This window comes from Patagioenas fasciata, chromosome 22 (genome assembly GCF_037038585.1).
Source record: "Patagioenas fasciata isolate bPatFas1 chromosome 22, bPatFas1.hap1, whole genome shotgun sequence".
In the NCBI taxonomy this organism is placed as follows: Eukaryota; Metazoa; Chordata; class Aves; order Columbiformes; family Columbidae; genus Patagioenas; species Patagioenas fasciata.
Genome location: NC_092541.1, coordinates 1,696,590 through 1,756,976, shown reverse-complemented (window position 1 = coordinate 1,756,976; position 60,387 = coordinate 1,696,590). Strand labels below are relative to the sequence as shown.

General features: G+C 45.4%; 7 protein-coding genes across 8 annotated transcripts in view; 1 reads left to right on the top strand and 6 right to left on the bottom strand.

The window, feature by feature from the left end:
• The first annotated feature begins 1,606 nt into the window (after nt 1-1,606).
• On the top strand, nt 1,607-7,348 carry KRT222 (keratin 222). 2 transcript variants are annotated; one of them, XM_065856306.2, is made up of 6 exons: nt 1,607-1,941; nt 2,988-3,116; nt 3,861-4,081; nt 4,167-4,243; nt 4,411-4,516; nt 5,758-7,348. In XM_065856306.2, the coding sequence occupies exons 1-6, from the start codon at nt 1,846-1,848 to the stop codon at nt 5,969-5,971; spliced, it is 843 nt and encodes a 280-aa protein (XP_065712378.2). In that variant the 5' UTR covers nt 1,607-1,845; the 3' UTR covers nt 5,972-7,348. The 2 variants fall into 2 exon arrangements, with proteins under 2 accessions (XP_065712378.2, XP_065712379.1); XM_065856307.2 differs by lacking the exon at nt 1,607-1,941 and adding an exon at nt 2,516-2,852.
• Nucleotides 7,349-7,949: 601 nt separating this feature from the next.
• LOC136112005 (keratin, type I cytoskeletal 12-like) lies at nt 7,950-11,962 on the bottom strand. The gene is made up of 8 exons (XM_065856477.2): nt 11,311-11,962; nt 10,661-10,743; nt 10,287-10,443; nt 9,851-10,012; nt 9,634-9,759; nt 9,197-9,414; nt 9,007-9,089; nt 7,950-8,356 (listed from the first exon to the last, which is right to left on the bottom strand). The coding sequence occupies exons 1-8, from the start codon at nt 11,953-11,955 to the stop codon at nt 8,259-8,261; spliced, it is 1,572 nt and encodes a 523-aa protein (XP_065712549.2). The 5' UTR covers nt 11,956-11,962; the 3' UTR covers nt 7,950-8,258.
• A 1,740-nt stretch (nt 11,963-13,702) lies between these two features.
• On the bottom strand, nt 13,703-17,271 carry LOC136112006 (keratin, type I cytoskeletal 20). Its single transcript, XM_065856478.2, has 8 exons — nt 16,794-17,271; nt 15,971-16,053; nt 15,600-15,756; nt 15,288-15,449; nt 15,072-15,197; nt 14,703-14,923; nt 14,482-14,522; nt 13,703-14,382 (listed from the first exon to the last, which is right to left on the bottom strand). The coding sequence occupies exons 1-8, from the start codon at nt 17,232-17,234 to the stop codon at nt 14,285-14,287; spliced, it is 1,329 nt and encodes a 442-aa protein (XP_065712550.2). The 5' UTR covers nt 17,235-17,271; the 3' UTR covers nt 13,703-14,284.
• Nucleotides 17,272-27,037: 9,766 nt separating this feature from the next.
• On the bottom strand, nt 27,038-37,276 carry KRT23 (keratin 23). The gene is made up of 8 exons (XM_065856122.2): nt 36,817-37,276; nt 33,767-33,849; nt 32,297-32,453; nt 30,667-30,828; nt 30,453-30,578; nt 29,497-29,717; nt 28,129-28,160; nt 27,038-27,474 (listed from the first exon to the last, which is right to left on the bottom strand). Exons 1-8 carry the CDS (start codon nt 37,198-37,200, stop codon nt 27,371-27,373), a joined length of 1,269 nt encoding a protein of 422 aa, XP_065712194.2. The 5' UTR covers nt 37,201-37,276; the 3' UTR covers nt 27,038-27,370.
• Nucleotides 37,277-40,383: 3,107 nt separating this feature from the next.
• LOC136111701 (keratin, type I cytoskeletal 19-like) lies at nt 40,384-45,476 on the bottom strand. Its single transcript, XM_065856036.2, has 8 exons — nt 44,791-45,476; nt 44,008-44,090; nt 43,001-43,157; nt 42,562-42,723; nt 42,285-42,410; nt 41,929-42,149; nt 41,199-41,224; nt 40,384-40,734 (listed from the first exon to the last, which is right to left on the bottom strand). Exons 1-8 carry the CDS (start codon nt 45,292-45,294, stop codon nt 40,667-40,669), a joined length of 1,347 nt encoding a protein of 448 aa, XP_065712108.1. The 5' UTR covers nt 45,295-45,476; the 3' UTR covers nt 40,384-40,666.
• Nucleotides 45,477-48,669: 3,193 nt separating this feature from the next.
• LOC136111675 (keratin, type I cytoskeletal 19) lies at nt 48,670-53,516 on the bottom strand. The gene is made up of 8 exons (XM_065855998.2): nt 52,954-53,516; nt 51,845-51,927; nt 51,417-51,573; nt 51,010-51,171; nt 50,747-50,872; nt 49,709-49,929; nt 49,481-49,509; nt 48,670-48,954 (listed from the first exon to the last, which is right to left on the bottom strand). Exons 1-8 carry the CDS (start codon nt 53,398-53,400, stop codon nt 48,923-48,925), a joined length of 1,257 nt encoding a protein of 418 aa, XP_065712070.2. The 5' UTR covers nt 53,401-53,516; the 3' UTR covers nt 48,670-48,922.
• Nucleotides 53,517-59,048: 5,532 nt separating this feature from the next.
• The window catches only part of LOC136111676 (keratin, type I cytoskeletal 19-like), a 3,767-nt gene continuing 2,428 nt past the window's right edge, over nt 59,049-60,387 (bottom strand). Inside the window, exons 6-8 of the mRNA XM_071818040.1 lie at nt 60,275-60,387; nt 59,634-59,725; nt 59,049-59,312 (exon numbers count right to left, since the gene is read on the bottom strand). The exon at nt 60,275-60,387 is cut by the window's right edge and continues 114 nt beyond it. Coding sequence (XP_071674141.1) covers nt 59,293-59,312; nt 59,634-59,725; nt 60,275-60,387 — 225 coding nt within the window. The 3' untranslated portion in view covers nt 59,049-59,292. The remainder of the gene's footprint in view (nt 59,313-59,633; nt 59,726-60,274) is intronic.

Genomic DNA, 60,387 nt, shown 5'->3' with positions numbered 1-60,387 from the left:
GCCCGCCGCCGTTTGGCGCCTTTTTCCTCCTCGGAGGCAGCGCGGCCGCTCCCGGGGGCGCTTTTGTGACAAAATCTGACCCATTTCTGCATCTGTTTCTGGATGCTCAACAGCCTTGACTTGGCCTGGTGTAAACAGAAAACATTATCCCAGGGAACTGAAAGCAGGCTGTAAGCAATCTATTGCAATGCAAAGAAAAAGGAAGGTTTTAAATTGCATTTCAAGCTCTTATTTGCTTAAATACATATGCTCTTCCTATTAATGCTTATACTGCCCTAAAATATAATATCTTATGCTTGTTTGGTGTAGTCCTCTTGTTTTTATGATGTGACTGCTCTCGTACAATCGATGAAGAACACCGTGGTTGTTTCGGTTTCAGAACCACGTAAAACGAGCATAATTAAGACGCTTTAAAAAAGACGGTGGACAACAAAACTTTCTCATCTGGGTGCGGGTCAGCGGGAAAACAGCCAGCTGAGAAAAATCAGAACACAGGATCCTTTTACATGTGCCAGCGGACAGAGCCAAGAACAAGGAGGCTTTTTGCATACAAGGAGACTTTAAAGCGGTCTAATACTTTGACTTCTAAAAAGATGAGTGTCTTGTAAAAGTTCACTGCCTTTTTTTCTCATTTGACTGATGCACATTCTCATTTAGAGCCTAAAAATGTATTCTACTTAGTGGATATTTATTTTTTACTGACACAATGGAACAGGAACAGGGCAGGAACAACCCCAGGTTCCAGTATAAGTTGGGGAATGACCTATTAGAGAGCAGTGTAGGGGAAAGGGACCTGGGGGTCCTGGGGACAGCAGGGTGACCATGAGCCAGCACTGGGCCCTTGTGGCCAGGAAGCCAATGGTACCTGGGGTGGGTTAGAAGGGGATGGTCAGTGGGTCAGAGAGGTTCTCCTGCCCCTCTGCTCTGCCCTGGGGAGACCACACCTGGAATATTGTGTCCAGTTGTGGCCCCTCAGTTCCAGAAGGACAGGGAACTGCTGGAGAGAGTCCAGCGCAGCCACCAAGATGCTGGAGGGAGTGGAGCATCTCCCGTGTGAGGAAAGGCTGAGGGAGCTGGGGCTCTGGAGCTGGAGAAGAGGAGACTGAGGGGGGACTCATTCATGGGGATCAATATGGAAAGGGGCAGTGTCAGGAGGATGGAGCCAGGCTCTTCTGGGTGACAACCAGTGACAGGACAAGGGGCAATGGGTGCAAACTGGAACACAGGAGGTTCCACTTAAGTATGAGAAAAAACTTGTTCCTGGTGAGGGTGTCAGAGCCTGGCCCAGGCTGCCCAGGGAGGTTGTGGAGTCTCCTTCTCTGCAGACATTCAAACCCGCCTGGACCCCTTCCTGTGGAACCTCAGCTGGGTGTTCCTGCTCCATGGGGGATTGCACTGGATGAGCTTTCCAGGTCCCTTCAACCCCTGACACTCTGGGATCCATGAATAACCTGTTCCCATGCTGCACAGCTGCCTGGCAGCACGGCCACCAGTACAAGCTATTGCCTTCCCTACCATTGAGATTACATACACTGAGCAGCTGTAATTTCATCCTTTGCTTTCTATTTCTTAACCTCACGTTTTTGAGGTTATATAAAAATAAAAGCAACACAGTTTTAGCGCACCAAAACCATTTAAACATTCATTTCAGCGCATCATTTAGGTAAGCGACAGAGCTTTGCTTTACTGAACGTGCTTTTAGAAGCCACGGGAAGGCTCTGACCTTCCAGAGCTCCCCCGAAATGCAGCTCTGCAGCTTTAAGGCGCTGCAGGCAGCCCGGGCTCTGCAGCAGCCGCTGGTCCCGGCGCCCGGGCCGCGGAGCCAGCGCGGAGGATGGGAGGAGAATGGAAGTGTCCCCGCTCCTCCGTGCGGTCAGGGCAGAGTATGAAGCGCTCAGCACCAGGAATCAGATAAAGACCATCGGCACAGCAAGGACCCAGGTAATGACTCACGCCTTCCCGAGGAAGGGGGCAATCCCTCTCTAGACAATTCCTCCCCCAGCCTCTATGAGGTACAGTATTTCCATTGCAACGCAGCGGGTTATTGGGGAAGGGATTTGGATTTTACCGCAGTAAGATGCGAGCTAGAAGACAGGGAAGTAGGTCTCGTTTGGGGTATGGAATTCACACTGAAGGAGTGCTGTGTAATGCATCTGGATGCTTTTCTGCACCTGCAGCAGTGGTACTGTTGTGATTTTGTAAACGGTGACATATGCTGTAACATGGTAACCTCTAGCACCGTTTAGTTATCCCAGGGGAAGAGAATCTTGAAAATCAAAGGCAACATAAAGAATCTGTTTCTATACAGAAAGCTTTACCATTTTTAGCACGTACGTAAAAGGAAACTGTACCTTTTCAGGAACTATTTTATATCGTTCACAGTAAAACTACGTTATACTCTTCAGCAAATATAATTTGTTCTTTCATACAGATTGATTTAACGTCATCAACATGCAATGCTGCTGTTACAGATTGATATACAAAACATCTCTAAAACCCAACTGAACTTTGAAATGAATTGGCAAAACAATTTTTGGCCGTCAAACGTCAATAAATCCAGGGTGGAAATTAGGTATTGTATCACCCCATTGTACTTCTTAGGTACTGCAGAAATTCTGGAGGGTTTTTTAACCTCAGGCCAGACTCCTGCTGCAATCTGGCTGATCCACACAGCCATCCAGTGACACACGGCAGCTGTGAACCAGATAGTTAAGCTCATTTACTCTAGAGGTAAATAGGGTCTAAATACAGCTGCTTGGTTTATATGGGAATCCCTCGACAAGAAATTCATTAAAGACGCGGCCAACTACTTCCTATCAAACACAGCAGGACAAGGACTTCCCATCTACACGGTGCGTAAAATATCACCTCATCACAGTTAGCTTTAACAAGTTTATATGTCTCTCAAATAATTCCAACTTGAGATTTTTATGTATCTATTTTATTTTCATTATTTGACTATATATATTTCTTTCTATGCCCTGTAGCTAGAAGAAGCTACAGTGGAAAGAATGGACAAAGATGCAGAAGCATTAAAGGCAGCCAGGGCAGAACTCTGTGAAGCGAGACGGCAGTGGCACCACATGCAGATGGAAATCGAGTCTCTCCACGCTGTGGTAAGCACCGTAAAACACAACTGGAAATCTCCTGGCAAAAAAGAAACCTTGTTTTCAGTTCATGTAACAATCACACCCACTGTATGGCAGAAATACAACACGCAGAAAGAAGCACGGCTTTGCGTGGACTTTCAGCTGGTCGCGCAGAGCACGGACCAGCCAGCGACAACACAGCTGGTTCCTCACGTTCACGAGCATCGCCTGTTTGGATTCAGGATCTGCCACTCGAAACACACGTGTTTTCATGTTTGCACACCCGCCAAGCGTGTATTTGCGTGATGCTCCCTCATCGAGTTCACAGTCGTTCTGCCTACCCAATTCACATCAGGTTTAGAACTCCCTTTGAACGTGTGGACCCAATTTATCAGTTCGCTCATGGTAAAACATGTCCACAATTTACTAAATTCAGCAATACTGGTAGGCTACAAGAGCACCCAGACCATGTGGTTTTCATATGGTACTGAGCCAGCTATAATTTTAACCATACAGGTGAAACCAGAGATCTGCAAGATCAATGGCAGCGTATTGCTGGTACAACAGGCGGCTACGCTTTTTAATCTTAAATTATTACGGATTTTACAGGAAAATTTCTCAGCAAAAGTGTGATCTTGAAAGCTTTTCCCCTGCTCCTAAAGAATATTCTTAAAAGAACTGACGTAAAAATACAGATCGTTAATGAAAAGTGCGTATAACATCTTCACTCATGCACTTTCCAGATCTTAAAATGTGCGTTAAATCTCACAGGAAAAGGGTTTGGAGCGTTCATTGCGTGCCACAGAGCAGCAGTACCACATGCAGCTGCAACATTTGGAAGCTGAGATTGAATGCTTAGAGAAAGAGCTCCTGGAAGTGAGAAGAGGGATCGAGAAACAGCTCCAGGAACACGAAATTCTCCTGAACACAAGGATGAAACTGGAGGAGGAGATAGCAACATATCGCAGCCTGCTTGAGCAAGAAGAGAACAGGTACTTGCTGTTTAAAGTACTCAAATTTACCTTCCATTTCAGTAATTCAGTATTACTAGGTGACCGATCATTTCTATTTTTGCAGGTTTCGTTGCTCTGTACCCAGCAGGAAGGACGACAAACAGCCCACCACCAGTAAAATCACCTTTACGCTGCCTTCAGGTGAGTTTTTAGACACTTCCCCCTTGGGGAATTGTGGCCCTAAAGGGTGTTCCTAACTACTGACTGATTACTGAATGTGCCAAAAGGATCTTCCTCCGATGCCACAGGAGGAAAAACAGCTCTAGGTCCTGTGCCCTGATCTCACTCCTTTGCATTTTCCTTTATAGATGGTGTAAAGAAGCGTGAAACGGAGAAGGTGGAGCTGATGACAAAACAAGCCGTCCTCGATGGAAATGTTATGAAGGAAAGTGCTGAAGCTCATGGCACTGTACAGTAAGATAAACATGTATTTAACCAAATAACAGCTGAAAGCAAATGGTGGGTGTTACATTTCAGTGGCTTTGAGTTTTCCTTTATTTAGTATCTATCATGGCTATACAGCCAAGAAGCTCCAGAATAATAATGACAGTTCTTCAAGTCCTATTGAATATCATGATGATGTTTCTGAGAGAGGTTCTCCTGCCCCTCTGCTCTGCCCTGGGGAGAACACACCTGGAATATTGTGTCCAGTTGTGGCCCCTCAGCTCCAGAAGGACAGGGAACTGCTGCAGAGAGTCCAGCGCAGCCACCAAGATGCTGAAGGGAGTGGAGCATCTCCCGTGTGAGGAAAGGCTGAGGGAGCTGGGGCTCTGGAGCTGGAGAAGAGGAGACTGAGGGGGGACTCATTCCTGGGGATCAATATGGAAAGGGGCAGTGTCAGGAGGATGGAGCCAGGCTCTTCTGGGTGACAACCAGTGACAGGACAAGGGGCAATGGGTGCAAACTGGAACACAGGAGGTTCCACTTGAATTTGAGAAGAAACTTGTTCTCAGTGAGGGTGTCAGAGCCTGGCCCAGGCTGCCCAGGGAGGTTGTGGAGTCTCCTTCTGTGCAGACATTCAAACCCGCCTGGACACCTTCCTGTGGAACCTCAGCTGGGTGTTCCTGCTCCATGGGGGGATTGCACTGGATGAGCTTTCCAGGGCCCTTCAACCCCTGACATTCTGGGATTCTGTGGCAGGTACTGAGAGACTTCAATCAATAGGAATTGAGTGCCTAAACGTTATTAAATGAGATGGGTTTTCAAGTCTCCACATTTTACTTCTGCCCTTATTTTCTTTTTTTCAATTTAAGGTAGATCAGCATCCTGAGGTTTGGATCTGAACCAGATTTTTCTCCTCCCTGTTTTGAAGGCTTTGAGGCGCAGGAATTCACTCCCTGGGGAGGTTTCTTGCAAACCTTTTGAGCTGGGATTCCAAACTTTCTCCTTGGAAACAAACTGCTGGCCTTGTTTGGAGCAGTGGTTTGTATCCATCTCTACTTAGAAGTGCAGACCCAAGAACACAGTGAACCCTCAGCCTTTATTTTGCTTTTCTGGAGAACGAACCTGTGACAAAAAAGAATTCTAGTGTCTCAGCGCTCATCTAAAGTAACCTGACACTTTGTTATGCAATTACTCTTATTTTAAAGCAGTCGTGGAGACAGGTATTTCATATTGCCTGAAGGATCATAAAAACATTTGCTTTATTGTTTCAGGACAGAAAAAGTGGATGAAGTTATTAAAGAATGGGAAGGTTCTTTCTTCAAGGACAACCCTCGCTTAAGGAAAAAGTCCGTTTCGTTGCGCTTTGACCTCCACCTGGCAGCGACGGATGAAGGGTGTTTGCACACGAGGAAGAAAGCTCTTCCCGACATCGAGGTCAGGCTGGTGATGCGGCGATCTCGCAGTATTCCTTCCATCAAACCTTAACCCACGGCAAACTCACCCAAAGCTCTGGAAATAAACTGCAGGTGGACTTCCGCGGCCTCCTATCTTGCTACAGCCACACAATCTTACTAAGTACTTTGATTAATACAATAAAAGCGTACAAGTCGTTCGAAAGAAAGGGGGAAGAGCGAGGGAGTTAAGATGCCAAGAAACCTGACTTCTACTGGTTTTATACTCTGGGTGCAGCCCTTTAATTTTCTCATTGTTGCTGTTGTTTTGTAGGATTTCACCAAAAATTAAACGATAACTTTATACTTTGACGTATTATGCCTTTGTAAAAGAGAACGTGTCTTCTCTTTCTGGAAATGAGAACTGCGTATTTCATTCTCTTAATTGTTCAATATTGCCTATACATAATGACTGATGGATCCTTGCAATTTGTATCACGACTGTCATACTTCTTGAAGTGTATTTTAGAAGAACACTTTCTAACAGCAAAAATTACGTATGAAGATGCTCTTAAAATACATCAACTGTTAACAAAGAGTTTCCTTTGAAGCACGGCTGGTATTTTTCAATGAATTTCTTTAGGCAACAGCTGAGCAAAAATGCCTTTCCCTTGCATATGCTCTTCATCTAGCACACAGGTCACTATTGTGCCAGGGTACAACTACTGTAGCTTCAAATTAAGTGGACAAAGTAAGGGCTACAAATTCAAAGTAAAATACTACCATACCCATTCAATACCCCCGACTACTCCTCAAAGCACCTATGGGCAAAGTGCAGTAGATGATCTTGCATCTGTACGCAGGAAAAACAGAAAGACAAGCTCAGATGTGCTGCTTTGTAACATCGAGGGAGAAATTCCAACGATTACGAGGACTTTTAAGAGGGATGGATGTCACCAACTCCCACTGGAACCACTGGCACTGCAGGGGCTCCGAATCTTGATAAACCACGTACCACATTTACTGGATTCACAGCAGCATGTAAAAGGTTAATTTAAGTGTCGGTATTTGCCTCATTACTCACAGCATGTGTTACAAAAACCGATACCACAAACTCTTTCAGTGTTAAGTTACGCTTCTCTCTTTTGTTAACGGTAAGAACAACGCATTTATATTGCCCACAGTTCTATATCTACTGTATGAAGCTGGATAATTATCATTAACCTTAATACTGATCTGGTGTTGTTAATATGTGGGTATTTGGCCTCCTGAATGTATTAGCCTGCTCTAGTATTTTCACTATGCAGCTTTTTTTTGTGCTTATACTATGCAGCTTTTTTGTGCTTCTACTCGGTACATTTTACAATACTTGAATTTAAACTAAGTTTTAATCGCTTCGAGGCACCTTAAACAGGGAAATGAATTTACCAAAGTAAATGATAGTACTACAATAAAAAGGTAATGAAATTGAGTTTGCCCATGCATATTTTATGAGTTTTAATGTGTATGTCTTAAAAGGTCATTGCTGGACCGCTCTCCATCATCTTTGCCAAGTGTAGGGAAATGGGAGAGGTGCCTGAGGACTGGAGGAAAGCAAATGGCACTGCAGGCTTCACAAAGGGCAAGAAGGAGGACCTGGATAACTATAGACCGGTCAGCATCACCTCCACCCATGGGAAACTGATGGAACGACTTCTCCTTGGTGCCATCTCAAAGCAGATCAGGGAGAAGAGGGTCATTAGGGGCAGTCAACATGGCTTCACCAAGGGGAAGTTGTGCTTGACCAACCTCATTGACCGTTATGAGGACATAACAAGATGGATGGGTGATGGTGGACGTGATCCACCTTGACTTGAGCGAGGCATTGGACACAGTCTGCACAGCATCCTCACAGCTGAACTGAGGGAGTGCGGTCTGGACAAAATACCCAACAAAATGGCAAATATTGATCAGGAGCAACAGTCCGAAATGAAGAATACAGGGAGACATAATACTTCAAAGTTTGTTGAGTCCTTTTATTAGTCAAGAAAACTGGAAAATGAGGTTAGAATAGCAAAATTATTTGATCTATTAATTACTAAAAATCACAAAAAGCGTATCTAATTTAATGCCTAATGTGTGCACCATATTTCTAGTTATTGAACAAAGAATTGATGATAAGGAACATCATGAAAATAATACAAGTAATAGTAGTAGATTGAAGCAGAAAATATATTGCATGCCTGCTAAGAATGAAAACGCAGGCTTTGTTTCATGTAAAAGAATCTTAGTAAAGAGCCAATCTATTTCTATCACTTCGTACAAAAGAACAAAATTATTTATCCATTTGGCTTTGAAAGAAATATAGAGTGAAGGGATCCTTTGCCGTGTCAGATTGTGCCTTATATCTTCTCTTCGACTTCCTTAACATGGGATGCAACAACTTTTCCATCTACCACTTCTTCGACAATTGTCTTGATCTTCCTAGTTTTGCTGGGATCTAAACATCGTAAATAGAGAAAAAAAATGTTTATGAAAGTTTGAAAAATTATAAAACAGAGCAGCACGTGTACGTGGTCAGTTACATCCTTTGTATCACAGAATCCCAGAACGTCAGGGGTTGAAGGGCCCTGGAAAGCTCATCCAGTGCAATCCCCCCATGGAGCAGGAACACCCAGCTGAGGTTCCACAGGAAGGTGTCCAGGCGGGTTTGAATGTCTGCAGAGAAGGAGACTCCACAGCCTCCCTGGGCAGCCTGGGCCAGGCTCTGACACCCTCACCAGGAAGAAGTTCCTTCTCATCTTGAAGTGGAACCTCCTGTGTTCCAGTTTGAACCCATTGCCCCTTGTCCTGTCACTGGTTGTCACCCAGAAGAGCCTGGCTCCAGCCTCAACTGGACTCTGCCCCATTGACCACGACTCTCTGGCTTCTTCCCTTCACCCAGTTCACAGCCACCTCACTCCCCACTCATCCAGACCACACTCCCTCAGTTCAGCTGTGAGGATGCTTTGGGAGACTGTGTCATATATTTTTTCCTTTCAAACTGGCTTCTTCTATGATGAACTCTATCATGTAGTCAACACAGAATAGCATGGATTATTTTAAGAGTGTCTTTAGAAACAACATTTTATTCAATCCGGTTGTACTTACCCTGAGAAGAATCCAGTGACTGTGTTTGTGATTTGGAGCCTGACAAGGACGAGCTTTCAAGCGTAACTCCCTGCCCTGCACTCCTAGAAGTGAATCAGACACAGACAATTTTGCAGAATGATTGTCAGGATCAGGAGAAATCGTAATATTCTAAATACCGAGCAGAACGCTTGGTAAATGAGCTGCTTACACAAACTCGCCATCCAGCAGGCGACGGTAGGTTTCGATCTCCATTTCCAGACGAGTCTTGATGTCTAGGAGCTGTTGGTACTCCGCGTTCTGGCGCTCCATGTCAGCCCTGACCTGAACCAGCTGAGACTCCAGGTTCCCGATCTGCAGCTGGATTTGTGAGAGCTGAGCGCAGTAACCTCCTTCCGTCTCTGCCAAAGTGTCCTCCAGGGATTTTTTCTGTGTAAGAAGGGTATTATGTTACATAAATACAGCAGCATAAAAGCTCATCTGCTTTATAACATGCTACTTGCGATCCAATCATATATATCACTGCTATTTTGGAACTGAATACAGTATTGAATAGGAAATGCAAATCTGAAATCCTGTAGGGTAGTATAGGGTCTAACAACGCTTGAAGTTGGAAAAGGACTAATTAGCAGCTTCCTCGGAACACACCATGGCAAGCTGAGACTGGAGTTCAATTTCCAGGCTCTGAAGAGTCCGCTTTAAATCCGTGATCTCACTCTTTCCCGACTGAAGCTGCTCGGTGTTGGTGGAGATTTCCCTTTTCAGCTCCCCGCTCTGAACCGACAAGGAAGAATAGAGTGCAGTTTTACTATTCCGAATATTTAACTCATTTTTACAGGCATTTCGCTGAGTTTGCTGTTGGTACCTTTTCGTTGAACCACGCTTCAGCCTCCTTACGATTTTGCTCGGCAATGACCTCGTACTGGCCCCTCATGTCATTCAGGATCTTGGTCAGGTCCGTTCCCGGGGCAGCATCCATTTCAACGCTGACTTCACCGAATGTGCTGCTTTGGATGCCCTGAAGCTCCTGGAGAGATCGAAAATATAGAAAAGGTTCTCTTAATAAAAGGCAAAATAACTCTACCAAAAACATATCGAGAAATATATGCGATATACATTCTGTATCAACAAGAATCCATAGATTGCGTGCGTGGTTCTTTCACTCTTTCATTTGGTAAACCCAGAAAAGACGAGCAAAGAGAACAAATAATGAAACCAAGGAACTCCCGCTGGCACAAATACGGGAATAATTTGATATTTCACATCCTCGTTAGGAACTAATGAAGGAAGAAAAGAGTAACCTCTTCGTGATTCTTCTTGAGATAGGCCAGTTCTTCGTTCAGGCTTTCGATCTGCATCTCCAGATCAGCTCTCGTCAAGGTGAGCTCATCCAGAACCCTGCGCAGGCCGTTGATGTCGGCCTCCACGCTCTGCCGAAGAGCCACTTCGTTCTCATATCTGTAAAGAAAGTCATCGAATAGGCCTTTCACCTGCTTAACGAGGGCAAATGCAAACCGTTATGGTGTGCTTGTATAGCTTTTACTATGAAATCTCAATACGCATAATTATTATAATACTAATAATTATGTTAAAGCATTCTATAATGAAAGAGATTTATGAAAAGAAAGTATTTTTTCCTTAAAATATCAGTAATATAATACTAAGATATACTCACTTCAGTCTGAAATCATCAGCAGCCAGCCTGGCGTTATCGATCTGCAGAATGATTCTTGCGTTGTCAATAGTTGCATTAATGATCTGGAACGCAAGCAATGTTCAGGGAATTATTATATGGCCAAATGGCGTTGCAGCTCAGTGTAGCAATTTGCATATCTGTAACCCTAAATATGATTATAATATTAAATATGATTCATTAGACTCTTGTATATTGAACTACGAAAATATGTAGGACAGATTTTTGGCTTCCACAAATGCTTTGCTTAACGGTGGGATCCCAGTTTTCATTCTATGCCTAGATAGTCTATAGCTCTCTAGACCTCGCCTAGTAGCCTGCCTATTTCAGGAGCTGAGTTTGAGACATAAGAAAGTCTATGAGAGTTTGTAGAGCTGGATTCCATCACTGCCTTCTCCTTTATTCAAATTAGACCAAGTCATACAGCGTTGTACAATACAGCCACAGAACCACCGTTAATATACAGGAAAAATCCAACCCACGATACCAGTACAACGTGACAGAAGATTATTACAAGCGTTAGTACCATAAAATCAATTTGCTCTTGATTTCTGAAAGGAATTTATTTTTATCCGAAATACTACGAGGCAAATTACAAACATAAAGATACACTAAGTACATTGCTTTCCTACCTTATTTCGAAGATCTTCGATTATAGGGTAATATTTGCTGTAGTCGTTCCCAGATCCAGGGATAGAAGTGCCAGGGCCGTTTTTCTCATACCACTCGCGGATTTTGCGCTCCAGCTCAGTGTTGGAATCCTCCAGAGACCGCACTTTGTCCAGATAAGCGGCCAGACGGTCGTTGAGGTTCTGCATCGTCTCTTTTTTTGAGCCAGAAAGAAGGCCGCCATCCCCAGCACCGACAGCGCCAAAACCGCCTCCAAAACCAGCTCCTGAGCCACTACCAAAGCCACCTCCAAAACCAGAGCCTGAGCTGCTGCCAAAACCGCTTCCTAAACCTCCACCAAAGCCGCTGCCTAAGCCACTTCCATAGCCACCGCCTAAACCCCCGCCAAAGCCTCCACCAAAGCCACTGCTTAAGCTGCTCCCAAAGCCTCCACCTGAGCTACTCCCGAACCCTCCGCTGAAGCCAGAGCCTGAACCGAGCAGGGAAACGGCACCAAAACCTCCGCCAGATCCGCCACCAAACCCAAGCCCGCTGCCACCGAAGCCTCCTCCTCCACCAGAACTGGACATCCGCAGCGATCCCCCGCCAAGCCCGCTCCGAGAAGAGAATTGCCGGGATCCACCGCTTGTGCGCACGGAAAGGGCCATGGTGCTCAAGTACCCAACGCCGAGCCAGGCAGATCAACAACAGTCCAACCCTTATATAGGGAACGTTTCAGGATTAGTCCCCTCCTCCTAGGAAGGTCTTTAATTCTTCCTCTCCCTCTTGCTTAGTGGGAAGTCACTTCGATGTGTCCTGACCGAACGAAATGATCTGTGCCAATGGGAGCGGAAATCTGGTGCCCTCCAGGTGTTTGCTGAGTGAGGGGAAATGGGTGGAGTGGAGCTGAGACATCACGATAAGGTTTTGCCACGTGCAATGGAGCGCAAAAATTTCTTTTCGCATTTAAATCCCTTCTAAATAACTTTTTTTGTCAGTACATACTCATTGCTTTCTTGGTTTGGGGCTATTATTACAGAAGGATGCTTAACTCGGTGGAATGATGCCTTTCATGTCATACTTCGCAGTGTGCGTGTCAGAAATGTGTTTCTATTCATAATAATTTTCTGGTGTGAAACTCTGCCGGATTAGTGCTCTCTCTGTGTGGAGTAAGAAATAAGAAAAGCGATCAAAAAAAGAATATGAAGAAGCACATCACAGAGTCACAGAATGTCAGGGGCTGAAGGGCCCTGGAAAGCTCATCCAGTGCAATCCCCCCATGGAGCAGGAACACCCAGCTGAGGTTCCACAGGAAGGGGTCCAGGCGGGTTTGAATGTCTGCAGAGAAGGAGACTCCACAGCCTCCCTGGGCAGCCTGGGCCAGGCTCTCACACCCTCAGCAGGAAGAAGTTTCTTCTCAAATTTAAGTGGAACCTCCTGTGTTCCAGTTTGCACCCATTGCCCCTTGTCCTGTCACTGGTTGTCACCGAGAAGAGCCTGGCTCCATCCTCCTGACACTCACCCTTTAGATATCTGTAAACATTAATGAGGTCACACCTCAGTCTCCTCTTCTCCAGCTCCAGAGCCCCAGCTCCCTCAGCCTTTCCTCACACGGGAGATGCTCCACTCCCTCCAGCATCTTGGTGGCTGCGCTGGACTCTCTGCAGCAGTTCCCTGTCCTTCTGGAGCTGAGGGGCCACAACTGGACACAATATTCCAGGTGTGGTCTCCCCAGGGCAGAGCAGAGGGGCAGGAGAACCTCTCTGACCTACTGACCACCCCCTTCTAACCCACCCCAGGTACCATTGGCTTCCTGGCCACAAGGGCCCAGTGCTGGCTCATGGTCACCCCGCTGTCCCAGAACCCCCAGGTCCCTTTCCCCTACGCTGCTCTCCGAGGAGGCCTTAGCTTTCCTGGTTGCCTCCCTGCACCCTGTGCCAACAGCCTGATGTTCTCCCCAAGCGGCCAGCCCCTCCTTCCATGATCTATACGCTCTCCTCTCCCACTTGAGCATCCCCAGCAGTCCCTGTTTAACCACGCAGGTCTCCTGGCTCCCTTCCTTCACTTCCTACGTGACTCACACTTGTGAAAGCAAAGGATTATTTTCTTTGGCAGGTGTTTCTGTACGGTAAACAAGACACAGGACGGGGGGGATTTCAACAGAAAGAGTTTTCTGTGTTTATGTCAAGAGGAAGTTCTGGACTCCTTGGATTGAAGGAGGTTTAGACTGCGTGGGAAAGGGGACCCACAGTGAGTGCCGAAGCTGGAACAGAAATGGTGATCTGAATTTCCAAACTGGAAGGCAAAATATATTCTTACTGATAAAATGTCTTTGCTCACTGTAGCCCCTGGTGATAAAAACATTCACAGTGAATAATAATCAACAGGCTTCTTTGACTTCACACTTTGGTTTATTATGAGATGAAAAGTGACACTTATTTACTTTAAAATAATTGTTTACTGAAGTGAAGCTGCAGTACATTCAAATGGGAGTTCAAGTTCAGAACCTTCACCCTTCAATGTGCTTTTAAAAAGAAATCTACTCTAAATCTTCTAGCACACAAGAGGAAAAACAGATTACTAAACTTCAGATTGCAATCGAACTAACGTATTTGAGTCTATAAGCTGTACCTAGTAAATTCTTTATTGTAGAGCTTAGATGAGGTGTCCATCAAGGCTTCAGAAATAGCAGCTCTCTTCTAAAGGCTTTTGTTAATGTGTTGAAAGTATGAGACAAAGTAAGGCACCAGATGTTGGAGCGAACTGTCTGGTACAATTAAACATTTAGAACAGACTCTTTTTTCATCAAGGTCTTTATGTAAGTAAACCCAAAATCTTGTAGTTTGTAACTTACAAAAAGAAAAATATTGTTTGAGATTGGATAGTTGGGCATTTTTCAGCCCTTCTGGGTTTTAGGGTAAATGAGATTGGCTTCTTCGTGAAGTTTAATCTTTTAGCTTTGACGTGGGCTCCAAGAAGCTCAGTGGCTGGTGCCGTTCACATCTTCTCTTCGATCTCCTTGACCTCAGAGGAAACGACCCTGCCATCAACCACCTCTTCAACTATCGTCTTGATCTTCTTAACTTTACTTGATTCTGGTAATGAAATGAAACCGTGAATTAATTTAGTGCTACTTAGTTCCGTAGCATCTCAGCAGGCAGCCATCGAAGACCAAGGAAGTTGGTGTGACGTACCTTTGTCAATCTCGGCTGCCGATTCTTCCACTTGGAAATGTCTGTTCAAATTATAAATGAAAAGGATATAAATATATGGCACCTAACACACAGCTGAGAACTGGGCAACAGGTTCCCCCCACCCCAAACTAGATGGAAAGTGGCAGATTTGACACTTTCATGGTAATTGTGACGTTGTCTGCTGTCCTACAGAACAACCAACGAGCAGAGTATCTCCTCACCCGATGTCCTCTCCTTCCAGCAGATGGCGGTACGTGGCGATCTCCTTTTCCAAGCGAGTCTTGATATCCAGTAATAGACTATACTCGTTACTCTGACCCTCCATGTCAGCTCGCAGTTGCCTCAGTTGAGCCTCCAAATTGGCAACTGCCTCCTGGATTTGGGCAAGCTGGTAACTGTAACGTGCTTCAGTTTCAGCCAGGGTGTTTTCTAAGGACTTTCTCTACAGCCGATGAAAAGAAGAGAGACGCATTATCCAAGAGGATACATTTTTGTGTTAAAATAGCATCTTGATTGAAAAGCCTCTCGGTATATTTATCCGCGTGATCTACTAAACATAGTCTTTATTTCAAGTAGTCTGTATTATTTACCATGTTAAGCACGGACTGTAATTCCAGCTCCAGACCCTGCAAGATCTGCCTGCGCTCGGTGACCTCTCTCCTTTGGACCTGGAGCTGTTCGACGTTGATTGCGACTTCCTGGTTCAGTTCTTCGGTCTGAAATGCAAAAGCGAAAGGACCATAAACCGCAACCCCACACGAATGAGGTTCGTGCTGACACTTCGGTAATTGGGTAATTGACCTCACCTGCTTTTCAAACCGTTGTTTGGCTTCTTGACGGTTCTTTTCTGCCATTTCTTCGTATTGCCGTCTCATGTTTTCCATGGTAGTCGCAAGGTCGATGCTTGGAGCAGCGTCCACCTCTACGTTAACAGACCCACCCACTCGTTTGCGCAGCCTGTCGACGTCCTGCAGCAATGAGGACTGTGTTAGCAAGCTCAAAATATACAGACATAGAAGTCATTCTTAAACAGCACCTCAGGGCAAGAGGACTTAATCGCCTTGTAAATATATCACTTAAAAAAACCCCTCTCCGTGACAGTATTTGGCTGTTCTCACCTCCTCATGGTTCCTCTTAAGAAAAGCCAGCTCTTCATTCACACTCTCGATCTGTGACTCCAGATCGGCTTTCGACAAAGTCAAATCATCGAGAACTCGGACCAGTCCGTTAATGTCGCTCTCAACGCTTTGCCTGAGCAGGAGCTCGTTCTCATACCTGTAAAACAAGGCTCGTTTTGTCACCGTGGAAATGTGGCTGATGATGTAAATGTTACAATCGGTAACGACTACAGCCTTACTTGTAAAATTTGTCTTTATATTCAACTTTAGATTAGAAAATGTTTACTTCTCAGCTTCGATACCAATAACTAGAAGCTTTCATGAATAAGAGGGTCATGAAAGCGAATTTAAGAAAGGATCACGTAACTTACTTCAGCCTAAAATCGTCAGCAGCCAGTTTGGCGTTGTCGATCTGCAGGACCAGCCTCGCGTTTTCCAGCTGTGCCGCACCGATCTAGAAAGGAATGGTTGAAAAGCAATGGGTCTTTGCATGTAAACGCTCACTTGATCCATTTCTAGAAATTAATCCTGCATGCAGGATTCATCTTGCTTAACCTCAGCTGCTAGTCATCTAGGTTTAAGTTAAGTTCCCTTTGAAGCGCATAGAAGGAATTAGGGTCTTCCAAAAGGCAAAGTACATGGTCATAAAATAGATATATAAAATAGATGGTATGAATTGCTCTCTGGAAGGGATCGGCTTTTAGAGGATGGGAAACAGAACTGGTGAAAAGGAAGTTTGACAAATCCGTCAGCTGGTGGCTGTGGGGATATTTTATTGCTCACAGTGGTAGTTGACTATTTCACGTAGTGATCTATCATTTCTTTCTGAGCATTTGGCTGGCAGTCTTTTCTAAAAAGCCACTCTGAAATCCACAGCTGCTAGACTATATTTAAATATGTAAATTACCACCGGTATTTTCACTCACTAAAATAACCTAAGGCAAACAGAATCGAATTAATTACTTTTGATTCAGAGATTTTTCACATACGAGGTTAGTCACGTCTGCAGACACATATCTAATATTACAAATAATGTAAAATCTGTCACTAATTTGTATCTGATCAAAAGAAAGTGTTTATTTTTCTTGCCTGAGAAACTGTAATTTGGAAAAGTACATTTCCTGCAATGGATTATTATGCATCTCCCCAATAATTGCACTTTGTGTCTTTATTGATGGCTGTATGATATCTTACCTTACTCTGGAGATCCTCAATTGTTTTGAAGTAGGAGCTATAGTCCTGCCTCACGTCTGTGGTGTTCTTCGCATACCACTCCTTGATCTGCTTTTCGATCAGCGAGTTCGCCTTTTCTAGAGAGCGCACCTTCTCCAGATACGAAGCCAAGCGCTCGTTGAGATTTTGCATGGTTGACTTCTCATTACCAGCGAGCAGAACATCGTTACCGGTAACGTTGAGCTGGAGGCTCCCACCGAAGCCTTGTCCGGAGCCGGTGCTGGCGGACACGCGGGTGCCGGCGGACACGCGGGTGCCGGAGCCGCCGGCCCCTCCATAGACACTGGGTGCCTGGAGCCTTTGGATGCTCATTTTCCTGGAGGTCAAACCACTGATGCTGGGTGCAGTAGGTTGGAAGCGGGTGCTTGCACCCAGCTGGAAGCTCCGTGTAGAAAACGCCATTTGTCCTCTTCTCCTTCTGAAGTGCAGCAGCCAAACCCACACAGAGCGCGAGCAGCTGATGTGAGGAGCCGTGCGTGCTCTATAAACCTTTATACCCTGTTTCCAAGAGGAAGCACAATGGTTATAAACCCCACCTCTGTTGACACATCGTGGACCTGGTGTCAGCACAAATAGCACGCACCATATTGTCCCCATGCTCCGAATAATGTAAAAGGGTTTTCATCTGTTCGTCTGTGCTTGAGAAAAGGCCCCCAGGTAGTTTGGCTTGCTTTGTTGTTATTTTGAATAACAAATAAAACACAAATGAACTGTTGAATCATTTATAACAGTATAGCTGCAGCCATCCTCTCTATAGCGATGACCTCAGCCAGCTCTCTCAGCACCCACGGGTGCATCCATCCGGACCCATGGATTTATGGATGTCCAGATTGCGTTGGAGCCCAACTGCTCCCTAACCCAGTCCTCATCAACCCAGGCAAACTCCTCCATTGTCCTGACCTTCTCTGGGGCCTCAGCGGTGCGGGATCCTCAGCACAGCCCCCGGCAAAGCAGATGGAGACAAAGAACATTCAGTAACTCTGCTTTCTCTGGATCTTCTGTCACCAGGGCACCCACCTTGTTCGTCACTGGGCCTACATTGCCTCTGGTGTGAGTTTTATCTGCCACGTATTGGAAAAAGCTCTTCCTGTTGTCCTTGAGCCCTCTCGCCAGGTTGAATTCTAAGGAGGTCTTTGCTTCCCTGGTTGCCTCCCTACGCCCTCTGCCAACAGCCTGATGTTCTCCCCAAGTGGCCAGCCCCTCTTTCCATGATCTATACACTCTCCTCTTCCACTTGAGCATCCCCAGCAGTCCCTGTTTAACCACGCAGGTCTCCTGGCTCCCTTCTTGACTTCCTACGTGTCGGGATGCTCTGATCTTGTGCCTTCTTTCTTCCTTATCTGGGGCGGTTTGAGGCATGGGGTCAACTGCCTCTTTCTCTGTGACCTCGTAGGTGGGCCTTGCACCACATCCTCACCTATTTCCTCTTCAGGATCCACAGCCTCAAACCTATTATGGAGGGGCACCTGGGGAAGCAAAGCAGGTAGGGAAGGGGGTTGCCCACGGCCCTGAATTGGAACTCGCTTCCAACCCTCATCATCTTTTCTGTCCCATACCTCTGCCCCACAGCACCAGGGCAGGGGCTGTCTCAGGTCTTCTCCCTCTGCCCAACAGGGCAAGGGGTCCATCACCTTTTGGGGGGTGTCCCCCTGGAGCCTCTCTGAGTGGCACTCCAGGGAGTTACCCCACCAGTTGATTTCCTTCTCACACTCCCTGATGGTCCTCAGCGTCTCAATCTCCTCCTTAAGCTTTGCAACCGTGCTGAGCAGGTCCTGCTCATCCATCCCTCACACAGGTGGGATGCTGCCATCGTTATCCAGCAGCAGCAGGCTCTGGCACTCCCTGTAGCCACCTGAAACCCATGTTGTGCTCGTTAGCAGCAATCAGCCGCCTTTGCTCGGCACATGAAGAAACCCAACCATCCCACTTCTAATCGCACCGAGGTTCCTGCTCTGACTCTGGTGTATACTTTTGATACAGAAATGCAGAGGGGAAATGGGAAGCAAGGTAAGAAAGTGGTTGCTGGGGGTTACTGGTGCTGCAGGCAGCAGATGGGCAATGGGACCACATGGAGGTGTAGGTCCTTGGGGCATTGTGCTCAACAGTACTTCTGTGTATTATTCATGTACTGCCAGGCAGGTAGAGCAATTAACACAGTGATTGAATTAGTGAAAACAGCTGCTCTACATACTGGTCTTCAAGCTTGGGGCAAGGAAATGGGCAGGACACTAAGCTCTAAGGGCATAAAACTGTGTCTTGGAAGCACCTTCATGTTTTTGAGAACACGTAACTTGGGATATCATGGAATCAGTACTGGTAAGTTTTGAAAGTTACTGTGCTATAGATTAGTCTAAATAATATTGGATTAAGGTAAAGAGTTAATCTGTCGTGCTTAACTATGCTGCAAATACGCTTCCTCCAAACCAACATGATCGGTGTTCAGGGCAGAACTTCTTTGCAGGAGGATGCTGTGGGTTGTCTCTGGACCTTGACCTTCTTTGGGTGTAACTGATAACGATAACGTTTATGATAGTTGAGACCAAAGTACAGTGGCCATGTCGTTTGGTCTGTCACTGTGGAAACCCAAGGTGGGTCATCTTTTGTTTGTTAAAAATAGTCAGACTGTGTTGGTTGTGTTGGTAGGGCTGACCTTACACCTTTAAAACTGTTAAAGGAATACAGCAAGAGGTCCTGCTACACTTAGATCTCATGGTGATCTATTTCAGTGCCTGTTTCTCTGACTGTGTTATATGATAATTTATTTCAGAGTAAATGTTTTGTTTTGTCGTCTTTGTCTTTGTTAACATCAGTTTCCTGTTACCTTGATGATATTTTTGATAAGCATCACTTGCAGCTTCCATTTTTTCTGTTACTGAGCAAATGACAAAGGTTATTTGTTGGCTTTTGTGTTTGCCTCTAGATGCAAAAGGATGCCATGGAAGGTCTAGATGGGCTTTTGGGGGTCAAATTCCTAATATTTGTTGTCACAACTATCTCACCTCCATATGGTGCAGTAGCTACGCAGTTTAAATATCAAAAGCTAATTGCATTAAGAATGTATTATCCAATGTGTGCAGTTTTGATTGATGTTAAAGAAGCGGTGCTGACACTTTGCTGATGGTTTGGTTCAGCGGTTGACTCAGCTGGGAATGCTGTGCAGGGACAGTCGGGGATTCACGCTCAATGCTTCCCCCCAGTGACGTGTGCGGATGGAGTGGTTTGTGTGTGCTGGCAATAAAACATCCATAAATTGTTCAATTTCATGAAGCAACCCCACTGGCGTGGCAGTTTAGTGTGTAGTAGAGAGTAATGAAGATAAGTTGTGCGGAGTTGAGATAACGTGTGAGTGCTATTTAGTATTACTCACCTTTACTAACCAGTCGTGGTAACCAGTGTTGAGAGTCCAAGGGAAAAAGACACACCCAGCTGTGGTTCTGGGTTTACGCTGCCTTTAGGTGGTACACATGCTTTTCTTTTGGCCAACCTAGACATTTAAATGAAGAAAAGTCTCGTAGTTCAGTCTTCAGCGACAATCTGTTCAAGGGGTGAAATCCAATGCCTGTTAATTAGTCCCTATGACTATGTAGCTGATCTCAGTTTGGATTTTGTGTTGCAATAATTTGAATCTGAAAGATCTCTTACAACGCAGTCCTGAAAGGACTCCTACTGTACAAGGTGCACTCAAGGAAGAGGAATTCCTTGTTCAATATTCCAGCCGTTTTCCAGTATTCAGTATTTCTGTATCTGAGAAATTCCCGGCTTTCTTAACCCATTTGTGGGAAGTTACTTCCCGATTCATGCCATACAACTGGCTTGCGACCAAGGGAAGGGTTGTAAGATGAGCTTTGAGGGGAAAATCCAAGTGAATTTTTCATGTAGGTGTGAGCCAATAGCAGGCTTCTAATTAAGATTTTTCTGAATGAGTGAAAAAAAGAAAGTGCTTAGGACAATTCTCCACCCCGAAAACAAACTAAACCACCTTTGCACCGTGTGTTAATGTGGATGCTACACCCTTGAAGACTGCCCAAAGAGTAAAGTCGTTTTGTGCTTTGCTGAGTGTGATCAGATAAGAGAAAGATCCAGACAATGAACTCAAGTGGATTCATTGAAGCCCTGAACATTTGCAGCGTAAGATCTTAGACTGTCTTCCTGGGAAAGTGATGGGACGGCTTCTCCTTGGTGCCATCTCAAAGCACATCAGGGATGAGAGGGTCATTGGGGCAGCCAACATGGCTTCACCAAGGGGAAGTTGTGCTTGGGTGGGGGGATTGGACTGGATGAGCTTTCCAGGTCCCTTCCAATCCCTGATGTTCTGTGATTCCTGATGTATATATTTTTTCCCTCATTTCCCTCTCCTTTATGTCTTTTGCCAGAAGAAAATATCCTAATCATCAAAACACTCCATCTTGTTTCTTTCTCTTTTGAGCTTTTGACCGGAGAGGTGAATTCAAACCATTAACCAGTACGGTACTTGAAGAAGTGTTCCGGGCCTTGGAGCGATGCTGGAGTCGATGTGCTGGTTGCATCCTTCGCCAACCACAGGGTGAACATCAGAGTCAGGAGCTGCCTTTCCTGTCTCAGCTGCTCTCCTGGGGTAGAATCAGATGTCAGTGCCAACAACAACAGCTCTGGGCCATACAAATGAACCTTCTCCTTTTTTCTACCCTAAAAGTATCATTCGTAGCAGCTCTAATATAATCCCAGAGAGTACCAGGCAGATCTTTTTCCCTTGTAGAAGTGATGTGCAAGCAAGGCATCAGTGGAATGAGAAAACCAGTGAGATGGGGGGTATTTCAGCTTACTGTTTGTTCTCAGTTCCATAATGCTGAAATAGTTACTGAACTGAATCATTTTTATGATTCAGTAGGCAAATACAACTTTCATGGCCCCGTGCAAATATGTGCACACACCAATAATGTGCTGTAGTAGTTCTGTACACTCTCACTGTATTGCATGTATTCCTATTTGTGTAGGTTGTTGGCTTTGTAAAGAGAAGGAACCTGGGATATAAGCCCAGCTTCAGGATCCGTGTCAGGCAGTCAGGTATCGAAAAGTAATGAAAAGAGGATGGAAATGCATCTCTCGAGAAAGCCGTGCGCTTTTAGGAATGTCCATTATACAAATGCTTCACCAGGGGTTTCCAATTAGGAATTGGAGACGCACACAGAGCATGGGGACAGGAGGAGCGAGCGGTTCCTGGGGTCGGGCTCAGGCCGCGCTTGGGCGCTATTTGGAGCAGAAACACCATGTGTAGAACAGTATAATATCCCTGTTTGTCACTAGAGGCCACCACACGCCGTCTTAAGAGAGCTACATGTGCAAATCTGCTTGTTATGCGCCTCAACGGGCAAATCCGTGCAGGAACCTGAACGCGGTTAATGCCATTCACACATTACATAACAAAATTTCACTTATTACCCACTTTTCTGGTCCTATATCCAGAAGAAAAATTTCTCGCATAGCTCTCGTGGCCAAATGTTTAAGGTAATGTTCGACTTTGCAGCCACAAGCCGTAATTACAGGAGTTCAGTGTTGTGCATGGCGGCGAGTTGGTAAGCGATGGCAACAAGTATTATCTGGCTTTCTACATCTTGAAAGCGGAGTTTTTGAGGACAGGAATGTTCATTATCCTTTCAAATCACGCCCCTTTCTTTATGACTGATGCTTGAGCGTCTTAATTTTTTAGACAGCAATTTTTTCCTGCATAGCAACAAAATTATTTCCAGCGAAACGTGTTCATTCTCAGGATGTCTTGGTAACTGCATTGAGACTGTGGACTAAGAAGCAGCCTAAATGCCTTCCAAATATTGATAATTGGTCTCATTAATAAGGAATGAAAATGTGGTGGGTTGATTTTTCTGTAGCTACTTCAGCTTGCTTGTTTCCCCCTCTTTTCCAAATTATTATTCCTCTAAACTGAAATACGCGTTCCTAATTTTTGTTGCTTTCTATAGATCGTAATAACAGGCTATTAACTCCTATTGACTTAGGACGCCGGGAAACAACAAAAAAATCACCCCTGAAGTCTAGATAGTTATTGAAAGTGGTTTTACCACAGCTGGTGTTATGGTTTTGTACCTTTAAGCTTCTGATGCATATTCAGCCCTTGCAAAGGCAAATGAGGGTGTCCAAAGCAGCCGCCACACACCTGTTTCACCATTAGGTCACGTCTGGTGCGTTGTCAGCTCTGAGCTCCTACCATTAGGAATGTCCAAACTGTTTTGACGCTTATGTTTAATGTGATATTTTTGCAAACGATGATGTGATGCTAACCCCTAGACGTGTGGCTCGAGTAGGTCATTCTAGCATAGTCACGCGATTAAAAATATAACCATACAACGTGAAAAGAAACAAAAGAATTTACTGAGGAAGGAACTATAAGGAAGCAATAGTGAAAATTTACTTGTGATTTCACTGAGCCAAATGGACAAGCAGAGTGAATAATTGGGATGCTCTCGCTGTATAATTCGGGATGTGGGGAGGACGGGGGGTGCTGGCCTTTCCACCATTATTCTTTCCTTGCTTCCCTGTTTATAGATCTTCCCTTTTCTAATGATTCACACACAGGAACAGGTATCTCCCAGCAAAACTTTAGAAACCTTTATAGGTCAGGGTGTGGACATTGTGAAATAGTTCACCAGCTCTTCTACCCATTCCCTCTGCTTCAATAACAGCATGCACACCGTGTTTTTAGTAGTGTTCTAAAAGCAAGGTTTCCCCTTCTTCTGCTGAAATCACTTGATTATTTTTGCATCTGTATTAACAAGGCGGGCAGAAAGCAGAAATTTTGCATTTTACAGCAATGTCTTGTTCATAAATAAGAGAGAAACGTGCCAATGTGTGGCCACATCACCAGAAAGAATGTGTGATGAGCAGCACGGGCCGTGAGTGCATTACCTCACTGCAAACTTCTCCCAGAGGATCAACAATTCACCTACCAAAGCTGCCTATTGTAATACACCTTAATAAGTTTGAACGTTTCTACAGGTGAAATGAGCTGTGACTCACGCGCATTCTGGAGAGCAGTCAAGTCTGTTATAAATCACGTTGGAGGATTATTTAGTGCAGGACTTCCTTAAATGGCAGGTGAAACTACCAGAAGTGATTTGCGAATGCCGATGGTTTCAGCCTCCTTTTATAGCCTGTGAGTTCCTGTGGCTTGGTAGTTTGCAAAACTATCGTTGCATCATTCACTTAGGCTTAGAAATGACATTATCTCCTACTGAGCCTTTTTTGCTGTCCCATTCCATTTATGGGAAATAGAATATATTCACTTAGAGTGTGTCATTTTTTATGATACTCCAAATTTTTGACATTGTGATTTCTTTGGGCCCGAGTCCATCATTTCCTTGTTGTTGAAACAGCCCTTCTGTGTATATTTAATACTGAAGTAGAATAAATACCGGCTGGCAGAGCTCAAGCAGTTTTAGTACAATGAGCGGCTCCCAGGTTGGGGAGCATCTCTTTAATAAAGTTCCCCAAATATTACAAAATCACCAGAGAGACTCAGACATTGTGTTCTGTACAGGGCTAACTTCAGTAGGGCTATAGGCACGTGTAGATTGAAGAACATATGGAAGGATGTGTAGGGTCTTGACCGGTAGTTCGCACTGGAGATGAGTCCATCCAATTCTCTCTCCCGTGCAGTTACAGCAATTCTTTCTGTATCTGATTGCGCTGAAGTTCTGTTATCTAATAGCTGTGCTAAGTAGAAGCTGTGAAGTGATGAACTCTAATTTAGTTGCTATCAGGGACTTTCTTTGCAGCCTTGAGCAAGTTGTGTCATCTCTCTTTCTAATTTCTCAAGCAATAAAATAATACTTCCCCCTTCATTATCTCCCTAAGTTCATCTCTCAGCGTGTCGTGAGAATGTAATGTTGACAGTGCATGCAAGGGGTAAATATTAATATCATTGTTTATTATTCAGGGTGCTTACCTACCCTAAATACATTTAGAAATGCGTGGCTTATCTACCAGAACACAAGTGCTGAAATAATGAATAACCAGTAGATACAGGACAACATATGGCTGGTGACACAGTATCATGAGCTGTTCAACAGAAAGAACATCTGCAATTATACGTATTATTCTGAAACCATGAAAAACTCTCCAGAAATAAGCAGTTTTTACCATAGAATACAACAGGCATGTGGGGACACCAGGACACGAGGCAAGCGGGTGAAATAAGGACAGGTGTGGTCTATAAAGCACTTCAATTATTCGCTTTTCCATCTTGCCTTGTAGATCAGCATAATCAAAGCTTCACACAAAGCACAGGTACTTTGATTTAAAAATAAGGGGCTGCTTAGAAGTTTTTGCAGTTATTTGTATCACAGCAATGCGGTTGTGCCCTGTAAATTGCATAGGAGACTTTGCTCTAACACAGCAAACTGTTCTCAGAAAACCCAGGCACATTTTGTCCAGATGCTACAAATACCAGGTCTTGTTGCATCTGGTAAGCCATAAGGAAGGACATTGTTAATTAGCCAAGAGTTACTAATCCTGTATTACAAGTTTTACCCAATTTAAAGAAACCATTAGGTAATCCATTCAATGCTGTTGGGATCTCTTTCTGCAACAAGGGTGGAGAGTTGAGGAGGGAAGGGGAATAGTGAACTGGTCCTAACATGCCGGTAAGAAAACATTGTATAGAGATGGACTTTATGTTAAATCTGCATCTTCTTTGAAATTGTCACTTTTGTGAGCCTTGTTTCAAAGCAAAGCAGGTGAGAGGGATCCTGTGTGGATGTCCCTTATGAGTAGGTACAAAAGAGTGCGATGGCAATTTTGCTCATGAATATGAGACTGCCCTGAACACACTGGTTTATATGCAAATGTCGACTTTGGAATGTAAATCTGTACAGACAGTCATTATGCTCCATTTTGTCTGTCTTCGTTCTGCTTTACAGTCTTCCTTGACTAAACAGTCTTCCAGTATAAGTTGGGGAATGACCTATTAGAGAGCAGAGTAGGGGAAAGGGACCTGGGGGTCCTGGGGACAGCAGGGTGACCATGAGCCAGCACTGGGCCCTTGTGGCCAGGAAGCCAATGGGACCTGGGGTGGGTTAGAAGGGGGTGGTCAGTGGGTCAGAGAGGTTCTCCTGCCCCTCTGCTCTGCCCTGGGGAGACCACCCCTGGAATATTGTGTCCAGTTGTGGCCCCTCAGCTCCAGAAGGACAGGGAACTGCTGGAGAGAGTCCAGCGCAGCCACCAAGATGCTGAAGGGAGTGGAGCATCTCCTGTGTGAGGAAAGGCTGAGGGAGCTGGGGCTCTGGAGCTGGAGAAGTGGAGACTGAGGGGGGACTCATTCCTGGGGATCAATATGGAAAGGGGGAGTGTCAGGAGGATGGAGCCAGGCTCTTCTTGGTGACAACCAGTGACAGGACAAGGGGCAATGGGTGCAAACTGGAACACAGGAGGTTCCACTTCGAGATGAGAAGGAACTTTTTCCCAGTGAGGGTGTCAGAGCCGGGCCCAGGCTGCCCAGGGGGGTTGTGGAGTCTCCTTCTGTGCAGACATTCAAACCCGCCTGGACCCCTTCCTGTGGAACCTCAGCTGGGTGTTCCTGCTCCATGGGGGATTGCACTGGATGAGCTTTCCAGGGCCCTTCAGCCCCTGACGCTCTGTGATACATTCTGTGATTCTGTAATATTTCTCTTTCTTGCTCAGTTTTTAGCTTTGTGTATTGCTGGAAATTATCTCTTTGATGTCGGGGTCTCCTGCTGAGTCAGTGATGGGGCTGAAATGTTTTTTTGAATTAAATGGGTCACTGAGAAAGAATGAGAGTATCTGGAAAGTAGTTATAGTCTTTGAAGGAAAGTGTGTGAAGACAGTTAAAATTAAAGCTGAAGAGTAAAGAAGTGTTCCTAGGGTGACTGTTTTAGTGAAGTGGACTTTATGACAACCCTACTGATGCTGTTTTGAACAGTGACATTGAAAAGTTGTATACAGGGAACTTGAATAGTTTTGCTTATATAAATGTCAATTGTAACTTGTGTCAGCTCTTTTCTTCTTTTTTTTTGTGCCCTTCCAGTTTTACACCTCGTGAAACAATGAGGCTTTTGCAGCCTTGGCCGGTGTCGGTAACGCTGGCGCATGTGTAAGAAAAAGCAAAATTGGAAATTCCAACAACCAGAACGAGTAATTGAAAAGAATTTATTGGCTGCAGTGAGGTATATGGTGAGAGCCATAAGACCAGGAGAAAAGCCGAGAGATTATTCACTTTAAATTACAGTTAATTTGCAGAGCAATAAATGAATCACAGGCGGAGATTCATGCCCCCGTGAGATGTGCTTAATACATATATTACCAGCTCAGCCAGTCATTTTCAATGAATAGCTTTTCTTTGGCATTTTGATGTCTAAAAGCTCTTTAGAAGAACCATACCAGCTACACCTAGCTCTGTATGGCATTTTTTCCCTGTTAGGCTGCAAATCATTTTAGGAGAGTTCATCGTGGTGTCCCCGTTTGTCACTCGGGGACGCCGACGTGCAGCTGGTGGTGGTGCAGAAAACCAGTTGTCAGCAGAACCTCGGATTTCACGCCTGCTGGTGGAGCTCGTTGATGGTGGATGATACCACCTGCCCGTTCACGCTGTCGTGGACAATCGCTTTGATCTTCCGATTAGCCAGCGCAGCGTGTTCTGGGAGAAATCATAATAAAAAACAGGTTAATTAAACGAGAAGCAATGCTGAGACAAGATGATGCAGGGAAAGCTTCATTTACGCTAATTTACCAGCTGCCTCCTCGACTGATTTATCGTTACATGTTTCCCTTTAAGTCAATACTCATTATTGTCACCGTGTCCTGCCCAGGTCACGGCAGATGAATAATCCAGCTGCATCCCAGCCAATGCAAATCCAACTTCAGAGCGCGTTATCCGGAATGTCCGCAGGTCATGCTCATGCCAGGATAGGAGTTTGCAGACATGCAGATTTTCTGTTTACTCTCCAGCCCTAACACTGTTTTAGTCACCACACTTAGTCTCTCTGCCTCCTCATAGACCGTGAAAGCTTTAGGCTCGAGTCTGAGCTTTGGAGGATGTGTTTGGCTAACAGGGCGGTCTGAAGATGGTCCACAAACGGGCAGACACAGCAGGAATGTTCTCTGAAGCGCAGCCCTTCACAAGGCCCATGAATCACCGAAATTATTCTCAAATCTGGCCTACACGAGAATGAACTGCTGTGCAAACCCTTCATAGCTCATGAGTGTAACGTTAAAATTATCCTGAGTAAAACTGGGTTGGAAATGACAATAATGAAGAGTCACTATAGAGAACAAAATAAGGGACTTTTACCTGTAGCTTTTGATTCAGATTTTCTTGCTGTCCTGTAAATATAATAAAACAGAGAAAAACTAATGATTATACTAATTTCAAGAAGTTATTCCTCCCTTTCTTCTCACTGATTTGAAGAAGACCTCATGCTACTATGATACCATGTTTACAGATATCTTTATATATCTGTAAACATGAATGAGTCCCCCCTCAGTCTCCTCTTCTCCAGCTCCAGAGCCCCAGCTCCCTCAGCCTTTCCTCACACGGCAGATGCTCCACTCCCTCCAGCATCTTGGTGGCTGTGCTGGACTCTCTGCAGCAGTTCCCTGTCCTTCTGGAGCTGAGGGGCCACAACTGGACACAATATTCCAGGTGTGGTCTCCCCAGGGCAGAGCAGAGGGGCAGGAGAACCTCTCTGACCTACTGACCACCCCCTTCTAACCCACCCCAGGTACCATTGGCTTCCTGGCCACAAGGGCCCAGTGCTGGCTCATGGTCACCCTGCTGTCCCCAGGACCCCAGGTTTCTAACTCCTCCTGTTTATTCCCCATGCTGCACGCATTGGTGTGCAGGCATTTCAGAGAGCGAGCTGAGCACCCCGATTTCACCCCAGGGGTATGGGAGGCTTCCCAGCCTTCATCAACTCCAGAGTGATGCCCTACTGATGCAAGCCCAGCTACATCCCCATAGGTACTGACACTCTCACTGGAACCTGTTCCATTGTACATTCATTACTGCTTTACTGGGGGCAGTTGCAGTTTCTCATATGTTCTGAGTTGCTCAAGTTGATCCCATTTTGGCTTCTGAAAAATAACCCTGTACTCGGTGCCATACTGTCCTGCCTCCCTGAGATTTCCAGTTATAAGGGCTGCTAATCCTCCCTTTTCTGATTTTCTGTAAGACGTACTCTGTATATAAGAGAATAATAAGAAGTATAGAGAGATGCAGAGATTTCGGACCAAGCCCAGAGCCATGGGCAGAGGGGTGTCCTGTCCACACCGTGAACTGCAGCTGGCTGCCCAAAAACCATCTGAACTCATCTCCAGGCTTCTTTTTGGTCTGGAACTTGTTTTGAAGATTGGAAATGACTGTGAATTTTGCTGAGATTGGTGTTTTTCCTATGCTGAGATAGGCATGCTGTGGGAATGCAGATTTTTTTCTTTAATAAAAAGTTATATTAATTGAGGTGATCCAAATTACATGGGTACAAGTTTCTCTGTAGACTAAGTGGCTCAGGCTTTTTATTATGACCCATCACATTAAAATACCAACCCTTGATGTAGTATGGAACTCGCAAGCTTTCATTAAGCATAAACAAACAAACAAATAAATAACCCAAATATGAGAACTGTCTTCTCATCTATTCCAGTCCGGGCGGCTTTTCCTTACCCGTCAACATTCCCTTCCAGCAGCAGGCGGTACGTGGAGATCTCCTTCTCCAGCCGGGTTTTGATCCCGAGAAGCACCTTGTATTGGTTATTTTGCTGCTTAGTGTCGTGACGGACCTGGCTCAGCTCTTCCTCACATTTGGAGATGATCTGCTGCATGTTTTGAAGCGCAACAGCGTAGTAATTCCGAGTGTCGGCCAGGGTGTCTTCCAGCATGTGTTTCTGCCAAAGCAGAGAATACCACAGTTATTATTTACGGGTAGATATAACGCAAAAAATGCCAGGAAATTGGGTCTCTAGCTAGAAGACTGCAAAATTCAGACTGTGGCAGTTGAAACGCTTATGCATGTGCATGACTATTCATGTGAAGACAGCAGGATCATGGAGCTGTGTCATGTGTGCATAATGAGGCAGAACCTGAGTAATTTACCCCCGTGTGTTCTGTCTGTGCAGAAGCTGCATTCCTGGACCTGTTGGCTCTTTTGCCAGCTCTGCATTTACTGTCCAGAACTGCTCCAAAGTCTCCAAGTCATGAGTATTTGGGCTTTAACCTGTGCAAGAGCCGAGGAATATTTTTGAAGATTCCCTACCAACGTTTTTCACACTTCGTGTGTTTCGTGCGTTGCAATAGGGGTTGTAAATATGAAATTGGTATTACTGTGTGTATTCCTGGATACTTTTGCTTCCTAGATCCTGCAGTGAGCAATCCTATCTCTTCTTTTTCTTTTCCCCTTATTTTGTTCTAAGGAGAGAGACATTTTTCACTCCTTGGGGATGGTTGCTGAATCTACTTGGCGTATTCTCACAAAGCCAAGCATGGTCCAAATTCCATTTCACTGATACTTTAGTAACCACAATAAATATATGCTAGGCTGTGGATTTCAACGGGGAATCGGTCCGTGATGGTTTCTGAGAACATATGAAAGAACAGTGCCCGGAGATGCTGACAACAGGTACCTTGCTCATCTGCGCCTGCAGCTCGATGTCCAGGGACTGCAAAGTGCGTTTGAGGTCCTTGATCTCGTTCTCGTTGCGCTGGATCTGCTCGGGGTTCGGCGTTGCTGCCAGGGACATCGCTGTGCTCTGGAACCAAGAGCAGAAGAGCTTAAATGACTCTGACCACTCATGGACGGCAACAGGGGGCTTGAAATGAGCAGAAAGCAGTTGCTACCTGTTCTCTGTACCAGCTGTCCAGGCTTTGACGATTCTTTTCAATTATGGCCTCATAATCTTCTCGTATTTCTGCTAGAATCTTGGCTAAGTCTTCGGGAGGTGCCGCATTTACTTTTACATTGACTTTGAAGTCTTGTGATGAGCGATTTGCTTCCATATCCTGTTGAGATATTAGCAGAGGAAACAAGGAAACTTGTTTATGAAAGTGGGAAGTTTTAATTCCCGTCTTCTTCAGCTCCATCCTCTCACAACACCCTGAATATTTTTTCCTTATGGTAGGTTAATTTTTACATATATTCATGTATGGATAGTTCTGTGATGTGACTTAAACCAGTGACTTATATCTGCTTCTCTGTGCTAGAGAACTCAGTAAAAACCATCAGAAGATCTTTTCATATAATGTTTCTGGAAGATGCAAACTTAATGACGAAGCACTAACATTTTTTATTGATTTATGTATCAGGAACCCAAAGCCTTTGATGAAAATCTAACAGTAATTTCATCTTTCTTACCCTGTACGTTAATATTTATGGAACTATAACGAAGTTTACAGGAGAGTAATGTAAAAGTTCTATGTAATTGTTAAAGCAATAATTGGATTAAAGCGTATAATTACTGTGTAAACAACATAATTACAGGGCAAGTCGAGCAGGTACGGTAACATTCCTTTTGGTGTAGCACAGCCTTGTGTGCGAGGTGCCATTTTCCAAAGCAGCGTTGCAGGGAATGACATCACGGCCTCCAAACTGGGATCAACTGGGCGCACTGGTGGCTCCGCTGTGTTACAGCTCGTTAGGGGTGTCCTTGGCCAGGAGGGGGTCAACCCAAAACAGCTTCACCTACTGCTGTGGGACCCTTGTGTTTCCATTCATGTTAATAACCCACAGATACTGAGTAGGATGTTTGGTTGTGCATTAGGTAATAACTGAAAACAACAGCAGATCACGCAAGCTGACAACACCACCGTGTCAAGCAGTGGTATTATATATGTGGGAATAACAGACACCACTGCGGTAGAGCTGTGGAAGGATTCAGAGCAGCGTGTTTTTTGACAATTATCATCTAATTATTGTGCTTAGGCTTTTGCAAGAATAAGTAACTTCATGTTACTCCACCAACCGTTCTTTTAAATTTGGATCCTTCCAGAATTCAAGGTCTGTTCAGTTGCGGTCAACCCGCTCTGGGTGTCCCTATTGGACTGGGAGGGTGGACAAGGTGACCTGGAGAGGTCCCTTCCGACCGCAACCCCTCTGTGTTTCTGTGATGCTGTGGACTGATATATCCAGAGCTGAGGGGAAAGTCTGTGATACAGATATCTAAGTATTTCTGAGAACATTTTCTGTTGAATGTGTAAGTTGTTATTAGCTACGTATGCCAGATGGGCAGGTGACTAGAAAAGAGTGGGAGAAAATAAATACAACCGCTTGTTATCCTTCCTGAAATCCCAGTTTACTTGGTAAAGCAGTACCCAAACTTTGTGTCTCATCTGACTCCCATTGGCTTCCTTAGAAACATGATTAGGTCCTGAATCATCCATCCCATTTATAGATTGTGGATCTTACTCAAAGTTAATTACACGGCAGCGAAGATTCGTGTGATAGGATTTTACCAAGTGGAACGTTTTCTACCTCCTCATGGTCTTTCCTCCTGAGGATGTGCTCTTCTCTCAAGCCTTCGATTTCCATTTCCAGGTCTGTTTTCACTATGGTCAGGCTGTCGAGCTCTTTGCGCAGGTTCTCGACATCGACTTGCACTCCCTGCCTGCGAGTCTTCTCTGCTTCGTACCTTCACCAGGAGAAAGACGATAACACACGTTCATTGAGAACAGACCCGTTCTAGCCTTTGGCTGAGGAGTATTGAACAGAAATAGGCTTGCTAAAGTCCACCTGGTAGACTTGCTACAGCCCTCCTTGTGTGGAACTAGGGACAACAAAAATCAAGGAAACAAATTCCATTTCTAAAATGCCTTATTTGAATATTCTAGGATAGTCTTAAAAAACGAGATGGGTTTAATTGTGGTTCCTCATTCTTCCTCACAACTCCTCCTATATGGTATGAAATAATTGCTCTTTCTTCCATTTTCCTTTTTGCATCTTGACGTTCACCAGGCTGTGAAAGCTCTGAGAATCCGGTTCTCAAAAACTTGCCAATAAAGGCACAAAACAATATCAACAATAACGCTTGCTGTAGTTTTTCCAAAACCATTCCTCTCTAACCTCTTGCATTTTGGCATCTGCAGTGAGCCAAGGTCAGAAGGACCCTGCCCCATCTTCCCTTGGGCACAAGAAGCATTTTGCTCCTCCTTTACCTCATTTTTGGGGGGCTCTATTGATGTTTCTAGGTTCAATCCATCAGCCTCTGTTTTGTTTTTATGACAGTATGGATTGATAACGAAGGCAAGGATAGATACCGCCTGCGGTTCCGAGTCTCTAAGTATTGTATTTGGCAATGCAATATTGCCAAAAGCTGAGATTTTTTAAACAGCTGATCATCATCTATTGGAAATAAGACAAATCTTCATGATTCCTAAGTCTAACATAAATTCCTTTCCTCTGCAAAGATCTACCTGCAAGTTTTATGTCCAAATGTTTTGGCTTCCTGAGAACTTTCAACAACGTACAAGTATCAAACTGTGCACTGGTCGCCAAGGCAGCTCTGGCCCATTTACTATGGCAGAACTGGGGCTGCAAAGCAGAAATATGGCAGGACGGGTGTTTCCTGCGGAGCTGGAGGTGATAAGTACAGGAAATGGGTTTGGTTTGGACGGGGGAAGGGTGCAGAGAAGGGTTAATTTGTGTTCCCAGATGACAGTTTTAAATGCCTTTTGTCACAGGTATCAAATGCCTGCTGTAAAACCTGCTCTTCAGGACCTGAACTAAGTATCATAAACATGGTGACTCAAGATTGTTCAGCAATCGTTTGTGGTTTGTACATCCTTTTTATCCTTTCTGGGATTTTTTCTCTTCTACATTGGTTTTATTTATCCAGCATCAGCAGAAAACCTCAGTAAAATCAGTTTCATATTGGATTATAAAGAAAAAGCCATATTTTGCTTAATCCTCTTTCAAACTTAATCAGGAAACCAAAGAAGATCTTACTTGAGCCTGAAGTCTTCTGATGCCATGTTAGCGTTATCAATTTGTAAAAGGATACTGGCATTGGTGATCTTGCCATCCTCAATCTGGAAAACAGAGAATCCAAGAGCAGACTCAGTGTTGCCATATGCTGATGGTGAATAACGCTGGTTTAGACTCCCTGCTGCTCTTAGGAAGCATCTAAATAATAGAATCCCCATGTTAAGGAGAGTAAACGAATAGAAGCAGCTTAGTTTCCTGATCCATTTAGATATCTCTGCAGTTTTTGTCCATAATCTTACTTTTTGCTTTGTCTTCCTTTTCTGGCTAAACTGAGGGAGTGTGGTCTGGATGACTGGGTAGTGAGGTGGACTGCGAACTGGGTGAAGGGAAGAAGCCAAATCATTGGTGAATATATTGAATAATAGCGGACCCAGCACTGCCCCCTGAGGCACTGCACTGGGTCCAGACCTCAACTGGACTCTGCCCATTGACCACGACTCTGTGGCTTCTTCCCTTCAGCCAGTTCGCAGTCACCTCACTGCCCGCTCATCCAGACCGCACTCCTCAGTTCAGCTGTGAGGATGCTGTGCAGACTGTGTCCAATGCCTCGCTCAAGCCAAGGGAGATCACGTCCACCACTCTGCCATCATCCATCCATCTTGTGATGCCCTCATAACAGTCAATGAGGTTGGTCAAGCACGACTTCCCCTTGGTGAGACCATGCTGACTGCCCCTAATGCCCCTCTTCTCCCTGGTTTGCCTTGAGATGGCACCAAGGAGAAGCCGTTCCATCAGTTTCCCAGGGGTGGAGGTGATGCTGACCGGTCTGGAGTTCCCCGGGTCCTCCTTCTTGCCCTCTGTGAAGCCTGCAGTGCCATTTGCTTTCCTCCAGTCCTCAGGCACCTCTCCCATTTCCCAACACTTGGCAAAGATGATGGAGAGCGGTCCAGCAATGACCTCAGCCAGCTCCCTCAGCACCCGTGGGTGCAACCCATCCAGACCCATGGATTTATGGATGTCCAGATCGCCCAACTGCTCCCTAACCCAGTCCTCATCAACCCAGGCAAACTCCTCCATTGTCCTGACCTTCTCTGGGGCCTCAGCGGTGCGGGATCCTCAGCACAGCCCCCGGCAGAGCAGACAGAGACAAAGAACATTCGGTAACTCTGCCTTCTCTGGATCTTCTGTCACCAGGGCACCCACCTCATTCATCACTGGGCCTACATTGCCTCTGGTGTGAGTTTTATCTGCCACATATTGGAAAAAGCTCTTCCTGTTGTCCTTGAGCCCTCTCGCCAGGTTGAATTCTAAGGAGGCCTTCGCTTCCCTGGTTGCCTCCCTACACCCCCTGCCAACAGCCTGATGTTCTCCCCAAGTGGCCAACCCCTCCTTCCATGATCTATACGCTCTCCTCTTCCACTTGATCATACCTAGCAGTCCCTGTTTAACCACGCAGGTCTCCTGGCTCCCTTCCTTGACTTCCTACGTGTCGGGATGCTCTGATCTTGTGCCCGGTAGAAACAGCCCCTGAACACCAACCAACCATCTTGGGCCCCTTTACCTTCAAGCAGCCTTGCCCGTGGGATTTCCCCCAGCAATTGCCTGAAAAGGGCAAAGTTTGCCCTGCTGAAATCCAGAGTTGCAATTCTGCTTGTGATCCTGCTCCTGCCACAGGAGATCCTGAACTCCACCATCTCATGCTATGTTTTCACTCATTTTACTGGCAGTCATTGGGCTAATTGCAATAATCTATAGAGAAAGTGACAATTCTGGGTTAGGTCACTGAATTGTCGTCAGCGAGTGATCCTTGCCCAGTTCAGCGCATCAGTGGGTCCAACAGGTGCCCGTGGGTAGTGACAGATATTTGAGTGGTGAGTGTTCAAAATAAGAGTTTTGGGTACAATCTGCTCAAAAGTGAGGCCTTTACCCCAACCAGCATTATGTTTTTAGCCTCACTGTCTTCCTAAATCTTCCTGGTTCATTGATTCCAAATCAATGCGAGCACATTTATATTCTTGACAAACAAGTTTTTATCTCTGGATCAACTGAAAAAATAAAATAAGGTGCTGAAGCGATAGGTCTGGAGATGGATGAACTTTCTTTATCCTTACTGCAGAAAGAGGTGATGACAATCCTGGCTCTCCCTACACGCTGGCTGTGGTCGGGATGCCTCATCTTCTGCCTGGAGGCAACACTTTTAACACTGAGCAAGGAGTTTGATTAAGTCTCGGGCCTCAACGAGCAAAGACAGAGGATAACAGCATTTCCAAGCCCTTTTGAAACCAAACATACTTAGGGTCTTGAGAATGCCAAGTAACTGTATCATAAAAAGTGGAGGGAAAACTGCGACGTCGCATTTGGAATAGCTTTGGATTTTGCCCCGTACGTCTACGGAAAGTTAATTACACTGATTAGTCACACAGATGGTTACAGTGCTAGGTATGCTCATTATGAATACAGATTAATAATATGCTTAAATTTGAAGACACGTGAGTTTGGGAGATTGAAAGAGTTACTGTTGAACATTAATATTAACTACTGGCAGGAACCAGAAATTCTCCTTTTAATTACAGTGAAAACATCCACAAGGAATTTGTCACTGCTATTTTCTTAATTACAACGAAGTATTTTTCCATCTGATTACATAAGCTCACCGGACCCAAAACTCCTGCAGTTTCATTGTCTGCTGCCGCAGGAGTCAAAGAACCGAAACGCCGGGGTACGTCTGCAGACGGGCATCTCCGCATCGCCGCCTTTAACTCGCTTGGGTACATGTGCAGTCGGAAAGGTTGAGTTCTGCCAGACGTGGTTACTCAAAGCACGGTTTCATGTACCGAAACGAACGCTTGGCAGTGTAAAAACCTCCTTTTAGCGCCAGTTTTTGCAGAATCCCCCTCGCCTCCTTTCTTGTATCCCATTCTCCTCGTTTATGCCCAGGTAACCGCTTTCATTAGTATCTCTACCATTTAAAAGGTTTTATTTGACCCTCTTTAAAGGAAAGCCATCAGCATAAGCGAGTCCCCAGGTTCCTTAAGAGCACAGAACGACAGTCGCTTGCAGCTCTGACTTACCTGCCTTTGCATGTCGGTGACGTTTTGCTCGTACTGGTTCAAGTCGTGCCTCTTGCCGTGGGACTTTGTCCTGTGCCACTCTCGGATGCAGCTTTCCAGCTGAGCGTTGGCCGCTTCTAAGGAGCGGACCTTGTCCAGATAAGCAGCCAAACGGTCATTCAGGTTTTGCATGGTCTGTTTCTCGTTCCCCCCCAGGAAGATGCTCTCCCCATGGCGCTCGCCGAAGCCTCCCCACGCTGCACCCCCCAGCCAGAGGGGTCTGCAGGAGCTGTGGTTGCTGCTGGCACCACCACTGTAAGAAGTTCCTTGCTGGGCCAAAACACACCCTGAACTACCCCTGAGGGACCCAGAGAAAAACTGGAAAGGGCCTTGGCTGGTACCCATGCTTAGCTCTGGTGTGAATCCAACCCAATGTTTGACTGCCTAGCACTGAGCAGCTGCTTAGCCTTCCCTGAGCAGCTTTATGCCTTTTCCTGTGGGAGTTTCCCTTCGATGAATGACTACAGCAACAAGATTGTGTCATCACGAAACGTGCTTCCTCTTGGTCAATTCTGAAGCATTTATGAGCCTGCACGCATTGTTGTTGTTATTTGGAACCGGAGCGGTGTACCGGGTTGCTTCTCTTTTGGTTTTGTTTCTTTTTTCTTCTATTCTTTTTCTTTTTTCTTTTTTTCCTTTTCATATTACAATAGCGAGGTGTGGCTAAAATCAGTAGGTGTGGAACAGGATCAGCTCTGCCTCAGAGCTTTTTCTAACCCTGTAGTTAATACGTTATATTCTTCTTCTTTGGAGGGGAAGACTCTGGTCCATTACAGAATAACTGGAGAGCCGGGGCAGGGATGTCTCTCTCAAGATTGTTTCTTTCTGTTGTTGCTTTAGTATCACAGTAGTCTGTAAATCCCGAAATGAAGCCCGTGGAACCGTCATTAATGTACCAAACGGCTTCAACCTGTGTGAGAAATGAGGCTGTAATGAAATTATCCCATCTCTGTCACTTGACTGAAAGTCCAGTCCGAAGTGAGAGAGGCCAAGCTGCTCATTTCCAGTTGAAATACACAAGAATTAGGCATTGAACAATATTTTCTAGTGATATTTCATGACTCAAGGTGCAGTCATGTTTCAATAGTCTTGTTGAAACCGTAACGCAGGAATTTCTTGCTAGTATTAATACCACTAAGATATTTATATGTTTAGCTATAGAAAATATTCAGAATGTGAGTTTGTAACAACACTTAAATAAATTCACCTGATTATTTGAAGCTACCAGCCTTAAAAAGTGACCTGGGATCACGCAAAACCAACCTTTCTGCAAAGTTTGTGACCGTCAGTAAAGCTTCTCCCATCAAATCCAGGACAGGCAGGTCTGCATTCTGCAGAGGTTTCCTTATTCCCAGTGGTAAATTGGGGTGCATTCCCATGGCACAGCGGGGCTGTCGGGGTCCCCTTGTCTGTCAGGGTGGTTCTAGTTGGTGAGTGAGGGGTACAACGGCGGATTTGGGGAGCAGGGATTCTTCTTTACAGCACTTGGCGGCTCATCTGCAGCAAGGTCTTAGCACAGTTACTCGCTCTGAGTGCTGTGGTCGGTGCGACTGTGCAAACCAGAGTTGTCTATCCTGGAATGATCCAGAAGGAATCTTTTGTTCGCTGTTTCAAGTGAAGTTTCGCAGTAATAAGGAGCACAGCCCATCCTTTCCCGGGATGCCTCCCAATCTCAGCATTGGGCAGGTTTGGAGCTCCTCCTTGTGGCTCGGAGTCAGTTCCACTCCAGTGTACAGAAACACTGAAGTTTGGAGTTGTTTGGGGAAATTAATCATTAAAGATACTGTTTTCCAATAAACACAAGGTATGGCTATCACAAAATAGTCTGCTAACACTACTTTTACCAGCTCTGGTTTGGCATCGGCCCTGCTGCTTGAAGCACCAGAGGAAAGATGAAGGTCTAACTTGGAAAAAACCCCAAATTATAATAAAACCAATGATACCCTGGGGTTCAGTTCATCCCACCAGAGATTAATTTCAGACTGATTTTCCTAGCCTAGTGTAGCAGGTGATGTTCTATGAAATATTACATTGAAATATAAATACATATGTATGTAATACTACATGAAATACAATGGATCCTTTGTTTCACGTGTAATCTCTCAGTGAGATTCACAGCCGGGCTGGTGGTGAGACTGCCAGTCCATGAGGCAGAACAACCTCGGTCTACCCCCTCAACGATCCACCAAACATCATGAAAAACTGAATTGTACTTTTTCTGGCAAGTAATAGAAAACAAAGGTGATCGGGACATGGGAAGAATCTCCTCTGGAGCTCAACCTTTCAACTGGAAGAGCTGCCACCCAGTTTTCATCAACACATGTTCACGATCCATGGAAAAGACTAAAAACCGTAGTCCCAACCCAGACCTGGCTCTGCTTTGTTAGGCTGGCACTTTGGGACCTGTTTTTAGCCCGCTGTGAATCCAGAGTGCAGAAATCAAACCTTGGCAGCAGGTGGCACCACGAGATGGTGAATTCTCCTTGTTCCACGTAAACCTCTGGAACCGGGAGCTTGATCTGTGAGCCAGACTTGTCTTACTGAATTGGAACATGAAAAGCAATCGGAACTGAATTTATAGGCTGCGGTTTAAGTATAGGCAGAATATTTTGACACCTGCTTTATACAGATAAGTATCCTGTGATCATCACTTGTTGATTCAGCTCCTTCATCTGAAATACGAACAAATATACAGGAAGGTGTCCAGGCGGGTTTGAATGTCTGCAGAGAAGGAGACTCCACAACCTCCCTGGGCAGCCTGGGCCAGGCTCTGCCACCCTCAGCAGGAACAAGTTTCTTCACATATTCAAGTGGAACCTCCTGTGTTCCAGTTTGCACCCATTGCCCCTTGTCCTGTCACTGGTTGTCACCCAGAAGAGCCTGGCTCCATCCTCCTGACACTGCCCCTTTCCATATTGATCCCCAGGAATGAGTCCCCCCTCAGTCTCCTCTTCTCCAGCTCCAGAGCCCCAGCTCCCTCAGCCTTTCCTCACACGGGAGATGCTCCACTCCCTCCAGCATCTTGGTGGCTGCGCTGGACTCTCTCCAGCAGTTCCCTGTCCTTCTGGAGCTGAGGGGCCACAACTGGACACAATATTCCAGGTGTGGTCTCCCCAGGGCAGAGCAGAGGGGCAGGAGAACCTCTCTGACCTACTGACCACCCCCTTCTAACCCACCCCAGGTACCATTGGCTTCCTGGCCACAAGGGCTCAGTGCTGGCTCATGGTCACCCTGCTGTCCCCAGGACCCCCAGCTCCCTTTCCCCTACACTGCTCTCTAATAGGTCATAGACAAAGAAGGCATTCAGTAACTCAAAATCTAATAATCTAATTTAATCAGTAATTCAGTATCTAATGACCCTTTATATCTGTCTATATATCATCTTCTTATTATTTTTAAAGGTATTATTGTTGCTATCCACTGAGCATCTCTTGGTTTGGGTTAGAGGAAGCACCGTGTTGGGGAGGGTGTATGTGCATGTGAGGCAATACCACACTGACCTCAAAAAAAACAACATTAGGCTGGACGTATTTGCACAAGCAGAACAGGAACTTTATTGTGTAGGTTCTTTGTTAAGGAAGCGCTATAGCTACTGACAGAAAACCAGCTTGTCATCCGACCCATAGAGCCAAATGATCGTCTGAGCAGGGAGAACAACTGTGAGGAAGGACATCAGGCTCTTGCACGCTCTTGGATTGCATTCTTGTGATTTGGCGAAAGTAAAAGGCTTTTTCTCTTAGCATTAGCCCGTGTGTAGGCTGCTTGGGTTCTATGTGGTGCCAGATGCAAGAGGACATTCAGTGTTTCTTTATTAGGGTCTCCTATCACGAGCAGTAGCTCTTCCATCATCTTCCGCGCTCCCGCGAACTCTTCCAGATGCTGTTGTAGGAGGGAGAACAAAAAGCAAGTCAGCTAAGGACGATAAAACCCACTGGGAACACACTGAAGGGCTGTGTGATGGGCTCTTCTGTTTGTTTCCTCACAAGATCTTGTTCACATATCAAAGGGGGAATCGCCCTCGGATACCTTAAGATATCCTATTTAAGAGTGCACATCACATATGGGATTTGGATTTATCTTGTGTTGTGTGAATGGGCAGAGTAACTTAGGGATCTTTGGGAGATATCTGTGGTTTAAAATCCCATGAGGAGTTCATACAATTGTTTTGGCAAGGTACTGGTTCCAAAAGTGCACAGAAAATAAGATCAAGTGTTAGATTTGTGTCTCTAGATGATAAAGAAAGTGGTCACTGCAGAGAGAATGTAACTTGTGCTAGAAGGCAGAAATCCTAAGTAAAAAGGTTTATTTAATCCTATTTTGTCAAAAAATCAAACTTTTCTTACCGTCCTTCGGGTTCACTGTTGCCATCCTGTAGAAAAGAAGAAATGTGTGATTAGTGAGCATCACTGACCCTGCCACCGAGACCATTGACCCATTTGGGAACCCCAGCACGTGAGCAGCCCCCGTTTGACACAGCTGCTTTCGGGGGGTTCTCAGCCGTGCTATTACTCGTGATACTGCGAAGGTGCTTTTGGCTTTGAAAGCCACTCCTATGTACTCACTACGCAATACGAACAGCGGTCAGACCAGTTCCTGGTACGTCTCTATATGCTCCTCAAAATGTCATAATCTAGAGACAATATAAGGAGCTGATTCCTCCTCAGAAATCAAAAGTCATTCCATATGTAGGCGGAAGGCAGATTTTACTGGAGTAAGCTCTGGTCTGTACCAAGTTCTTTTCTAGGTTTTTATAGGTTATTTCAGGCTGGAGGCAGCCTGAGGGCTGTGTAGGACAGACATGGAGCCTGGTGCCTTCTATAATTCAATGTGGTCAAAATGGTTGCGTTTATATTTTCAGATCATCAACACAACTGATCTGGAGGTTCAGCTTGAGTTACAGCAACGCCTGGGACTTTGCTGGGCATCTGTTTTGCCAGCACCCCAAAGCCCGCGTGTGCAGTGATTGTAATTAAGTAATCTGGAGTCAGCTTGACAACCACAAATTACCGCTTTACAACCTGTCATATTATTAACCTTATCTAATCATCACAGGATTTGTATGTAGTAACGTACAGGGAGTCCTGGCCCTCCAGCAGCTTGCGGTACGTGGCGATTTCCTGCTCCAGGCGACTCTTGATGTCCATGAGCATTTTGTACTCGTGGTTCTGGTTCTCCATGTCGCTCCGGAGTTCGCACAGCTGCTCCTCAAGGCCGGTGATGAGGGCCTGAATCTGGGCCAGCTGTGCGCAGTACCGGGCTTCTGTGTCTCGCAAACTGGCTTCCAGTCCGGCTTTCTAAAGCGGGATATCATCAGAACAGGTTAGCACATAGATTTGTCCCATAGAGAGTCAAAAGGGAGGCAAGACAGAGAGGGAGGAAGGGGAGAGCGTGTTAGCGGTGATTTGTGGTGTGCTCGGGGTGCTCCGTACCATGCTGAGCTGCGACTGCAGCTCAATCTCCAGACCCTGCACCGAGCGTCTCAGTTCTATGATCTCTGATTTGCCGCTCTCTATCTCTGTGGTGTGGGTGGCTACTTCGTGGCTCAGCTGCTCAGTCTGAAACAGAAAGAAAACAACTGTAAAATCGCATGTATATCGTATAAAAAAAGAAAATCAAATTGTTTTGAGAGAGGAAGGGCCCACCCCATCTGCTGGGGCAGCAGCAACGAGGCGCTGTGTCATTTTGCTGGTTTTTGTGGGGCTATACCTGAGTCACGAACCAAGCCTCAACATCTTTACGGTTCTTCTCAGCCAGAGCTTCATACTGTGCCCTCATCTCCGCGAGAATTCGGGTCAGGTCAACGCCAGGAGCAGCGTCAAGGTCCACGGTGACTGTCCCAGTGAGCTGATTGGAATACTCCTTCATTTCCTGCGTGGGCAGAAGGCAGAGGACACGACATTAAACTCCGTCTTCTCATTTGCTTCCTGCCATCAGCAATCCATGCAGTGGGATGCAGTACTTTAATTATGGGGTATCATAGGTGAAACGCTACTCTCTGTATACTCACACAGATGTAATCTATGGAAAAACATCATTGACACTCATGTTATGTTTCTTTTACTCAACATAACTATCTCGGGAACCTGTCGTATGTGTATAAATTCCAAAGGGAAGTGATTTGCTCTGTGCCCTGTTCTGGACTCACCTCCTCGTGGTTCTTCTTGAGGTAGGCCAGCTCCTCCTTCAGGTTCTCGATCTGCATCTCCAGGTCAGTTCTGGCCAGGGTCAGCTCGTCCAGGACCCTGCGCAGCCCGTTGATGTCGGCCTCCACGTTCTGGCGCAGGAACAGCTCGTTCTCGTACCTGCAGTGTGAGGAAGAAACAAGCACTGGAATATGTGCAAGTTTGTGATCAGCAGAGCCATAAACCCATGAAACTTTATGTTGAATGTAGGAAGAACAGTGGGCTATAAATGAAGTGTAAAGGGAGTAAAGATGGTTTTTTTCCAACATCCAGCTACGATGTATGAAATACATGCATTGCCATCTGATTTCATTCTTGAGGAATACATGGCATTTCACTTCGCTTCTAAGAATGATTATCAGCATGAACAGACAACCTGTCTGTTTGCAGTGTCCTCTCACATCTGATGCAACAGAAAGCACCGATCCTAGGGCTCCAGAGGAGACGACATAAACCTGCAGGTGCTTCACTGCAAGATTAATCAGTTGCACAAGCTCCTTTATCATCTTTTCAGCAGTGTCTAATGTACTGCTGAGTCCATCAGCTGGGTAAGCCCCAAATTAGGCTCTACTGGAACCAAACGGTGATCCCTTCACGCCACTCTGTTCATTTTAAGTGGAAAGCCCAACCTGTTCTTGTCGTCTTCCCCCGTGTGGTTTAGGCTGGTAAAAACAGTTCAGAGCATCACTGAAAAGCTAAGACGTGAGCTGTACTTGGTTGTGTGAGCAGCTCAGTGATCTGGACACTGTGCTCTCTCAGCTTTATATTCCCAGCTGATCCTTCATCGCATTGAATCTGTTTGCCAGGGGTTCTTGTCATCAGGAGTTATCAAGGAAAAATACCTATCCATAATTTCAAATATGTCCTTCAGCAACTGAAGAACTCTATTTTTCTAGACAAAAAGTAATGCTAAACTTCACAAAACTGTTTTGATAGAGGGAGCAGACAAATGTGCCCCAGGTAAACTCACTTCATCCTGAAGTCGTCTGCAGCCAGCCTGGCGTTGTCCATCTCCAGAACCACTTTGGAATTGTCCACAGTAGCTGCGAGGATCTGACCATTAAGAAACACAGAAAAAAGGTCCTGTGAGCACCGCTGAAGTATCATGGTCCTGAGTACACAGTGGGGAGTTATTGAGGCTGTAAACCACCCAAGAAGGCGCAAGGAAATGGACCCTTGTTGTGGTGGTGCTGGTTAAACCTGATTTTTGGGCAGCAATAGCCATTTCCGTCTATTATGTTGCTCTTTGGTCACACTGTAATTCTTAGTACTTCTATAGAGAAAACCCCAAAACATTATGCTCTTTTCATGTTCCATATGCAGATCAGAGAGCTGAGATACCTTTGTGTAACACAAATTAGAAACACAATTAGAAAATACGTTTGTACAACACCTGATCTTATCTGTAGCTCGCAGGGTTATTCTTCCAGCCTTCGAGGCCTACCTGTCACATTCTTTATTACTTGACTGAATAAATAGAATGATCATTCTAAACACATTTAGCCACGTTTTGCTAACTTTTAGTGCAATCGTTTTATTTCATCAAACACCGCCTTTTCAGGTTAACATATTGGGCTTTTCAATTGAGAAAAATCTACTCTTTTCTGCTAGAATGCTCTTGACTGCAATGGATTTGAGGTTGAGGAATTCAATATTTATTTTGCAATTATTTTAGCTTATTTTAAAGAAATGGAACATGCAGTTCTACAGTTCTAATGCATTCTTATAACTCCTCTACATATGAGCATCGTACCTTGTCTCGGAGATCTTCAATCATCTTGTAATAGTTGCTGTAGTCCCGGGCTGGGCTGGTGGGAGCTTGCTTCTGATACCACTCTCGGATTTTAACTTCTAAATCTGAGTTGGCCTCTTCCAGTGCTCGCACCTTGGCCAGGTACGAAGCCAGGCGGTCGTTCAGATTCTGCATCGTTATCTTTTCATTTCCAGAGATGAGGCCATCACCACCACCAAAGGCAGCACCAATATCAAACCCTCCACCAAAGCCAGACCCTCCACCATAGCAAGCCCCTCCACTGAAGCCACCGTAGCCTCCTCCATAACCAAACCCATATCCACCTCCTCCAGAGGTGACACACTTAGCCGAGGAGATGGAGACACCCCTGCCACCGGATCCTCCGTGGATGCTCGGAGCTCGGCAGGTCCCTCCTGCTCGCACCGAGGACAGGCGAGTGCTGCCACCAGCCCCAAAGCCACCGCCGTAGGTTGAAGAAGAGCTGTGCATGAAGGAGGTGGCCATAGCTGAAGGTGCTGAGCTCAGTTCTTCGGCTTGATGGGGAAGAGGAGAGGATGTGTCTTCACTGCCCCGGCGCTGCTTTTATAGCCACAAAACAGGGTGTTCGGAGACAAACCCAACCTGCAGCCCTCCCTCCAAAATCTCTCCTCCCTAGAGGTGAGGCCAATCATGATGACATTCCTCACAAATGGAGCTGGCTGCACATCTCAGGGGCTTGGGCTTTCTTTCTTTTAATTAAACAAAAGGGGTGATTCAGACGAGTGTTTTTTCTCCGGGCTATACTTCTGAAACTTGGAATTTACTTCTCTGACATTTAAGAATGGAAAAACAAAGCGAGTTCAACCACACCCATCTACCCACTTAGAGCAATCGCCAGGGCTATTTTAAGAAAATCAGCCTTTTCTAAAAGTGAAGTTTAAATAAAATTCTCCTTTCATTGTAAAATGTACAACCATCAGTTCATCTCACCGCTATTCCTTCTTTTCTATCCATATTTTTTCCCCTTAAAAAATCGGCATTGACTTTGCTGTGTTTTTATTCCTGCTCGTTGCTTGGAACTAAAATCCAGATTTTGGAGGCTGAATTTTTAGTACAAAAAGCATACAATCCTAGCATTGCCTGAGGGACAATTACCATCCTTCAGTGTACAAGGGGGAGTGGGCACAGTTCATTTCCTAATATTTGTGAAATAGTCCAGAAGGGTAATGCAAGAGTGAAACAATTCAATTAAAAGAAGAAATGTGAGAGGACTAAGTTCCTCTTACTTTTGGGAAAAGTAAACAAATTTGGTTTTAGATGAAACTTTTCAGCTAGCAATGAATGTGTTTAATGCTGGTAGACGCTATGAAATGAAGCAATTATTGAAAAGAAGATTGGAGAAGCACTTAGAAGGGTCATCTTAATCTGTCATTTAAAGTGGGAGCCTGAAACACCAGTATATTTCAAATCTAATGGTTTCCCAGTGAAATTCAAAAGGCTGTAATAAACGCAGCTCAATTCAATGCTGCGTAGTTGTGTGAAAACATATTTGGGAGATTTTTAAGGGGTATTAAGAGGTTGTTTGCCCTGCTGGGTGTGTCAGTGGGGCTGTGAGTGGCAATAGCGTGGGGCTGGAAGCAAAGCCCCCTTGTGTTTGCTCAGCCAGGTGACATTGTTCCCATGGAAGCCACAGGGTGCACTTGAAGGAGTCGGGGTGTGGTAAGAGAATAAATGGGTGGTGAGGCACGGAATGGTTTAGGGAAACGGGGGGTTGAGAGGAGGGAGAAAAGCAGCGATGAAGTGAAGGTGGGAGGAATTTTCTTTGGTCTAGTTCGGAACCATCAAAATAACTTTAAAATCAAATCTCAAAATAAAGAAGAAAAATACCATGTTTGCTAGCAACGTGGTAAGGAGAGCTTTGGTTTTAGCACAGTTTTTGATGGTACATATCAACAGAAAATGAGCTTAAAATTCAGGATGAGTGATTTCAGACGAACTGAAGGTCGTACAAGTTGTTGGAATAGACTGAAGGGTTTGCTCGGTGGAGATGTTGATGCAGCATCAGGGAAATGCGCAGCCCTTTTACCAGGAGGTAAATGAGCTCGGGAGGGAAGAAACAGCCGAAACGTGGCCGTGATAGTCAACGGAACAACCTGGTTCTGAGAACGTCCACTGGTTCTTCGGCTGATCAGAAAACACAGGGTGTTTCGCAGCTGTGGAAACATGTTTCCAACCGAACCTGGAGCTTTGCCACGGCAGTTTAGTTTTGCTGTGGGGCAGATTAATGGTTCTGCTTCGCTTGCCAGATCCGTGTGTCTCCAAGAGTTGGTATCTCCGGAAACACGTTTAGACAAACTCTCCTAAAGATAGAAAAGGTTCTTTGAGACCCCGGTAATGGAAATATCAAGGTGTGCATGCTGTTCAACTCCAAGCGATCCCACAATAAGCAGGATCAAACTCAGTTAAAAAAATATTGCAAAACTGCTTCTAGAAAACACCAGAAACTTTAACAGGAAACCTTGGGGATTTTCTCATGGAGTCGTCTTTCACTCAAGTCTTTATAACTTCTTTGGAAGCGCGGTGGTGAAATACACATTGCTGCTTCTGAAAGTGCCCTGTGTGTTCTAGATTGTTATCGGATGAACATTTGTAAGAATCAGATAGCAGATACCAAGCTGCTTCTTTCCTGTGGAGTATTTACCTTTGGGAATAATAAAAGTAAATCAAACAGCCAATACAGAACGTGGTCTGGATGAGCAGGTAGTGCGGTGACTGCGAACTGGGTGAAGGGAAGAAGCCAGAGAGTCGTGGTCAATGGGGCAGAGTCCAGTTGAGACCTGGATCCAGGGCAGTGCCTCAAGGGTCACTACTGGGGCCGGTATTATTCAATATATTCATCAATGATTTGGTTGAGGGAATAGAGTGACTGTCAGCAAGTTTGCTGGTGACACCAAGCTGGGAGGAGTGGCTGACACTGGAAGCTGTGCTGCCATCCAGAGAGCTGGACAGGCTGGAGGGTTGGACACGGAAAAATGTAATGAAATAGAACAAGGGCAAGTGTAGAGTCTTGAATCTGGGCAGGAACAACCCCAGGTTCCAGTGTAAGTTGGGGAATGACCTATTAGAGAGCAGTGTAGGGGAAAGGGACCTGGTGGCCCTGGGGACAGCAGGGTGAGCATGAGCCAGCACTGGGCCCTTATGGCCAGGAAGCCAATGGTACCTGGGGTGGGTTAGAAGGGGGTGGTCAGTAGGTCAGAGAGGTTCTCCTGCCCCTCTGCTCTGCCCTGGGGAGACCACATCTGGAATATCACTTTTCGTGCCTGGTTTTCTTTCTTGTCACAGCGAAGCCACCGCCTAATGCTCCCGTGCGAGGTTTCCAGAGGCTAAGCTGGGGTTGTCTGTCACTGATGTTGACGGCTCACCTGAGTCACTGCTGAGCAAACCCGGGCACCAGCGCCCCTTGAATTGAATTGAATTGGATCAGATTAGATTGCCCAACCTTGGCAGAGCAAGCCCACAGCTTGGGGACGCTCCTTGCTGTGCAAACACTTCATTAATCTGTTATGGACATCTGGTTATGGACAAAGGTGAAATAATTATTCCCTCCTGAGTCTGAGGAGAGAAATGCTGAAGGAATTGATGGTGTTTCCCTGGAACAGGCTGCAAGGTGGTCTGCTCTGGGGGTGCAGGGTTGGGGACCTCTAGTCTGGGCACACTGTTGGTGCAGTTTTGAGCTCAGCTGAGGTGCCCTGTGGCTGTTGTCACCGTGGGAGGTGGGAATGTCACCGTGGGAGGTGGGAATGTCATCGTTAGTCTACAGCCTTTTAGCACAAACCCTGAAGAGTTTCCTGCCTGATTAAACCCGACCTTCAGGAACAGTGTCACAATAACGCAGAAGAATGCAAGGAGATCATTTTTATTAGCGTAGATACAGCAATTCAGTACATGAGAGAACTAGAAATAATCGAAAAGTTAACCTAATTAGCAAATTAAACACCCACTACATGGATGAATCTACCTGAACTTTGTGTGGCAAACAATTTTCCGTGCTTTAAGATAGTCATTTCCATCAGTTTTGAGTGATTCAATTTCAATTCCTGCGTGTTGTTTGCTTTCTCTCCTTTTGGAGATGGCATTCGGAGGACGTTCAGTGCTATTTTCCATCTGCCAGCTCGTCTCTTTTGTCTACAACAATATGGAGGGAAAGAACAGCAATGACTGAAGGGTAACACACATGAGACCACTCTGCAATGGGCACTGAGCTGAGTTTATGTCTCGTCCCATTCCCCTCTCTCAGAAGGTTTCTTCTTCATAGCCCTGATTTGAATCATACGTCTCTTTTATAATACATCTGACCTTTAAAAGCTCAAGGCAAGTTTTACTTGCATGTTCATGCAATTCCCCTGAGCCGGCCAAGCTTAAATTTCTTGTATCCTTTTCATCTAGGGAAATGATTAATCATTTTGTGCTTTCCTTTGCCTTTCTTGTAGCACAGTCTGAGATTTTCTCCTGATGTCTATAGCATCTTGTAATGACTGAACTGAGTGAAATTCTTATCAGAGTGACTATTTGTTACTGATTTTCTGTAACACAAATCAATGCAGCAGCCCAGTCTCTAGAAGGGACACAACTACCGTAGTGTATGTGTATTTCCTTTTAGAAGATAACACTTTGACTCCTAAAGGTTTCCCGAAAGAGAAAGAATTCTTACCAGCAGTTCCAGAAAGGGAGCCAAACATCCTGTAGAACAAAGAGATAGGGGTTGAAATGAGAGGTAACATAACAAATGCATGACATGAGCGTGTATGAAAGCAAATTCTCTATCGGGTACATTTTGTATATAGTATAGAAGGGGTGGTCATGCCCTTGATCTCCCTTGATCTCAGCTCAGGGTCAGACTTCATGACGCTAAGCAAAGATGTTTTCCGCAGTTACTTACTGGGACTCCTGCCCCTCCAGGAGCTGTCGGTAAGTAGTGATCTCCTGCTCCAGCCGAGTCTTGATATCCATGAGGATCTTGTACTCGCTGTTCTGGCGCTCCATGTCGGCCCGCAGCTCGGCCAGCTGCGCCTCCATGTTGCTGATGAGGCCCTGGACCTGCGCCAGCTGCGCCTCGTAACGCCGCTCGGTGTCGGCCAGCGTGCCTTCCAGCGCCGCTCTCTGAGAGCACACGGGGAAACCACAAAAACGTGTGGGGCTGAGGGGAAAACCTCAGGTTCCAGTATAAGTTGGGGAATGAGTTATTAGTGAGCAGTGTAGGGGAAAGGGACCTGGGGGTCCTGGGGACAGCAGGGTGACCATGAGCCAGCACTGGGCCCTTGTGGCCAGGAAGCCAATGGTACCTGGGGTGGGTTAGAAGGGGGTGGTCAGTAGGTCAGAGAGGTTCTCCTGCCCCTCTGCTCTGCCCTGGGGAGACCACACCTGGAATATTGTGTCCAGTTGTGGCCCCTCAGCTCCAGAAGGACAGGGAACTGCTGGAGAGAGTCCAGCGCAGCCACCAAGATGCTGGAGGGAGTGGAGCATCTCCCGTGTGAGGAAAGGCTGAGGGAGCTGGGGCTCTGGAGCCGGAGAAGAGGAGACTGAGGGGGGACTCATTAATGTTTACAGATCTATAAAGGGGGAGTGTCAGGAGGATGGAGCCAGGCTCTTCTCGGTGACAACCAGTGACAGGACAAGGGGCAATGGGTGCAAACTGGAACACGGGAGGTTCCACTTGAATTTGAGAAGAAAGTTGTTCCTGGTGAGGGTGTCAGAGCCTGGCCCAGGCTGCCCAGGGAGGTTGTGGAGTCTCCTTCTCTGCAGACATTCAAACCCGCCTGGACACCTTCCTGTGGAACCTCAGCTGGGTGTTCCTGCTCCATGGGGGGATTGCACTGGATGAGCTTTCCAGGGCCCTTCCAACCCCTGACACTCATTCTGTGAATATAAGCCCATTTCAGTGCTGAGCGGGGTTCACACAGAGCAAATTTCATCGTACCATGCTGAGCTGGGACTGAAGTTCTATTTCCAGCCCTTGGAGGGTGCGTCTCAGGTCGGTGACTTCAGACTTGCTGCTCTGGAGTTGTTCGGTGTTGACAGCTACTTCGCGGTTCAGCTCTTCGGTCTGAAACAGGAAAACATCGCATGAGAAATATGGGGCTTCTAGGTAGAGGTCCTAAGGCTTTCACAGAAGTCTTCTGAGTGTTTTAATAATTATTTTGTTTCTCTCATGATATCTGTACAGCATGGACTTTCTTCTACCTTGTTGCTGAACCAGGCCTCAGCATCCTTCCTGTTCTTCTCAGCCATGTGTTCATATTGGTCTCTCATTTCAGCCAGGATCTTGGTCAGGTCGATACCTGGAGCAGAATCCAGTTCAACATTGACCTGACCAGTTACTTGTCCTCCCAGGGCGCTCATTTCCTATGTGGACAGGGCAGAGGAACACAAAAGAGGGCACGATCATAAACCAAAAACATTGCCAACCTTCCGCTCCTTCTTCAAGGGCCAAGGTCTGACTGGCTCCCCTGAAATACTTGCAGGGCTATCTTTGGTTTCCCAGCCTGCACAGAAATCTTTTCTTCACTGTTGGAGAGCCCAGGGCAATTGTGAGGGACTCCATATTTCCAAATGTCACATTCAAATGTGTTTCTTGGGTTTTTTTTTACCTCCTCGTGGTTTTTCCTTAGATAAGCCAGCTCTTCCTTTAAGCTTTCGATCTGCAGCTCCAGGTCCGTCCTGGCCAGGGTGAGCTCATCCAGGACCTTGCGCAGGCCGTTGATATCGGCCTCCACGCTCATGCGAAGACCTTGCTCTGTTTCAAACCTTAAAAAAGCACAACAAAACTCTTCAGGTTAGCTGAATTAGTCCAGGACTTAACTTTCCTCCATGTATTCTACATGACACAAAATTTTCTGTGGTGCAGGTGGTGCCTTCATCAAATACATAAAGGGCTGAACTGCAACGGCAGGCTCAAACTAATTTACTTATGGTGATTTTATAGGCATTTCTTTCTTTTCTCAATGGCTACTGGCTTTTGGCTCAACAAGGGCTTTTGCCTGCTCAAGGGACCCTTTTCCTTTGAGGAATTACTCACTTGGTTTTGAAGTCGTCAGCAGCCAGCCGGGCATTGTCAATCTGCAGGACAATCCTGGAGTTGTCGATAGTGGCATCAAGGATCTACAAACAAGGAGACGTCATTGCTGAGGCTGATACAACTGTTATCTTCTTTCAGGAGCTGAAGATAAAAGAGTTAAGATTCTTTTTCATCTGTAGCTGCACCAATTGAAAGTGTATTTTATTTGGTTCTCAGTAGGAAAGCATAAAAAATACTAAAATGAGAAAATCTAATTGCCGGATCTGCCTTTACTGGAGCTCAGTTTTTCCAATTAGTAGAGAATGTGAACGGGTTGAATGAGGAGACAGAAAATGCATGGGAGCTGTTGTGAACTCCGAGCTGAACTGTGAAATCCGAACCTCAACGTTTCTTTCATTGATTTACATGGTTTAATCAGCTCCTACCGATGTGCTCTGGGGTGTGTTTCATCCCAAAGTGATCTCTTATCAGGTACCACTGGGGCAAATCTGCATTAATAGATGGGATTGATTACTTCATGTCTGCTGCTTCATTCCTCCAGAAGCCAAATGTTTAATCACTCTTATTTCGATACCAAGATCGAGTAAATGAAATGTAGGAGATAAATAAATGCATGGTGATGAAATCTTGAGCTGCTATTTTCACATTTACAAAACTGTACTTAACCAGTTTTTAATTTTACTGTTAAAGATGTGTGTGCATCTGAAGTATTTCAGTATGGCAGGTAACAGATTACAGAGTTAGGTAGGTTGCTGTCATTGTTTGGCTGTCTTTATACTTATCAGTATATATATGGTCATATATATATAATCTGGTCATATATATGCTTTATTAAAAGCAAATGTTATCAGAGAATTAAATGCTTAGGCATCTCAGGCTAACTGTTTTGTACATTCTCTTACCTAACATTTTAAAAGGTAGATAATTCCATACTGATAAATTACTTTTTCCACCCCACCCAATCATTGCACATTAATTTCATCTTCCTCTCCTTTCCATAAGCTGCAATGCCCTCTGGGTGCTTTCCTAGTGAAGTTTTTCTCTTTAGGCTTTTATGCTTCCTTCTTAAGTGTGAATCTAAGATAATTTTATTAGATATTAAAACCTACCTTGTCTCGAAGGTCTTCAATAGTCTTGTAATAAGGACTGTAGTCCCGAGCTGGGCCTGGCCCTTGTTTTTGGTACCAGTCTCGGATTTTAATCTCAAGATCAGAGTTGGCCTCTTCCAGCGCCCGCACTTTGTCCAGGTAGGATGCCAGGCGCTCGTTCAGGCTTTGCATCGTTGCCTTTTCATTTCCCGAGAGGAGCCCATCCCCGCCACCCAAACCAGCACCGAAGCCGCCACTAAAGCTGCTAAAACCGCTTCCATATCCACCACCCAGGACACTTCCTAGGCCAGAAGAGACAAATCTGGCAGAAGAGACTGACACACCCCTGCCACCAGACCCCCCGTGGATGCTCGGAGCCCTAAAGCAACCCCCCCCAAAACGGAACGAGGAGCCCCCAGGGCCCCCTGCCCCAGAGAAGCTGCTTTGCCTGAAGCTGTAACTGGCCATGGCAGTCACAAGGACCCAACCCAAGCTGCGCTGGTGATCCCAAGGCAGGAGTGTGCGCTCCGTCCCCCACCCCACCGTTTTTATCCCTCTGACAATGGGAGTTGTCTCCAGAATGTGTTATCTGAGACCCGTGGAATTTATCAGCCGTAAACCTGCCCACACGGCGATTCCTGTTATTGGTCACTCGCTCTCCAGTGGGCTGTTTCCTTCCCAAATACCTTCACCCGCAGGAGCTCGTTCTGCTCCCCCCAACCATTGCCTTTTGAAGCAGAAGGTGGGATTCAGAGGCATCGCCCCGCTAAGGGGAGCATTCACTAACCTGGTTATAGTTTACCTACTGGAAACTGAAGTGCTGGGAGCACGCAGCCCCGCTGCAAACAACACTGTGGCCACGACTTCTCATGTAATCTCAGGAAAGAGTTCAATACTGACCGAGTTAGCAGTTGGTAGGCTGATAACAGAGCTTGAAAGGAGCCCAGATGGCGAACAATGTGTGTGGACCTTGACAAAACCAGTTCCCACCCCTCTGTTTTCCTTATTTCCCTTGAGAAAAATTCTTCTTCCAGAAGTATCATTTTCGCAGTTTCTCTGCTTTTAGTTCCTTTTGGGCTGGCGGTAGAAGGGAGAGTCTGGCAGAGAACATACCTTGTCTAAAATAGTCTGGTTTTCTAAAGAACCAAGAATCCTTTTCAGGAACTGTAGCTGTATTGGAGCATTAAACTTCCCTGTGTACCTGGGGGCTGAGCAACAACAGAAACAACAGTGTGCCCTTTCATTGCTTCTAAAAGAGGGAAGTAAGCATAAGAAACACAATCACGCAGTCGTCTGGTCTTTGAGCTTTGTGAAAATCTTCTTTCTAAGACGTTTAAGTTCTCTGTTATCCAAGCTGCGTTTTTCAAAGCGATGCTGCTTTTGTTACTGCACGCTCCTCCATGAGCATCCCTACCAAAGGAGTGGATGCCCACATCTTTTCTTCCACCCTCTTTCTTCCTCCTGCCACCCCTTGCTCCCTCCAAACCTCTGGGACTCCCCAGGACGGTTTCAAGGAAAGAAAAGCATTTGCAGCTTGCAAGGAGCAACCAGACCTGGGCACAAGGAACCACCTGCAAGTGGTTCCACTGAACGGAACTTTCAGAGCACAAGGTGCACGTTGTGGTGTTTGAATGAGAAATCCATTTAATACCAAAATAAAGAATTAAAGATAATCCAAAGGAAACGCGTGCTCTGTATGAGGGCCTGTCTGGTCTTTTTATACCCATAAAAACGCACCAGGTATTTCAGACCACACATGAGCTCTTTGTGAAGAGAGGAATGTCAAACTTGAGGGCAAGTGCAGGGAGAGTGAAAGAACAAATACACCGGCTGGAAGGTGGCCAAGGCACCTGTATCAACAGCCCCATTGCTCTGGGTCTAATTGGGAGGTTGTATCACAAAGAGGAATTCTGCAGTGGCTCAGGTATGGAATACACCACTCGATATAGACAATGTATGTTCCATACGTGGCCTGGCTGTGATGCTGCGGTCCAGGGGCAGCCCAGATGGTTCTTTCTGCATTCACGGTCAACCCGTAGAGCCTTTTCCAGGAGGTATGGAGGACGCTCCTGCCTGCCAAGACACGCTGGTCTTTCCTGCTGTAGATCACAATGTCCCGTTCAGCCCTGGGTAGGAAAACCTGCCCAGCAGGTAAGTGTTCCCAGCCCTGTCAACAGCAGAAATAATACTATCAGAAAATTACAGTCTACCTGCAGATAGAAAGCTACAGAAGAACAGTTATTTGATTGTTAAATATTAAATTCCATAGTTAGAGCATAAAAAAATATAAGTCCATGTGCTTTTCTTCACTGACTACGAATGCAAGCAGCTTAAAGGAGAACAAATGCCAACAGATGCTGCAAACCTGAATCTGCACTCTGCGTTTCCAGAAAGCTTTTGATTTTCTCTTGACTTCACATCTTTCTTCCGCCTCAGTGGCCGCATGTGTTCGGTGCATTGCTCCCGGTTATTTAAGTCTTTGAGTTCTTTATGGGCTTTTATGTGTTTTCTTCACACTAATATATTCAAATATCATGTAAATAAAAAACATTGGGAAAGTAAATGTCCCAGTATCACTGAGGAAGCTTGGAGCTGAACAGGAATCTGTCTTTCAGGCTCAGCTCAAATCACTGAATCATTGTTCCTTTCCTGCCATGAAAGAACTAGAGCCCTGGACAAAAACGGATTGCCCTGAGTCTTACTCTCATAATTCTCATAAAACTGAGCCCTTACATGAGCTTATTTCCCATCTCCTTCAAAGCAGAAACAGGGGAACCTCTTCACCAAATCCCATTCCCTCTACTTTGCAAAAATAGCAATTTTGAGAGAGATCAGTGCTGCTCTCTGCTCTTATCTCCCCACTTTCTAACTGGGAACAGCTGTGTGAGCACGCCGGGACCTGCCTTCCCAGCACATAAACATTCTTGTCTTTCCATCTGCTGGCACATTCAGGGAATATGTGGCAAGGTTTGTGAGGATTTAACAAAAACAATTAATGATAGGATATAAAAGCAAGCCCGAACCTGTCCCGGCCCAGAGGAACCACATACAACTTGAATGTTTGCCATCCAGCTCCACAGCGGAAAATTCCTCCTCAAAAATATCCCAGACCAGGTAGAAATAAAACAGGCGGGTTTCAAAGCACAGAGAGGGACGAGCAGTTTTATTTGGTTCACGTCTGTAAAACATTTGAAGAGCATGTTTGTATGTGCAGTATTTATGTGCTCATGTATTCATATGCACACGTTTATATATTTGTAATGTACTTACACGTTATTATTTCTCCAGCTAATTTTATAAGAATATTTTCTGATCGCAGTGACAAGCCACAGCTTCCGATAAGGGTGGGGGCTTTACTGTGCAAGCTTTACATACATACTCTTTAAATTAGAAAACAAGGAGCTCTCTTTGCACCGATCAACCAGATCTGGGTTTTCCCAATCCTACGAGTGGTTCCATTCTGGTTTTGATTGAGATGAATTCTCAGGGTCTCCAGGTCTCTGTTGGGCTTGGTGGGAAAATCAAACTGTTTGCTCTGCGAGGGCCCCTGCCAGGAGGTGTTTGTCAAACAGGTTGTTCTCATAGCAACTATCGTTTCCCAGGAACCACCTTCTGCAACCCCAGCTTTGCCCTGCACACCTTCAGGAAGGGTATTTCCAATTACTCGAACAGTTCGCTTCATTTTCACAGCCATACTTCATAGGCAAGTTCCACAGTATTTGTGCCCATCAGATACGTTGCCTTGCTGGACAGTCCTGGCTGTTAATTGCAACTGAGAACTGTGGTTTTCCACTAGTGTCTGGCACTTGTATTCAACTTTAAATCCTCTTTTAATTAAACATTAAGGTCTACACTGTCTGCATAGATACTTGGGGCAGCCCACCACCTCATCAAGCTGACCAAAATACTGATTGATTCATCTTTAGTAACTGATAAAACCGGTGAGATTCTGGTGGCTGTTTTCTGACATCTTTTTCAACAGAAAGGGGTTTTGAGAATCTGGTTAAACTCTTAGCAAGTGTGCAATCACTACGAACATTTCAGTACTGCCGTAATTTTTGGCAACCTGACACGAGGCTGTGGGAAAGAACCGAAATAGGGTTAGAAACGGTGTAAGGAAATGTTGGCGAGTAAGGCTGTGAGCGCCCTGGGTGCGCAGGAGCGAGCGGCAGCGAAAGGTGTTCCCTGCAGCCAGGATCCGAGCGTGGGCTCCCAAACACGGGCTTATTAGGAGTAATTGCAGGGTAGAAACGGCTCTTGAGGCTGTGCTAAATAAATCACGAGAGTCAGCTCCGGCGCACCCGAAATTGCGAGTTCGCTGGGTTAACCCTGGGAGAGCGTGTGGGATGAAGGTATCTCCACAGTCCCCCCTACAGGCCTGGTTAGTAAATGCAGCACCGTTTCGTTGAACCTCCTTTGTAATAAAATTCTTCCCCTCTTCGCTGTTGCTGTTAAATGGCTTGAAAACAGAGAAGCAACAACTTAAAGGCGAGTTAAACGCGTGCAAGAACAACCCAGGTTTTGACTTAATCTGAATTTGCTGGAATTACCTCAAAACCTTCAGGCGGAATTGTGCGAAACAGATACTTGCTCTTTTTCTCTTCCCTGTCCTTGATAATGAATTGATTTCTAACCTTTTAACTGTCTGTTAATTTGGTTTATTACCCCATCTGCTATTACAACATTACCTTGGCAGGAAACATTTTATTATTATTTAAGCTCTTCTTTCCTTGGCCAGACCATTTTCCAGGTCCGAGGCTTAATTTTGAGGCTGTATCAACCAGTTTCGACCATAAATCCCTGTGTATATTTCCTGAGTTTGCCACTAGAGGATGCTGTGCAATATTCCCTTGCACTCACCCTGCAGATGTAGTTTGTTCCACAGTGTTTTCATGCGCTTTGATATTACAATGGGCAGATTATGCTCCGGTAAGCCCTGTTGTGACTCAGGGAGAGGTAGTTTCGCTTTGACTGTACAAATCTCGCTTGTTTTCTATGGAGTTTCTCTGCCTCATCTCCTTTTTTTGCTGCTATGCTGAGAATTCAGCTTAGGATTGTAACATGTACAAAGTTTGATGCCTTTTGAAGCAACTCGTTGTTATCCAAACCCACCACGTTTTACCTGCCCTGAACCTGTTTGCAAACCAAAGTGCAGGTGTTTGACAGAGTAGAAAATGCCGGTGATTTATGTGCTGGTCAGAGAACAATGGGGCCCTGGGAGACCCACCCCGACGTGTTTCGGGGCACTGGTTGAATCACTCACCTGCTATGTGGTAGACCCTGTTCAGCCACTTTCTCAGCCCACTGCAAATCAGACTGAAATGCAGATTTGGAAGTTTTAAATGAGATATTTCACTGTTTTTTCTTCCTCTCTCTACCATAAGTGTGCTACACAAACTGGAGCAGTTTAGTGAGAAAGACTGAACCTTCCTTCCACCCCACCGCCCTCCACCCATCCATCCAGAGCTGTACTACTATGGATCTATTAACACTGGCTTATGAGATCGAAGTACATGTTTCCTTTATTTTGAACCATCAGATGAAAGACCTGAGCCCGGATCTTCCACCATGTCAGGAGCAATAATCCTAACAATTGAATTTTTGTGTTACAAGGAGAACTTTGCATACTCATAATTTATTTCCTGATCTAGTCCTTTGCTTTTATTGAACTAAATTAGGTAGAGCCCTCAGCTGAAAGCTGAGAGGGCTGCCTGAAGATAGTTGGTTTCTTATTCAGTGAGCCAATGGCAAATGGGTTTGATTTGACAAAATTTTCATGGAATATTGAGTTTAATTAATGTTGATTGTTTCAGTCCTGGCAGATCTTGCACGTCCCTTGCAATGGATGCTACAAAAAAGGGCTTCACCCACCCTGCCTTCTTTCCTATAGGGGTCACTCTCGAGTTTAATGTCGATATTCCATCCATCTCACAGAATCACAGCCTCAGTATTTTATCTGGGCATCATCTCACCAAGTTAGGATTTACAATTTTCTTTGGGGTCATATTACTTAATACTCCCAACTTTAATTCCTCGTTTGTTCCACCTAAATTTAAATACAATATAAATACACCAAATAGATTGTTGGACACACAGTTTTCTTTGCATTGCAGGAGAGTAAAGTTTTATTAGAGGAAGATGATCATCAATTGCATTGCACCTAAGTGCGTGTAGATACGCTGATTGCAGATGAAGAACAATACAAAAAGGAAGAAAGAGATAATTTTAAGAGGGTCCTAGACATCATTAATCTTGACTTAATAATATTTGCAGCTCAGTCTGTGCATCAGGTGGGTGTCCTGTGTATTATCGCATTGTAGGCTGGGCTGCTGGGATGGCAGTGGGAACCATCGGGTTATCTTAACACACTCGGGACTGCCCTGTGGAATGACAGAAGAAACCATTAGTGTGATGTGGAAATCAAGCGTTTCTTGTGGCAGTGACATTTCAGGTGTCTCCATGGTTTAAATGTCCGTCTGTGTTAGCGAGAGCGTGGAAAAGAGCTTAGTTTGTTTCTATAACTGAAGCTAAGACACCTCGAAATGAAGAGGTTTGATGGTGAACGGTTTATTCTCTTTTGCAACTGCGAATGTGGAAGCTGTAACACAGGGGATAGTGCTAACAGGAAAAGAGATGAGGTGCAAAATGCGAAAGGTACGGGACAGGGTAAATTAGGGTCCTCTTTGGAAGAGCTTCCTTACCTGTCTTCTCACCAGATTGACCGTGAGAGTAGGAAGTGGAAGAATAAGAGTGTGAGGATATTCCCCCTCCTTGGAGAGCTCCTTGAGAATTTCTGTGCAAGGAAAGGAGTGTTAATGGAGGCAATGATACTATACATGCATTCATAAAGAGACATACCGTGGCATAACGTGTAGTGCAGGTAGCAGCTCAGCTTTTCCTGGACTTTGCAAATATTTCTTTATATTGCTTTTGTTTCATGCCCTTAAGCTGTGTTTTCCTGCAGAACTGTAGAAGCAGGAATAACAAGGCTGTGGAAGTGTAATTCTGCTCTCAGTGCAGCTGTGCTGGTTCACCTGCTGATGGGGGCAGAAAGCTGCAGTCTGGTTCTGCGCTGATTCCTCTCATGGAATTCTCTGCACAGGCTGAGAGGAGCTGATTAACTGAAAATATGTCAGAAACTATATGCTTTGTGTTTCCCTCTGTGTTCGATGTACTTATTAAGTTTATGATATATACATTTCAGTGTAGACGCTGTGAAAAAAATCCGTTGTATTCAGATTTCAACTACAGACTGGTAAAACGTTCTACTCTGCTTTTGATCAGTCCCAATAGAATAGACCATGGTAGAATTTATGCCCTTACTTGCAGACCGAATACGTACCCAATGTCCTGCTGCCCTTCCTGCAGCAGCGCCCGGTACTGAGCGATCTCCTGCTCCAGGCGGGTCTTGATGCCCAGGAGCATCTTGTACTCCTGGTTCTGACTCTCCATCTC

Excerpts from the sequence above, each read along its gene's own strand:
- LOC136111701 (XM_065856036.2), bottom strand. The coding sequence starts at position 45,294 with ATGGCCACCTCCTTCATGCACAGCTCTTCTTCAACCTACGGCGGTGGC. Across the intron at positions 44,091-44,790 it reads TTGAAGATCTCCGAGACAAG|ATCCTCGCAGCTACTGTGGA; the intron begins GTACGATGCTCA and ends CTTAATGGTCAG. Across the intron at positions 42,724-43,000 it reads TCAAGAAGAACCACGAGGAG|GAAATGAAGGAGTATTCCAA; the intron begins GTGAGTCCAGAA and ends CTGCCCACGCAG.
- LOC136112005 (XM_065856477.2), bottom strand. The coding sequence starts at position 11,955 with ATGGCCCTTTCCGTGCGCACAAGCGGTGGATCCCGGCAATTCTCTTCT. Across the intron at positions 9,415-9,633 it reads TCCAGTCTCAGCTTGCCATG|AAAAAATCCCTGGAGGACAC; the intron begins GTGTGTTCCGAG and ends CTTCTTACACAG. Across the intron at positions 8,357-9,006 it reads GTCACTGGATTCTTCTCAGG|ATCCCAGCAAAACTAGGAAG; the intron begins GTAAGTACAACC and ends TACGATGTTTAG.
- LOC136112006 (XM_065856478.2), bottom strand. The coding sequence starts at position 17,234 with ATGGCGTTTTCTACACGGAGCTTCCAGCTGGGTGCAAGCACCCGCTTC. Across the intron at positions 16,054-16,793 it reads TTGAGGATCTCCAGAGTAAG|ATCGGTGCGGCACAGCTGGA; the intron begins GTAAGATATCAT and ends ATTCCTTTCTAG. Across the intron at positions 14,523-14,702 it reads CTGGAAGGAGAGGACATCGG|ACATTTCCAAGTGGAAGAAT; the intron begins GTGAGGAGATAC and ends TAATTTGAACAG.
- LOC136111675 (XM_065855998.2), bottom strand. The coding sequence starts at position 53,400 with ATGGCCAGTTACAGCTTCAGGCAAAGCAGCTTCTCTGGGGCAGGGGGC. Across the intron at positions 51,928-52,953 it reads TTGAAGACCTTCGAGACAAG|ATCCTTGATGCCACTATCGA; the intron begins GTAGGTTTTAAT and ends CCTTGTTTGTAG. Across the intron at positions 50,873-51,009 it reads AGGCCTGGTTCAGCAACAAG|ACCGAAGAGCTGAACCGCGA; the intron begins GTAGAAGAAAGT and ends TTCCTGTTTCAG.
- KRT222 (XM_065856306.2), top strand. The coding sequence starts at position 1,846 with ATGGAAGTGTCCCCGCTCCTCCGTGCGGTCAGGGCAGAGTATGAAGCG. Across the intron at positions 3,117-3,860 it reads TCGAGTCTCTCCACGCTGTG|GAAAAGGGTTTGGAGCGTTC; the intron begins GTAAGCACCGTA and ends TAAATCTCACAG. Across the intron at positions 4,244-4,410 it reads CACCTTTACGCTGCCTTCAG|ATGGTGTAAAGAAGCGTGAA; the intron begins GTGAGTTTTTAG and ends TTTCCTTTATAG.
- KRT23 (XM_065856122.2), bottom strand. The coding sequence starts at position 37,200 with ATGGGTACCAGCCAAGGCCCTTTCCAGTTTTTCTCTGGGTCCCTCAGG. Across the intron at positions 32,454-33,766 it reads TCAGAAGACTTCAGGCTCAA|GTACGAAGCAGAGAAGACTC; the intron begins GTAAGATCTTCT and ends CTCCTGGTGAAG. Across the intron at positions 30,579-30,666 it reads ACAGCTGGTACAGAGAACAG|AGCACAGCGATGTCCCTGGC; the intron begins GTAGCAACTGCT and ends TCTTGGTTCCAG.